Genomic DNA, 72,089 nt, shown 5'->3' on the forward strand with positions numbered 1-72,089 from the left:
GAAAGATTGCTAGCTAACGTTAGCTGGTTTATTGATAGCTAGCTAATGTTACCTAGCCTAGCTGCCTCACACCAGTTAGCTTGTTAGCGAACGACACAAGCTTAGTTAGCTTGTAAAGAGTCATGAAAGATTCACTGCGAGGGCTCTTTTAGCTAATGCTAGCTAGGCACGTTGGATACCAAGCAAGCTAACATTGACTTTAACACCAGCGCTAGTTAATGGTTAGGTAACGCTAACGCTAGCTGCAAGGTAGCTCATATATTAACACTATCAATAGCCCCAGTCGAGCGCGGCGGCTCGCATTATTCACCAATACGAGAAATATTCAAAGTTTCAATCGTTGTATACTGTGCAATGACAATTAAAAAAGTCTATTCTACATTTAGTATACATTCACAGAGTTCGACTTACGTAATGATTTGCTCCATTTTGGTCTGAAACGCAGACGAATAATCCTCACGAAGCGAATGTTATCCAGGTGAACGTTCTTCATTCAAGCGAGGCATTCAAAAGTCAAAGCTGTTTGGCAGAGCACCAGCCGTCCCCCATTCCTTTGCTCGTTCGAGTCACATAACGTTGAACGCACGTGGACGCATGGCGGGCAATAACGCTGTACATAGTGACCATAGTGTTGGAGGTTGCCCTTGATTTGCCACTGATCAGTTGTGGAATTATTATAATACTGCCCTTTGTTTCCACTGTTGTGTGGATTGATCTTGTGTTGGCCTTATTGTCACTATTGTGTGTTCTCACGTTCACACTACTTACCTGGTAGGCATTGTGTCTGTGTTGGTGTTGCTACCAGGTAAGTGTATATATATATATATATATATATATATATATATATATATATATATATATATATATTGTGGCCTCTGTGCCACTTGCCACCCGTGTGGAATTAGTTAATATTAGGGATGTCCGATATTATCGACCTACCGATATTATCGGCCGATATTGGCATTAAAATGTGATATCTGTATCGGATTTCAATTTTTTTTGTTTCGTTTTTTTTTACATTTTTATAACCTTTATTTAACCAGGCAAGCAAGTAAGAAAAAATTCAGATTTGATTTATTGTCAAAAGTATACATAATGTTGTGTTAATTCCACAACAAGAGATATGTAATGTTAATTACCTGAAATTATTCCGTTTTTGGGGGGGGGGGGGGGGATTGATTGATTGATTGATTGATTGATTGAAAACTTTATTAACAGATTGCAGAATGGGTACAATACAGTACAGCTCAATACACACAATTGTTAAGGGGATGCAGACCAGAGAAAGACTTTCGTCTTGTTTACATCAGGGTCCCCCATTTTCAATTCATCAGGACATATATGACATACATGACATACAGATAGTCAGTACTGCTACATCTATACATTTATGACATACCAGATTTGCAAATACAGTACCGTTTGTGATACAGAAGGAGTCAGGAAAAGGGAGTATATACATTTGACGTAGAAACTGTACATTGGAGGAGGTTGGGTGGGGGGGGGTTGGGTACACTGGGATATTGACAACATACTGGGTAATCTACATTGGAGGTGGTTGGGGGGGGGGTACACTGTATATACAAGCAAAACTGTACATTGAGGGGGGGGGGGGACACTGTACAAACAAACAAAATTGTACATTGGACTATTGACAAAACCATACTAGGTAAATGACTGTACATTGGAGGGGGTTGGGTTAGGATATTTACAGGGGCCAGTGTTGAATTGCAGTCTCCCGTAGGGACCCTGCATATATCGGTATCGGTTGATATCTGTATCGGAAATTAAGAGTTGGACAATATCGGTATATCGGTAAAAAATAACCCAACCTCCAAGTTGATTTGACGCCATATTGGGTTATACCAATGACCCATTTTAAGGGTCAAAATTGTTGATTTGACTGAATCTTGGGTTACATCAAAAGGGTCAAATAGACCCTATTCACAGCAGCCATCTTGACACAGCAGGGTAAACCCACAGCCGTGAGCCAGATTGACAACGATTGACCAACATATGGACACAGCAACATGATTAATTACACATGTGTCAGTCTGGTTCACAGGATGTAGGTTTACCCTGCTGTGTCAAGATGGCTGTTGTGAAAAGGGCCTATTAACACAACTGCTAGTTAGTACAATAAATTAGGTTGGCACAGATGCTTGATTGAAAGGTATAACAGTCTAAATTAAATCTAACCCTAACTAACCGTACTGTCATGCACTTGTCCTAATAAACTAACCTACACTGTAGCACTCAACACTTTGATGAACATTGTTGCTCAGCTGATAGAGTTGTGCCCTTCCTGATGGCTTGTCGTACAGAACTTGTAAGTCGCTTTGGATAAAAGCGTCAGCTAAATGACTAAATGTAAATGTAAATGTGTTCTTTTCATTGATTTCAGCACATTTAGACTGTTATACCTTTCAATCAAGCATCTGTGCCAACCTAATTTAGTGTACTAACTAGCAGTTGTGTTAATAGGCCCTTTTCACAGCAGCCATCTTGACACAGCAGGGTAGTAAACCTACATCCTGTGAACCAGACTGACACAAGTGTAATTAATCATGTTGCTGGGTCCATCTGTTGGTCAATCGTTGTCAATCTGGCTAGAACAGATTCACACCCAGGCGTAGAATACATTTCACTTCAAACATGTATTACGCTTGTCGTTGCATACATGTCACGGCGTGTGGACATCAAAAAGTGCTTGTGCTTATAGCTAGTGCCCATGAAACACATCATGTCAGAGTCTAAGTGAGAAATGCATTCAGGGTAACTGGATGATTTAACTAGAGGTTTTTTTCAATCCATTAGATAATTACTTGCGATAAACTGATTTCCTGTTTTCAAACAACTTTTATCAATCTTCTTCTCCAAAAACAAATTGACTAACAATTGAGAAGAATTGCATTATATAAATGTTCCCCCTAGGTAACTTTTGCCTTTAAACCCCAATGAGGTCGTAAACGATACTAAACGTCACTACTGTACCCACAGTCAGGGGCGTAGCTGTAGATTCCGGGCCGCATGAATGAATGTATTAGTGGGCCCCCAGTTCGAATTTTTTTTGACCATTTATTTATTGATGAAATCGCATAATATGGTTTTTACCTATACATTCGGATCAGCAGTTCAGCACCTGCACTGTTGGTGGGTGAGCCTAGTAAAGGATGTCGCATTGCGTTCATCTTCAATGAATGGACCAATGCAATAGTCTACCAAAGAACCTTGAGTGGCACTAGGCTGGGAACAACCCTGGGTCAAGTGATAGTAAACTGGACTGGACGAACAACATCGAGGCCCTACAGGAAGGGACAGAGCAAACTGTTCTTCCTGAGAAGGCTCAGGTCTTTTAATGTCTGCAGCAAACTGCTGCAGATGTTCTACCAGTCTGTGGTTGCTGGTGCCCTCTTCTTCGCTGTGGTATGCTGGGGGAGCAACACCAGCGTTGTTGACACTGTTATTGTCTTGTCTTTTAAAATGTTTTTGTCCTACGATTGTGTCAAAATAAAGTATTCAATCAATCAATCAACCAACACACACAAAATAAACAAATTGGTCAAAAAAGCAAGCTCTGTGGTGGGAGCGGACCTGGACAGTCTGAATCACTTTTTTTCTCTCTTTTTTTTCTACCTTAAACAGATCTGTGTGGGCTGTACATGGGGGGGGGGGGGGGGTTGGGTAGGGGGGAGGGGGGGCACTGTACACTGTATATTGGAATACTGACAAAGCCATACTTGGTCATTTACTGTACAACTGGGTTAGGACATTTGTAGGGGCCAGTTTCGAATTGCAGTCTCCCGTAGGTGTTCTTTGAGAGTGTTTTTGAAAGTGGGTAGTAATCACCCCCCCCCCCCCTCTCTCTCTCACACACACTCTCCCAGCTCTCTTTCTCTCTTGCCCCTTCCTCATCTCTCTCACCCCCCCTCTCTCTATATATCTCACACACACACACACACACACACACACACACACACACACACACACACACACACACACACACACACACACACACACACACTTCAGAAACAAACACAGTATCAATGAGAGCACCAATCATACACCTGAGTGATGTCTAGTAAAACAAAATAATAATAATTGGGCCCCCCCCCCCCAGTGCTGGGCCCTTGGAATCATCCTAAGATACCCCCCCCCCCCCCCCAGCTAAGCCCCTGCCCACAGTATCGCCGATACTAAACGTCACTACTGTACCCACAGTATCGGTATGGTTTTGTACTGCTTTACTGCCCTGTTAAAACACTCCCCCAGATATTGATTGATCAAAACACATAAGGCTGTCAAAGTTAACACGGTATTAACGCGTTATCGCCCGATTCTATTAACGCCACTATTTTTTTAACTCACGATTAACTTTTAAGAAAAAACATTTATTTTAATTTTTATATTTTTTTTTTACTAGACTTCACTCAGATGTATTATTGATGCTCTCATTGATGTTTGTTTCTGAAGTGTGTGTGTGTGTGTGTGTGTGTGTGTGTGTGTGTGTGTGTGTGTGTGTGTGTGTGTGTGTGTGTGTGTGTGTGTGTGTGTGTGTGTGTGTGTGTGTGTGTGTGTGTGTGTGTGTGTGTGTGTGTGTGTGTGTGTGTGTGTGTGTGTGTGTGTGTGTGTGTGTGTGTGTGTGTGTGTGTGTGTGTGTGTGTGTGTGTGTGTGTGTGTGTGTGTGAGAGAGATATAGAGAGAGAGAGGGGGGTGAGAGAGAAGGGAAGGGGCAAGAGAGAAAGAGATCTGGGAGAGTGTGTGTGTGAGAGAGAGAGGGTGTGTGTGTGATTACTCAGCCCTTGTGTGGGTGAATGTAACAAGTTCCTAGCGTTTTATTTCCCCTATTATTTCATGCACACTTTATTCATTGTTTTAATGCATTTTCTTTCTTTTAAGTTATTTTGTGCATCACTCTGTTTTGAATTTGATGCAAATTTGCAATGCATGAGGGTCATCCTTTTGTGTTAAATGGCTGCATAAAGCAAGCATTTGTTGACTCGAATATCACTGTGGTGTCCTTCATAACAACACTTTCTGATAGTATTGTCCCCACAAAGAAGGCGAGGGTGTTCCCGAACCAGAAACCATGGGTCGACAGTACTATCAGAGCAGCTCTGAACTCTCGAACCACTGCCTACAACCTTGGCAGAGAGTCAGGAAACATGGAAGAGTACAAGACAACAGTCTACACTTTGCGCAAGGCTGTTAAACTTGCGAAAAATATGTATGCTGACAAGATGGAGGCACAAATGGCACAGAATGACACAAGAGGCTTATGGCAGGGACTGAGGACGATAACTGACTACAAAGTCAGCGCCCCCTCAATGGGGAGCGACGACGCCTCCCTCGCGGACCAGCTCAACACCTTCTACGCACGGTTTGGTGCAAACAGCGGCGCCGCTAGCTCAACGGCTAGTGACGTCACTGGCGCGCCGGCTGTTGTGGAGGGGGGGGGGGCATCCGCGGGGGGACGGGGACGCTCTCTCATTGACGGTACAGTGTGAGAAGTGCATTTATGCAGGTGAACACCAGAAAGGCTGCTGGCCCAGACGGAATAACAGGACACATACTTAAGTCCTGTGCTAACCAGCTAGCCCCTGTGTTCACCACCATATTTAATCGATCCCTGAAGGAGTCAGTGGTCCCTGCCTGCTTCAAGATGTCCACCATTATCCTGGTCCCAAAGAAACCCTCCCCAGCAGGTCTAAATGACTACAGACCGGTGGCACTCACCTCTGTGGCCATGAAATGTTTCGAGAGGCTGGTCAAGGATCACATTTGTGCCTCCCTCCCCAGTGATATGGACCCTATGCAATTTGCATACAGGCCAAACAGGTCCTCTGACGATGCGGTCTCCCAAGTACTGCACAGCACCCTCTCTCATCTGGACCGTCAGAAGGGGGGCTATGTGAGACTGTTGTTCATTGACTACAGCTCAGCGTTCAACACCATAGTCCCCACCAGACTGGTGGACAAGCTGATCGAGCTGGGTCTGAGCTCCGCTGTTGTACTCACTATACACACATGACACTGTGGCCAAGTTCAGCTCCAACTCCATAGTGAAGTTCGCGGACGATACACTGGTGGTGGGGCTGATCTCGGACAATGACGAGAAGGCCTACCGGGAGGAGGTTGAGGTACTGGAACGCTGGTGCCAGGACAACAGCCTGCTCCTGAACATTGGTAAAACCAAGGAGCTGATTGTGGATTATAGGAGAGGACAGCAGGCACACACACCACTGGGGATAAACGGGGCTAGCGTGGACAGGGTGAGCACCTGGGGGTCCACATCGCAGAGGACCTGACATGGACAACACACATAGACTCAGTTGTAAAAAAGGCGAAGCAACGCCTCTACCACCTGAGACAGTTAAGGAAGTTCAGAGTATCTGGGAAGATACTCCAGTCCTTCTACTCCGGAGCTGTAGAGAGCATCTTGACTGGAAACATCACTGCCTGGTATGGAAACAGTACGGCACAGGACATGAAGGCCCTACAGAGAGTGGTGCGCTCAGCCGAGCGTACCACGGGTATTGCACTACCACCCCTGCAGGTTCTATACAAGAGGTGCAAATCCAGAGCCTGCAGAATAATGAAAGACCCACACCACCCCAACAACAGCCTGTTCGTGCTGCTGAGGTCAGGCAGACGCCTGTGAGCACCAGCTACTAGGACAGAGAGACTTCGGCTCAGCTTCTTCCCCCAGGCCATCAGAGCCTTGAACACTGAACCCTCCACACACAAGCACACATGAGCACACACACGACACACACACTGTACATGCTCACACACTAGCAGCCACTTTAACATGAGCAAGCACACACTCATGCTGCACACGCCCACACTTATGGCCACTAAGGAAAGGTCACTTTAAAAATAGTAGAGTATAACCGGAGATTGGATAATTTAGCATGTACAGAAAGACACTACCAAAGGACCTAGCATGTCCTCCATGCTCTGTAAATAACGTATGTACATATACTGCAGTGGAGGTTTCTCTATGACAACACGTGAAACACAAATTCACTCATAATTCATAATTATTATTAATTTACATATACCTATATATAAAAAAAAAAAAAAAAAAAAAAAACTATATATATATATATATTTTTTTTAAATTATTATTATTTTTTTTTTATTATAAATGTTTTCCTCTGTAAAAAAAAATGCCAGTGAATTTTTTTTTCTTCAAAAATGGCCAAAATTGACAGCTCTGAGCAGGCCTGCACTGCAGTATTGCCTGCAGTAATTATTCGTGAAGAAAACTTCACAGGTGTGACCCATTGTTAAATAAATAATAAATAACAGCGAATCAAAATAGGCTATTAACTTCATCTAAGAACGGTCTGTGCAGTTAAACTCTTGCCATTGAATGGAGGGTTGATTGATTGACAGCCCTTGACATCCAATACACGGAGGTTGAATATGATTGGCAGCCTTGCAAATCCAATCAGAGATTTCTGCATTGCAAAGTCAAAATGGGTCCAGCTGCATGTGAGGAGGATAGGTTTAGCTCGGGCCAATCTCAAGTTTCTCAAGTTTCTTTATTAGTTGTCATACAGAAGTACAGAATACTTTTATACAAAATGTAACATAAAGAAGCATTTTGTATAAAAGTATTCTGTACTTCTGTATGACAACTAATAAAGAAACTTGAGAAACTTAAGATTGGCCCGAGCTAAACCTATCCTCCTCACATGCAGCTGGACCCATTTTGACTATGTGAAAGTTGAGACTATGAGAAAGTTGTTGTTTAGTAGTTAGTAAGCTGTACAGCTATAACAAGTCAGGCTAAATTAAACTTTGCACCAACATTAGGACCGAAGTATAAACCAGCAACTGAGCAACATGAAGAAGTGGATTTATGCATCTGGATCAGAAAAAACGTTGTGGATGAAAAAGTAAGTAGGCTACAGTGCTTGTATGCTAACAGTAGCTAGGCAGCTTAGCCTACATCACAATGATAATCACCAAGCTAACTTACTGTACACACTGTAGGGCTGGGCAATTAATCGAAACAGAATCGCGATATCGATTCATAGACCTATGCAATCTAATTTCTAAGTTATGACTATTTTCTTTTATTAAAAAAAACGTTTTTTTTTTTTTATATTATTATTTTATCTGGGTTGAACATGATTTGTGGAACTCCCTCTGGTGTTGTGGTCGTGGTATTCACTGACCTTTGGGAAGTATTTCGACATGCACATGGGTATCTTAGTGGTGTAGTGTATCTTGTAGACCAGGCCCATTGCAAGTTGCTGTACTCTGTCGTCTACTCTAAGCCATCCTAGGTTGTCAAAGTGGACAGGGGTGAGGTGGGTTTTAGGAGTAAGGTCAAGCAGTAGTCTGACCAGTTTGTTTTGTGATGTTTGTAATCTTGTTTTTAGTGCCTTTGAGGTGCTTTGGTACCATGAGGTGCAAGCATAGTCGTAGTACCCTTGAATGAGTGCTCCTGTTAGAGTCTTCAAGGTATTCTTGTTTACCAGAGAGGAGATCCGGTACAGGAATCTAGTTCGTTGGTTGACTTAGTTTTATTACATTGGATCCCATTTTGTCACAGGAAAGATTTGCCTCTATAGGATGGAACCCAGGTAGGTAATTTCATCTTTCCTTTTAAGATAAGATAAGATATTCCTTTATTGATCCCCTTGGGGAAATTCAGGCATCATAGCAGCATGGGGGAAGGGGGGGGTACAGGTAGTGAAAACAACACAAGCAGTGTAAACAAATAGGTCAATATAATTTACTATCTAACTAACTGAAATATACATTATTCATTATTCACAGTATCACAGTATCCACATAAGGTGCAGTATGCATAAGGTAGTGTTATTGTCCTACTTGGGTTCCTATTAGTTCTAGGTCGATGTCTGGCAGCAGTCGCTGCCCACTGTTGTGGAGCCTGATGGCCACTGGTATGAAGGACTGTCCGAGGCGGTTAGTTGAGTGTCGGGGGGGTATGAGTCTGTGGCTTCCTTGTCACCTTCACCTAATATGTTTTGATCTGGTCAGGTGCGCTGTCACCTAAAATGTTTTGATCTGATCAGGTGCGCTGTCACCTAATATGATTTCATCTGGTCAGGTGCGCTGTCACCTAATATGTTTTCATCTGGTCAGGTCCGCTGTCACCTAATGTTAATATGTTTTCATCTGTGTCCACTGACCACTGACACACAGTGGGGGATGTTTTAAAAATATTATTTAATATATAATATAATATAATAATTTGTGCTTCACCTAAAAATTTGGTCAGCAGCCTCCACTGATATACTGATATGCCCTAATATGTTACTTGTTTATTGCACAATGTTACTTGTTTATGCACAATGTTGTTCTATTGGATTCTATTATATGTTATTGCACATCGTTGCGGGCAAGACCACCCGCATTTCATTGTATACTTGTATGCCGTGACAAATAAAACTCTTGACTTGACTTGAGTGTGGTTTTGTCAATATTCCAATGTACAGTTTTGCTTGTACAGTTGTACAGTGTCCCCCCCCCCCCCCCACCCCACCCACCCAACCACCTCCAATGTACAGCCCCCCCCCCCACCTACCCTCCAATGTACAGTTTCTACGTCAAATGTATATACTCTCTTTTCTGGACTCTTTTCGTATCACAAACAGTACTGTATTTGCAAATCTGGTATGTCATAAATGTATAAATGTAGCAGTACTGTCTATCTGTATGTCATGTATGTCATATATGTTATGATGAATTGAAAATGGGGGACCCTGATGTAAACAAGACGAAAGTCTTTCTCTGGTCTGCATCCCCTTAACAATTATTGAGCTGTACTGTACTGTACTGTACCCATTCTGCAATCTGTTAATAAACTTTTCAATCAATCAATCAAGAAGAGAAAAGAAACACATCATGTTTAGATGGGGGGATGGCGCCATCCTCAGGAAGAAAAAAAACATGCACACACTTTGGAGACAAGAATATAATGTTAGAATAGTAAGCTTACTTTTACGTGAATGTCAATTTAAATTATAATTAGGGAAGGGAGGGGGTTGAAATGTGTTTTTGTCCTGTGTTACTGTTACAATAGATATTACCATTTGATGGAGAGTACATGATCCATTCCCTCATGACTGTCTGTCCATTTGGTAAACAGAAAGCATGTAAATCATTGTTAAAGTAGCGATTCTTGCCTCCAATGGTCCTATCCCTGGCAGAGGCTGGGTAGTTGGATCTGCGGTTTTGGAAAACTGCTGCACCTGAATGAATGAATGAAAACTTTATTTAACAGATTGCAGAATGGGTACAAATAATACAGTAGGGGAGAGTGGGGTGAGAAGTGCCACTTTTTACTTAAAGTGCCTTTAAAGCAAGGGGATTACAGTAATGCCCCCAACTAAAATATGTACATATAGTTTAGGATGTTGTGCATACCTGGGGACAATCACTTTGGATCTTAAATAAACTGTTTCAGAAATATAGCTTTCGAAAAAAGAAGTGGTTTTGTGGCACAACTTGCCCCCGGTGCGGGGTAAGTTGTGACATTAGAGAGAATACACTGGGGTAAATTGTGCCATTGATAATTTTACGTAAAACTGATCATTTTAATCTCAAAAGCGGTAAAAGCATCCTGCAGATCTTCATCTCCTTTCCAACCTGACGTATAGTCTTCCCCTGTTGCACCTCTTTCACTGCTCTTTCCAACTTCTCAAGAGGAGTTGAAACCCTGTCTGTCTTCCGTTTGTATATCTGCGTGGCATGATGGATTTTCGACTAAAATTAAGAATATCACATAGTTTTAGTGATCAAATTTAAGAATACAATGTACAATAACAATAAAATACAATAAAGTAATATATATAGTTAATAATTATAAGTTGGCACAAATTAACCCAGGCCCTTTGGCACAACTCACCCCAAGCCTACCATTTTGAAAAAAATGCATCCCCCAGCTGTTTTGAGCTAGCATCATGCTAACTGTATAGACTCATGGTGTAGCTTACTAAAGCACTAAAACATGTGTGAACTGTTTTCAAAGTTGTCTATAATTGTTCGAACACAGCAATAAAAAAAACCTTGATCATACAAATTTTACTTTGGAGGGCAAAAAAATGTTTTTGAACTTAAATGTGGTTACCTCTCAAGCCAGGTGTCTCCCTTCTCTGCAGGTTGAGTGAAATGGATGCCTCTTCAAAAATATGTTGTCACATGACCAACTTCTTCTATGATTTTCTAGATAACAGGGGTGGCACTACTTGCCCCTTGGCACTACTTACCCCACTCTCCCCTACGGCTCAATACACACAATTGTTAAGGGGATGCAGACCAGAGAAAGACGTTTGTCTTGTTTACATCAGGGTCCCCCATTTTCAATTCATAGTAACATGTATGACATGCACAACATATATGACATCATGACATTTATGGCATAGGGACATACATGACATACAGGTATATAGTACATTTGTGACATATATGATATGCAAATATACAGTACTGTTACCCATAGATCCTGACAGAGAGTATATACGGTGGGGAGGAGACTGTACATTAGGAGGGGGTGGGTGGGTGGGAGAGAAATATACATACGGTGGGGAGAGAATATACATTACATACGGTGGGGAGGGGACTGTCTATTAGGTGGGGGTGGGGCTGTATGTATGTATGTATGTATGTATGTATGTATGTATGTATGTATGTATGTATGTATGTATGTATGTATGTATGTATGTATGTATGTATGTATGTATGTATGTATGTATGTATGTATGTATGTATGTATGTATGTATGTATGTATGTATGTATGTATGTATGTATGTATGTATGTATGTATGTATGTATGTATGTATAAAAGAAAAAAAATACAATACAAATATTGATTAAAAAAAAAGAATAGTAAGCTTACTTTATGCGATGAACCGATGGTCAGATGGTCTTCTTCCTGGCCTTTCTCCTTGCGAACTCGTCCACCACATCCTTGAAGTCAATTTCTCTGACAAGTTCAGACTCTATTGCCAGTAATGATAGAGATTTCAGGCGTTGTTGACTCATCGTCGTCCTCAGTTCATTTTTTATTCTCGCCAACTGGGAAAACGATCGCTCCCTTTCACAGTTTGTCACCGGCAAAGTGAGAAACATCCTCAATGCTACATACACGTTCGGGAAGGCGGGTTGCAGGCCAAGCTCCAACATGGTGTTAAGCATCTTTGTGGGTGACGGTGACTTATTATCTTTCTCAGCCGACATGAATGATCTGAACTATAGCAGCTCGTTGGCAAAGCCGCTGTTTAAGTCGGATGTATAAGCACCGACTAATGCATTGGCATGCTTTATGATCTCACTGTTGCTTGTTGTTTCTGGCTGGAATAATACCCCAAATATATCGGTCAAGTCCTTGTAGGCAGAGAGGCGATGATCAAAACAGCTCACCAGTTTGTCTATGATTACATAAAACGTCTCAACTTTGAATTGATTCCGTCCATCACGTAGGCTGCTTACATCATCTGCACCCCCTTCATCTGCAATGGTTTTACGTTTTCTACTTCGTTGTAGGTCACGCTTGTAGGTTTGGAGAACACCTGCATTCAGAGCTGCTTTTTCATAAATGTCAAATTGGTCACGTTGTGAGGAAACAAAAGCACGCAAGGACTGGAGAAGATTCACCGCTGTCAAAATGATAATGTCGCTTTTTTGTAACATTGCGCTTGTGGCTTGAAATCTGTCAAGGATTGCATTCCAGAAATGGGCCATAAATCCTGTTTCCAAATACTCCAGTTTAGCACAGAGTGCTCCTGCCTCATTTCTAGTGTCCCTTTTTTCCTCATCTGAGCCTGCTATTTTTGTAAGTGCCTCCTTTATGTTAGAGTAGTTTACCGATAGAGCTTTGGTGGATTATGCTCGACTGCTCCATCTTGTAGCTGAGAGGGATTTCAATGTCAAACTTATTCCGCTCGTTTTGCTAAATACTTTGCCCCATCGGCTTGTAGAGGAGGCACAGAAATTATACAAAGACTGTAACGTGTCAAAGTATTTTCCAACCTCGGGGCTGCTGGCCTCTATGGCGTTGACTCCAACTAAATTCAGGGAGTGAGCTGCACATGGAACATAGTGTATTAAAGGATTTATCTTCTTTAGATGCGCTTGAAGTCCATTGTACTTCCCAGACATGTTACTTGCATTGTTATATGACTGGCCTCTGCAATTTGACAACTCCAAGCCTAAACTGTCAACCATAGCAACAACACATTCAGCCAAACTTTCACCCGTATGGCTTTCAATTGGCTCAAAGGCCAGAAAACATTCAACAATTTTCCCTTCTTTGTTGACATATCTGAAAATAAAAGTAGGTTGGTCGACATGTGAGAGGTCTGGGGTTGAGTCGACAACTACAGAGAAGTATTTTGCTTCCTGAATTTCCTCTGCAATAGTCTGTCTGGTTTTCTCTGCCATGACATCAATAAATTGCTCACAAATTGTTGATACTTCTCTATATGCCCAGCTAAAAACGGGTTGAACTGAGCTAGCAACTCAATAATCCTGAGGAAATTTCCATTTTGAGGTGATCCCAGCAATTAATTTTCACCTCTAAAGGCAAGCCCTCTCTCCCCAAGAAATTTGATAACAGCCACCACTCTTTTGAGAACTTCTCTCCAGTATTGCCTTGCTCCTTTCATTTGGTTGATTAAGGATGAATCCATAGTCGCTGTGCCCTTGCATCTCTGGTGTAAAGACAACATGCAGCTCCTATGCTCATCACTCCTCTCGTGCTCTCCGATGCGTTCTGAATGTTTCCAGTCGCTAAAGCCTTCTACAAACTGATGACACTTGTTTGAGAAAAGCTTACTGTAGATGCGAAACAATAGATATTACCATTTGATGGAGAGTACATGATCCATTCCCTCGTGACTGTCTGTCCATTTGGTAAACAGAAAGCACGTAAATCATTGTTAAAGTAGCGATTCTTCCCTCCAATGGTCCTATCCCTGGCAGAGGCTGGGTAGTTGGATCTGCGGTTTTGGAAAACTGCTGCACCTGAATGAATGAATGAATGAAAACTTTATTTAACAGATTGCAGAATGGGTACAATACAGTACGGCTCAAATCAATACACACAATTGTTAAGGGGATGCAGACCAGAGAAAGACGTTTGTCTTGTTTACATCAGGGTCCCCCATTTTCAATTCATAGTTGATTGATTGAATAATTGATTGAATACTTTATTTTGACACGATCGTAGGACAAACATTTGAAAGACAAACAATAACAGTGTCAACACGCTGGTCAAAAATGGATAAAACACAATAAAGCCATGGCTTGTTTCCATTGTGGTCCATACATGGAACATAAAAGGCACAAAAACACAAATGGACATGTACACAAGACAGGACACATCCTAAAAAATAGTACAATAACACCTAACCTGACAACTCATTAGGGATGGGTACCGAATTCAGTTCTTTTGAGGTACCGAACCGAAACACGTCGGTACTACCGAGTATCGATTCAAGTGAGATACAGATTTTTTTTTTTTTTTTTTACTATTTTTATTTTTATTTTTTTTCATGTCAACGTTCACACGCACAATATATGCTTACCTAGGATTTGACTTGATTCAACAACAAAGCAGTTAGAGCAATGGCAAGCCGAAAACTGTCGAAATTGTAGTTATTTGAAGTTAGGATTTTTTTTTCGTGACTGATGTAGGTAAATAAAACATTTTTAGACTAAAGTACCGAAAAAAAGGTACCGTTGGGTACCGGTATCGATTCACAGGTACCGGTACCGGTACCGTATCGGTTCAAATGTGAAAGGTACCCATCCCTACAACTCATACAGTCAACTAATGTTAAAAGAAAATCCGCAAACCCTTAAAAGCAACTCATGATACAGAGAAATAAAAGCAAGTTATGATAAAAGAGCTAAAAACCATATTAAGGCCAATTTGAGTTGCTGCTGAGCCATGTTTTTAGGGCGGATTTAAATTTATGACTGACACAAATATGACATCATCATGACATTTATGGCATAGGGACATACATGACATACAGACCAGTACTGTTACATTTGTGACATATACGATATGCAAATATATGATATTATTATAACAAGATATGCTGCACGCACCTCTCTCAATAAGCACAGATTTGATCCAATCGCTGCTCGTGTCTTCCCATAAAGCTGGATCCGTAACATTGTCCAACCAATCATCCTGGTTTTCATGTTCAAGCACCGGCGGCGGCGGGCCGTCATCATCGCGGTCTGCCTCAGAGTCAGAGTAATTCGTGTTGGTGTTGGGGCTGGGCTGTGGAGATGCGGCGGGCGTATACGAACAGGTGGCACTGGCAGCCACTGGTGGTGGTGGGCCGGCTGAAGTTGAACTAGAGGCTGCCGCTGCCTCTTCTCTGTCGCTAGCATCAATAATAGTAACAACGTTAGCATTCTCGTCCTCTCTGCCCGCGGCGCCTGGCTCAGCCTCTTTAACGGCGTTGCTGCTACTACTAGTGCTAGCCAGGAGGAGGGGGCTATCCTCCTCCAGGCCCTCCTTAGTCTTACCTGACGGGGTGAAAAAAGTAGAGATAGTTGGTATGCTTTGCCGAAGTAACACGCTCTTTCCTGTTTAGATTTTAACTTAGCAGCTCCGCTTTCCCACCGTTTAACTTTTTTATCCATGTTTTTTGAGTGTGAGTCATATGATCATACAGTACTACTCGAGACAAGTCTTAGCCTACTTGATCAACTTGCAAGTGCAATTCTCGCAATCAGTGGTCACCTGACCTGACCTGACAGTGACCCCTGGACCTGGACGTCAGTGTCACGTAGACTCAACGTCTCTCACCCCTCATTATCAAACAATCAATCATATTATAATTTGCAATTCAATTTTTTTTATAAAAATAGATAGAGAAGAGATGAGATGATACTAGTAGTCACTATAGATGCTATGAAAGTAAACGCTGGATGAGGATCTGATTATATATTTTTTTTTTCGTCACGCGATTGGACAAACATGTCAGTGGCCAATCAGAGAGCGTCAGTCAGTGCCAATCAGAGAGCGTCTGCCAGAAATGCGGCTAGGTTTAGAAATAACACCCCCTAGTCACTAGGGGGAGCTCGATAGTATCCGCTATCAGCACCGGCGGGTCTCTGCTGTCTGTCATGAAAAATGATCCCAATCTGCCTTATTCGTGTCGGGGCTGTGTCTATTCTTTTACCAACGGATTTCCAGTTCCACGTTCGCGTTCTGCGATCTGATTGGCCACTGACGTTTCTTAGGTGACTCTTTCGAAGTTGGTTAAGGTTAGAGTATGGAATCAGGGCTGGTGTTCTATCGCCCTGCTCTAAGACAAACTCTAACCTTAACCAACTTCGAAAGAGTGCCTAAGCTTAACCGGTGAAAGAAAGAGGCGTCACACGATTGGCGCTACCAGAAACGTCAGTGGCCAATCAGAGCGCAGAACGCGAATGCGGAACTGGAAATCCATTGGTAAAAGTATTCAGGCGTCGGGGCTGGGATGTGGAGATGCAAGTTTTTACTTTTTATTGCTGTTTTTACCTCAAACGGAAAACCTGAAAAAAAATACTCAAGATTAGCCACTTGCAGACGGCAGGGTGTGACGTACTCTATATTTTAGTTGATGAAATATTTTTGTTGATGAAATATGTTTTCATTTCAGTGTCACAGTATGACATCGATCTCCAAACCTAATAGAAAAACATGCACAACAGATCACTAACGCTGTGGCGTCCTTGACGAAGACGGACAGGAGCACTTGGATTGGTCCCCGGGGCGCGGCTCACGTTGACGCCCTATCTGCTCCCGGCTGCCCATGGGGGAAAGGACAACGGGATGGGAAAAGTGCAGAGAAACATTTCATCGGCGACTCAGTGCATGTGTGTGTGTGTTCCTGTGGGTCGTCCATCTCGCGTGTGTGTGTTAAAACTGCATGACAAATAAAGACTTCTAGTCTAACTTCTAAAATAAGAAAAAAAAATTAAATAAAATGTGGGGCCTCTAGTGACGAGGGGCCTCCAAAAATGTTTAAAATAAATGTTAAAAAAAAATAAACAAATATTTGGGGCCTCTAGTGACGTGGGGCCTCCAAAAGAAAAGAAAAAGAAAAGTAAAAAAAAAAATTATAATAATTTGGGGCCTCTAGTGACGAGGGGCCTCCAAAAGGCCTCGAGTGACGAGCGGCCTCCAACAAAATAAAAGATGAAAGTTAAAACATTTTTTAAAAAAAACGTGTGGGCCTCTATTGACAAGGGGCCTCCAAAAGGCCTCGAGTGACGAGCGGCCTCCAAAAAAAGAAAAAAGAAAAGTTTAAAAATTATTATTATTATTTTTTTTGGAGGCCCCTCGTCACTAGAGGCCCACGGGCCGCGGCCCGGACGGCCCGGTCGTTAATCCGACCCTGTGTACAGTATTTCAATAGGCAACCCTGAAAGGATTATTTTTCTAGAAGAGCAACACTAGCCAAAACATAGGCATTGTATGCATAAAAGGGGCAAAAGCTAAAGTTAAGTGACTGTTACTTTTGTAGCAGTAGTTCAATGTCACTGCCTTTTTTATTAGGCCTAGTTGTTGGCCTACAACTTTGCCACAGTAGGCATTAATCACTTAATAGTTCAAATGTCTGTGTCCCATTCCCATTTGCACACGCAGATACACACACACAGTGGGCCAGTGACTTTGGTGGTATGTGCTATTGCACAGATGTGTGTCCCATTTGCACACACACGCACAGTACAAATATACATTTATTTAAAAAAAAATCTAATAAACTCTGTTACTTGAAATATTTTCACTGTGCTCCTAAATATTTTTGTGTGCTCCTAAATTTCTTTGTGTGCTCCTAAATGAAAAAATGTAGGAGCACACAAAGAAAAAGGTTAGGAGCACACAAAGAAAAAGGTTAGCGTAGAGCCCTGCTCCGTAATGACCTCTTCTATGTCCTTGGAGCAGTGGCGGACTGGGACACAAATTCAGCCCGGGACATTCAGACGCACCAGCCCACACACCGGCCCACGCACCGGCCCCGAAACCGGCCCACACAACGGCCGTTATGAAACACTTGTCCAGTATTAAACAACCCAAGGCTGTGGCTAAGGAGTCAACATCAGGGAGACCAAATCTACACACCGCCCCTAGATGTGCACTCATGCACAGTGCACACACACACACACACACACACACACACACACACACACACACACACACACACACACACACACACACACACACAGAGACACACACATACATATACCATTACTTCCTGTCATTGGCATATGTTTTTTTTTTTTACTAACATCTTAGTGCCTCATTAGCCTAGGGATTAAGGATACATGAAGTATTAACTACACCATAATAATATTGAGGTTTTGATCCATAGAAAAGGTCTGTGCTACATAATTTCAGTTAGATTGGATTTATTGTCCTTTAATTTGGCACTCATGACATTAGTTGCTTGCCGTTTAATCAACATCGAAAGACCCCCCACTTCCTCCCAGACACCCATTCCAAGAGCTTGTTTTTTCTCTCTCTCTCTCTCTCTCTCTCTCTCTCTCTCTCTCTCTCTCTCTCTCTCTCTCTCTCTCTCTCTCTCTCTCTCTCTCTCTCTCTCTCTCTCTCTCTCTCTCTCTCTCTCTCTCTCTCTCTCTCTCTCTCTCTCTCTCTCTCTCTCTCTCTCTCTCTCTCTCTGTGTGTGTGTGTCTCTCTCTCTGTGTCTCTCCCTCTCTCTGTGTGTCTCTCTCTGTGTCTCTCTCTCTGTGTCTCTCTATCTTTCTCTCTCTGTGTGTCTGTCTGTCTGTCTGGACTGGGCTCTCTCTCTCCCCTCAGGGTCAGCTGTGCTGGACTGGGCGCTCTCTCTCCCCTCAGGGTCAGCTGTGCTGGACTGGGCGCTCTCTCTTTCCTCAGAGTCAACTGCATAAGAAGAACATCAGCAAACAATAATAATGGCTTGAATTCATACAGCGTTTTTCAGCCTTTTGAAAACACCCAAAGTAGTAGTAGTAGTAGTAGTAGTAGTAGTAGTAGTAGTAGTAGTAGTAGTAGTAGTAGTAGTAGTAGTAGTAGTAGTTTATTCAGTCATCATCTCACACAATACAATATACACCATCATTTAACAATATTTGATTTTACAGTGACTGAGAAGGTACAGACTGAAGCAATGCTTATATAGCCTATGCCTGTCCTATATTCTTAACAAAAATGTAAAAAAATTAAGACTCCAAAACAGTATTATAAAAGAAAATAGCAAACAAAAACAGTATTATTCACCCTTGTAGTTTTCAAAAATAGCTTTACAAACCATTTTCTTAAAAACCAAAAGCGAATTACTCATTCTTAACTGTATATCAGCATTGTTCCACAAAGCGCTTCACAGAAACCATCAAGCATTCACACTCACACAGTCATACGCTACTGGTGGTCGTGAGCAGCATCAGCAAACACATCTTCCCTGTGGCAGACTGACGGAATCATGTCTGCTATTCAGCGCCAACCACCATCAACAACCTTCATAAATACATTCAACATTAATGGAATAGGCTAACTACCAACTTAGCTGTAGCAGTTAGCTGTTATATGCAATCACATTTGTTTAACTACGGGGTAGTAGTTGACCTAGTTGTTAGCTTAAGCTAGTTAGCTGTGGTTATCTACAAACATGTAGATGAGACTAATCGAGAACATGGCTAACTGTTGGGAATTCTAAGGTACATCTTATTTAAGCATGTAAAATGGCAACTAATCAATTCAATCAATTAGATTACCAATATTATATCAACATGAACATTTGAAAGGGAACATAATAGTATTTTATTTGAGTATTTACTATTATAATATTAGTAGCCAATTAATTTGCAGCCCGTCCTAGGTTCTGATTGGCTCTCTAGGTTAGCACTTTAGCTTCTGATGCTGTGGTGGGCACTAGTCCTAACATTGCTAACTAAACTTTTAGTCAGAGAAAAAACATCACGAGTCACGACTATTTACGTCCACGTGCTGTAAGGAATCAGGAATACGGAAAGCACATTGTCTTGTAATAGAATGACTGAAATCACTGCAAGAACTAGTATAGGCTAGCTAGCCCTCATGAACCGGCACACACCAACAGTAGAATATGCACTAGGCTACTGCACGCACCTGTCATGTTACTGTTGGTTCCTTCCACTTGAACTTCATCATCATTAGCAGCAGCAGCTACTCTAACGCCAGCCCTTCCTCTACTAAACATGTCTGTAATTTTAGAACATTGTTCTGCGTCTTTTATTAGCTATTCTAGCTTTTTCAGCTCCACCCTTTCTTTTTTTGCATTCTCCATTTCTGCGCTTCTAGGCCTACTCGCGGTTGGGAGGAAACGTGAATCTCATTCACTGATGTCTCATGTCTCATTCAAGACTGGCTAACAAAAGCATGTCTTTCACTTAACACCAAGAAAACAGTGTGTATGATGTTCACAAAGTCACCAGTAGAGGTCACTCACTCTAATGTGTTTCTGGGAGAGGCGGAGCTGGACATTGTACATTAATTCAAGTATCTTGGGGTCACATTGGACTCTACATTGACCTTCAAAAAGTAATGTGAAGAAAGTGACAAACACAGTCAAGGTTAACATCGAAAACTTCAGGCAGATCAGGCCCTGCCTGCCAGTTAATGCTGCAAGGATGTTTCTGCATTCAATGATTTTATCACACATCGAGTACTTTATTTTTTATCAACTGGTCTCTTTCATATGTCACTACTCTTACACCAATAGAATTACTCTACAAAAAAGCCATAAAAGTATTTGATAGGAAACCAATTTCATTTCATCACTGTAATGTTTTAGAAAAACATAACATGCTAAGTTTCGAGAATTTCCAAGTTTTCAAATATACTTGCTTCATGTACAAGGTTCTGCATGGACTTGCCCCTCCCCCATTGAATGAGTTCATCCAACAGAAAGCAGACACTGGCATTACCACCAGGGCCATCAGTAGAGGGGACTGTAAGGTGCCTTTTCGGTATACTACCATTGCAAAAACTGTGTTCTCTGTTAAAAGTGGTAACTACTGGAATAGCCTACCAGTTGTGATTAGAGAGTGCCCTACATACTCCATGTTCAAGACCCATCTTAAACTGCATCTTAAGGCAAACCAGAACTGTGATCATTTTTAATCTGATTTAGTTTATGCAACTTGTTTATTGTTTTATTGCCGGCCCACACACTGGCCCACACACCGGCCCATATAATGGCCCACACACCGGCACACATACGGCCCACACACTGGCCCACACACTACACCGGCCCACACACTACACCGGCCCACACACTGGCCCACACACTGGCCCACACACCGGCCCACACACCGGCCCACACACCGGCCCACACACCGGCCCACATACTGGCCCACACACTGGCCCACACACCGGCACACACACTGGCCCACACACTGGCCCACACACCGGCACACACACTGGCCCACATTAGTGGCCCACACACCGACTCACACACCGGCCCACACACCGGCCCACATACTGGCCCACACACCGGCCCACACACCGGCCCACATACTGGCCCACACACCGGCACACACACTGGCCCACATTAGTGGCCCACACACCGACTCACACACTGGCCCACACACCGGCCCACAGACTGGCCCACATACTGGCCCACACACCGGCCCACACACCGTCCCACATACTGGCCCACACACCGGCCCACACACTGGCCCACATTAGTGGCCCACACACCGACTCACACACTGGCCCACACACCGGCCCACACACTGGCCCACATTAGTGGCCCACACACCAACTCACACACTGGCCCACACACTGGCCCACACACTGGCCCACACACCGGCCCACATTAGTGGCCCACACACTGGCCCACACACTGGCCCAAAAAAAAAAGTAAAAAAAAAAAAAAAAAAAAAAAAAAAAAAGTATAATTTTTTTTTTTTTTTTTTTTGACCAGCCCACTTTGGTTCCGGCCCATCGGGATTCGTCCCGAACGTCCCGATGGCCAGTCCGCCACTGCCTTGGAGTGATTTGCCCGAATCCACTTGGCTCTGTAGAGGACGGTGTCCTTCATGCAGTGGTGGCTCGTGGATTCTTCTCCACTAGGGGCGCTATACCAAACATTTTGCAAACATGTACAAGGCACGCATTGGCGAATATTATCACCATTGCCATCGATCAATATATGATCACAGTCAGTCAAATGCAACCACGTTTCCAATAGCCCAACACAAACACGCACAGCTCTCACAGAATCAAATAGACCCTCGCGACAGAGCACACATACACACACACGCGTCGCGCTATCGTCTCGGTCTGTCTCTCTCTCTCCCCCTCTCTATCTTTCTCTCTCTCGATTCGGGAGCATGAACTAACGCCCGTCTATAGCTGTAGCGCACGGCACAGTGGACTTCCTCAAACGGGAGAGGGAGAGAGAGAAAGAGAAGGGGACCGCAGCTGTGTTTACACAGTGCTCTCTCTCTCTCTCTCTCTCTCTCTCTCTCTCTCTCTCTCTCTCTCTCTCTCTCTCAGATGATGTCAGATCGATTCAATAATAAACACATATGTATATTTTGTCATTTTAAACAAGTTACCATTCATGGTCTGAGTGGTTATGCCCCACACGCGGCGAAATTAGAGAGAGAGAGAGAGAGAGAGAGAGAGAGAGAGAGAGAGAGAGAGAGAGAGAGAGAGAGAGAGAGAGAGAGAGAGAGCGTTAGTTAAGCATTAGCTGAGTGGCTAACAGCAGCTAAAGTTAGCTGAGTTGGCTAAGAGAGAGAGAGAATTAACTCACTTTGTTTAATTGAAACGTGGTCCAGCCGGAGGGCTTAATAAAGTGTATGTCCACTGACTGTCCCCCAGACTGTTGTCGATGTATATCCATTCCACTCACTGCCCACTGTCCAGACTCCAGACTGAATCACAAGTTCACAACACACAGCCTCGAACATGTTGCAAACTGTGGCTAAGGAAAAAACTGGCATCGCCGCGTCGGCCAATCAGAGAGAGCGTCTCCGCGAAATGCGGCTATGGAAATTCTATACGGAAATTCGAAACGCTTGCCTAGACCGCTTCAAATCGCGCCCGGCTTCCATCATAAACATCATATTTCAACGCACAACGCGTTACGCACTGATTGGCTGCGACGGATACAGCGATGAAACAGTGACGCGCACTCAGAGCGCTATTGCATCTAGCCCGAGAGAAATACGGCAGGAGAAATGCGGCTAAGGTAATGGAACGTTCTTTATCAGACAGAATCGTCACTTCCTGTTCAGGAAAACGATTATAAATATTTTATATTTTAACGTTATATTGTGCATTGGAAACACAAACATACTTAAAATGAGTAAATATTATTCATTTTAAACATGTTTATTTTATTTGTAGGGGTCTAAAATAAAAATAAAAATAAAACATTTTCTTCTTCTCCTGCTCTTTACCAGGGGGGGCGGCGCCCTAGCGTTCATGTACTCCTGAACCTGAGTGAAGGGCTCCACATTGTGTTTCAGCCACTCCCTTTGCTGCTGGGCCCTTTCTTCTGCCAGGGTCGATTCTATAGAAACATACAACACATTGTAAATTAACTATCTAAAAATGATCTCCGATTTCGTAACCCATTTTCACCAGTAGGACTTAGCACATTATTACAATCAGATCCTTTCCCTCCAGTCAGGCGCCCCGGCTGACCAGAGGGAGGTGCTATTGCCCAGCATTGTTGCATGTTTTGATGAGGGGTTCCTGTATAGGAACAAGGTATATTAAACAAGGTAAAGACAGGAATCAGCCATTTTTGCTCCATGGAGCCCCCCTTGAGGATTCATGTGCAGTAAGCTCCCCTTGGTGAAGAATATAGTTACCCCCTGGGGACACAGGAAAACATGGCCCTTTGTGCCGACCCCACCCAGGTATTACCTGGTATGTATGCCCTGGGTGGCTTGTTGGCTTCAGGCATTCGCTGTCTGGACCCAGAACCCTGCCTCTTTCGGACATTCCGAAGCCTTTCTTCAATGAATCCAGTAGCTGGATAGTAGAAAGGTTTGCCATTCTTCATTCCCTTCCGGCCTTTGATGCACCATATGTCCTGGAAACGATAAGACAAGATAGAACTCTGTCACCCTTTGCAATGTTATGCTTAAGTTATGGAAAAAGTCCTGTACCTGAAACAAAGAGCAGGGAGGGGGGGACAATAAAATGCATCAACCATGTACCTGGAGTACAATCAAATGGGATCTGATCTCAAACCTACCGAAGTCGGCCCATGTCACCCCACTTCTTAGGGACCTGCACTGGCTCCCCATTGCTGCACGAATCCGCTTCAAGGCCCTCGACCTAGCATACCGTGCAGCAAAGGGAACCGCTCCCGCCTACCTCCGGTCAATGGTCTCTAACTACACACCCTCAAGACCCCTACGCTCTGCATCTTCTGGCCGCCTCAGACCTACTCCTATCCAAGCTCCGGGAGGGTCATCAAAGAGAAGTCGCCTATTCTCAGTCCTTGCCCCACAATGGTGGAATGAACTACCCACCCCAGTTAGGACAGCCGAATCACGTCCAATCTTTCGCCGTCGACTAAAGACGCACTTCTTCAACCATTATCTAAAAAGAAAAAAAAAAAAAAAAAATCGAACCCTAACTAACCGTACTGTCATGCACTTGTCCTAATAAACTAACCTACACTGTAGCACTCAACACTTTGATGAACATTGTTGCTCAGCTGATAGAGTTGTGCCCTTCCTGATGGCTTGTCGTACAGAACTTGTAAGTCGCTTTGGATAAAAGCGTCAGCTAAATGACTAAATGTATGATTGATTTTCGTGCAAGAATGGATTTAGCTGTTTTCCAGCTGGGATCGCTCTATACAGGGTGAGTAGTGAATTAAATCATCTCTAATGACTTTTGCCAGTAGCATCATTTGATATTCTACCATGGCATTTAGTGCTTCTTGACTCGGATTGGCTGAAACCTGTCAGGGTTGCGGAAGTAGCGCGGGCTGCGCTTTGTTTGAGAACGAATTGGCCCACTTTGTGAAATTATTTTCTTGATATTGTTGGTAGAATCACAATGAGACCCTCGAAGCCGTGCTTGATGGGATATTGGAACTCCAGTGCATCGTACGTAACTCGGCCTTCGGCCTTGTTACTGCTGATCGCACTGTCGTTCCAATATCCGCCATCAAGCACGGCATCTCGGGTCTCATTGATAAAAAGCATGATATCTGTTTATGAACATGCACTGCAGTCATCTGCTCAGTAACAACGGGTTAACATCGGGTGTCCTGTATGTGATGCGGGAGAAAAATTACCCCTTATTTTCTACTAATATTGCTACTCATCAAATGTTCCATTTCTCTATGAACTAGGCTGGATGAAGAAAACTTACATAGCCACGGTCTGATCCATGGTTTAATGATGGGAATGTCCGCACCAAGGATTCTGCCAGGGCCTCTTTTATTTTCATGGTTGGCCTGTAAACATAGATCGAAACATTTCACCAGTCCTGGTATAACATAAAGCACAAATATAATGACTTGCTATAGATCAGATAATAAACCACCAAGTAGGGCTGTCCCTGACTAAGGATTTGGATAGTCGACTATGATTGGCCAAAATTTGCCGTTAGTCGACTATTAGTCGACAAAAAAACAAAAACAAACAAATATATATAATATTTTATTTTAATTTAATTTATCATTCCATTTGGGCTGTGGGAGGTGCTTAATGTCTGAAGGAGTCAACTGAAGGCTTCTTGTCCTCTGCAAAAGCATGCAATTGTTCCACTGATGGATATATCTTGATATTTGTCTAGAGTCTAGTGTGTTCATTAGATGGGTGAAATCCTCTTTCAGTGCCTCTGTGCCTGTTTTTTTAGGCAGTTAGCCTCTGGTATGCGTGCCATTAGCGTTAGCCACACTTCTAGGCCTCTTTGCTTTTAGAAAGAATGATAAAAAAAAATAAAAAAGCTATAGGCCTACAAGCCAAATTACATTATGAAATTCTCATTTGGGGGTAATTTTTTGCGGATGCTTTAGCTCTAAATGAGTCAAGTTATGCCTCCTAATCAACTCTAGACTAGACGTACCTCTCTCCAAACCTTTGGATCAGCAAATCCACCAGTATTTGGACCATGGCAATTATTTTCTTTCCGAAGATGGAATCACCTTTATTCAGGTGCTCCAGAATTTGTCCGCCATTGGGAGCGGCAGAAAGAGCCGCTACGATATCCTGCAGAGACATGACAACAGCTGTTAAGGATGTGCTGTAGTACCATCAACCAATTTAACTCTGGCAGCATACAGATGTCTTCCTTGTGATGTACTAGCGGCATGTCCATACGGTGTAGCCTACACATCCTCAGGTACATGAAGTTGTTGCCTCATGCCAAAAACACAGGGGATAGGCGGGAGCCTAGGCTGAGAACCCGTTCAAGGACTTCAGATTTCGGACGTGTCACAAATCAAGGGACAACATTTGATATTTAAAAACATTCCCCTAGTCAAATATTAGCTAAATAAAATACTGACAAGAGTATAGATGAGTTAGTTTAAGTATTGAAGTTCTGAGATATGTACTGGCTCCAAGTGCTTCCAGATCCATCCATGCCTCTTGAACAACTTACAAATAGTGGAACCGGTCGTAGAATCACAATCTGGTCTGCTGCCCTCGATTCCTCTACAGGGGTTATGGTGGAGACCTCATGGCTTGATCCAGAAGCTGCCGATTCCTCCATGGGGGATATGGTAGCAACAAGGCTCGTTGCAGGTGGCTCAGTAGGTGGCAGAGCATTCGAAGCCTTTTGCAGCAAAGAAAGGTTATCAGCTTAGAGGCATTTTAGGCTAAAGTGAGTTGTTGTGTACAGATACAAAATATATTTGCAGTCAGCAGTGTCGTTTGCCATTTAACCGATTGACACCCAAGATGGCCGATAGCCTACACACATGGAAAAATGAAAATACTGGTGAAGACGGTCAAGGAGACGCCCCAGTCCTCTCCCATTCCCGAGCGACTGTCTTCACTAGTCTGCTTGTTTTTCCATTTGCATGGCAGCCATTTTGAGGATCTTCATTTTGAGCCATCTTAGGCATCAATGGGTTAATAAAAGGTAGAGAAAATAGATAGATTTTTGCATAGAAAAGATGGATACAGACCAAGTAAATAAACCAGAAGCATGTAGTTCCAGAGACATTAAGGTATAGTTCACCCCCAAAATGACGACTCACCCCATAAAGACTTGAATTCATAGATTTATTTTGTCATAGGGTTTAAAGTGGTTAGTGTTTAGTTGTAGAACAATTTTTATTAAACACATTCTTACTTACAACAATTAATGTCATCTCAGTAGTCCAAGGAGTTTCCCCATCCCAGCAGTCCAACAATGTTTCTCAGTCATCGAAGAGTTGTAGCAGAGTAAGGTAGTCCACAGCATGAAACTAAAGACTAACTATTCAAAATATGTTCGGAATATAGAGGCTATAGTCACTGTGTTTCAAGTAAATCAAGGCAGTGTTTCTTTCCTGATTTTTTCCCTCACTATTTACAAGTGGCAGTGGCAATTCAGATGGCCATTTGCAGTCTAAAAGTGTCTATAGCGCAGAGAGATGAATAAAGTGTCAACATTTCTGTATGGCTGGACTACATGTAGTGGGTGATGATCAAGCAGCTCTTTCACATCGATAACCAACAAATCTTTGGTTTGGATCACACTGTAAGCAAAGAAATGCTTCTCAAACCCCATTGTCTCCCACCTCTGAACAACTAGCTTTACAGATGGCTCTAAAACCAAAATGGCTTTATAAGCCCAAACTGAGGCTCTCCATCTTGGTCATAGGACATAAACACTGTCATGCCTGGTCTGTATGTTGTACCCTTAACAGTGACCCTGGTCGGTACATACAATTCAGCGAAAAGGGGGATTCCATTCAGACCACTTTGAATCTCTTTATAGCCTTCAAAATGAGCCAGAAAGGTAGTATACCCTGGACCAATTTCTGTGTTGTGGCTTAACACAGACCCACACATGAAACCGTAGCATTGCATTATCTATATGCCATGGTGTTGCTAATGTTGCGGAAGTTGCAAGTGACATGCCTGACTTGTTTGAAGAATCCATGTCTTGCCTCAAAGCGCATTACCCACAAATGTATCAATGGTCCAAGTGTTCGAATTGCTTTTGGATAATGAAGCATCAAATGGTGTTTTGGGGGCGCAAATGCAAAGCAAATAGATCCAGGAAAAGAGAGTGATGCTCTTCAATGATTTTACTCAGGTACCGTGTTCCCAGGTGGCCAGCATACTCTGCCCGATTCCGGCTACTGGTCGGCACACTCTGCACATTTCCGGCACGGCACGCCAACGATGAGCCGGATCTGGCCCGGTAATGGTTGCCATGCCAGAGCCGACTCTGGCTCGCCAAAGATAAACCGGCTCTGGCCCGGCAGTGGTTGCCGTGCCAGAGCCGACTCCGGCTCGCCAAAGATTAGCCGGCTCTGGCACGTTAATGGTTGCTGGGCCTGAGCCGACTCCGGCTCAGCAACGATTAGCCGGCTCTGGCCCGTTAATGGTTGCCGGACCAGAGCCGACTCCGGCTCGCCAAAGATTAGCCGGCTCTGGCTCGCCAAAGATTAGCCGGCTCTGGCCCGTTAATGGTTGCCGGGCCAGAGCCGACTCCGGCTCGCCAAAGATTAGCCGGCTCTGGCCCGGTAATGGTTGCCAGGCCAGAGCTGACTCCGGCTCGCCAAAGATTAGCCGGCTCTGGCTCGGTAATGGGTTGCCGGGCCAGAGCCGAAGTTTCAGTCAAGCGACGCCGCCCCCACACACAACAGCGGTGTGATTGGCAGAATCGACTGTCAATCAAAATTGTTCCGTTGAGACCACCGCAACACTTCCGGGATTCTGAAATCGGGGAGGAGAGAGCGGGGGGGGAGGGTCAAATGAGTGAATACAGCTGTACTGTACCCACTCTGCAATCAATGAGACAAATGCATAGAAAAGCCCTTATTATAACCAAATTGTTACAAATGTTAAAAATTATATTATTGTTTATGAAAATGTTTCAGCCCTATGCTTTCCTATTATTTTAGCCATGGCAACAAATAAAATAATAATAATAAAATGAATAAATAAAATGTTAGAGGAGTGGAGGGGGGGGCAGAGCGAGGTGGGTGTTAGAGGAGTGGAGGGGGGGGGGGCAGAGCCTCATAAAGCTAACATTAGCTGCACTCATAGGAGCCTGTTGTATTTTGTTATTGCTTTCCTTCTCTCTCTCTTCTCTCTCTCCATCTCTCTCTCTCTCTCTTCTCTCTCTCCATCTATCGCTCTCTATCTCATCCTCTTCTCTTCTGTCTTCGTTCTGTCGTTGAATTTGTGGTTCGTTCGTTTTATTTGCCTTTTTCACTTTTCATGTAGGGCAGTAGTTCGGTGAGTGGAAGTCCCGTCCCCTCCACGTCAGGGACCAGCACGCCTCGCCGGGGCTGGCGACAGCTCCCCCAGACCCCCGCCACGCCACGCCCCCACGTCACCTATTCCCCCGTGGTCCGTAAGGCTATGCCCACGCCTCCCGGGGTGCCCCAGGGGCGCCTCCCGGCCCGGCCCCCTGGCTCTTTTCTCCGGAGCCCCCCCAGGGCCAGGGGCCTCCCCCTGCCGGCCCCCCGCCACCCCACCATGGCTCACCCCGTCAGGGTCGCCACCCACCATGGAGGGCGACGGTTGCTTCTACAACCAGGACTACCAGGACTACGAGCCACGCCACGAGCCGCCCGCCTATGAGCAGAGCCCCGGATAACATTGGGGTCTTGTGCTTGGCACTCCGAGCATGGCACTAACACTGTCACGGTTAGGGCTTTGATTCCTGCTCGGGCCACCCGTTGTGAAAGATGTATGCAGTCATTCCAAAGCACTTTATGTCCTAGTAATAGAGCTGTGCTATAGAGATGCTGTCATTCATTCATAACCAAACCAAAAGACATTTATAAACAACGTCTTACTAAATACAGGCTTTCATTTACAACTGAACGGCCATATCACTCGGTTTTTGTATTAATTCTCCTAAAAAAATTTGCTAAGCTAGACTAACATGAAAGTTTAAGTGAAAGTACACACTTGAGTAAAAGTCAAAGTTTCTACTTTTAAATGTACTTAAGTAGTAAACAGTGAACTTTTTTTCTGACTGTCTATATTCTTCTGATAGCAGGTGTTTAATCAAAGATCCCCTGTGGGAGAAGCTGTTGCAGGGGAACAATGGGTTCATTTCATTGGAGGCTTTGTCGTTGAGTTCAGAGAGGAGGATGTGATATTTTTTGTTAATAAATGTTTAAATATCTATTCAAGTTGTCATTTTTAACTGGAAAAAGTAGCATGTATGGGGGTAATTGTTACTTTACTTGATATTTGAGCTTCACTGCAGAATGATGTATATTGTGTACAATGTGCACATACACTGAGAATATATTTCAGTGAGGTAGGAGACAGCATGTAAACTTCTGAATTTTTCAATGAGGGACATGCCAATACTCCATTGATAAAGGGAAGGGTCCTTAAATATGTAGCATTGTATTACTAATCAACCATTTCCTACTGTATTTCCGGTAATGTACGGCCATAGGCAGATAGTGGAGTAGCTCTGGCAGAATACTGGGTACACAGTAAATTCCGCAAAGTAAATGTGACTCAAACTGAGTACATTTCACTCAAACTGAGTAAAATTTCTTTACTCAGTTTGAGTCAAATGTACTCAGTTTGAGTCAAATGTACTCTGCGGAATTTACTGTGTAGTACCAGTATTGCATTGGCAGTGTCGGCTAGGCTTCGGGCAACCTGACCTGGCCCAGTGTGTTTGGGCCGCATCTGGGCTGCTTCCGGCAACCGGACCTGGCCCTGTGTGTTTGGGCAGCATCTGGGCTGCTTCCGGCAACCCCGGACCTGGCCCAGTGTACTCTGGCCGGTTCCGGGCAGTCAGTCATTGCCGCCTACTGGGCCGATTCCGCCAATTCCGGACCTGGCCCGCTTCTGGCCTGCCGGACCTGGCCCAGTGTACTCATGCCGGTTCTGGGCAGTCAGTCATTGCCGCCTACTTGGCATATTCCGGCAACCGGACTAGGGCCTATTAATTTCTTCCGGCCTGCCGGATACAGGCCATTAATGGGCCGGAGCTTTTTGGCCACCTGGGTTGCTGCAGGAGTAACAGATGGAGAGAAGATGATCTCCATGCACATTAATCGGAGTAGGATATGTTCCCATTCCTTATTGTCTGTAGGGATAAGGTCACCGATCATTACTGGAAGTAACCTCAGTAGATGATGATGACCCAGCCGTCTTCAACCATTACAGACCTATATCTATCCTTCCTACCTTGTCAAAAATACTTGAAAAGCTGGTCTATAAAAGATTAATTGAACATCTTAATAAGCACAATATTATTTACACTCACCAGTACGGGTTCAGAAAGAAACATGCAACATATATGGCAATAACACATCTAATTAATGAAATATACAAAGCTAAAGACAGAAAGGAAAACACTATAGGTATTTTTTTAGACTTATCAAAGGCATTTGATACAGTCAATCACAATATCCTCCTGCAGAAGCTCTCACATCTTGGAATAAAAAACAATGCACTGCTATGGTTCACCAGTTACCTTAAAGATAGACGTCAGTCTGTATCCTATAATGGGATAAATTCTCCTTTTCTTCCTTTACTTTGCGGTCTGCCCCAAGGTTCAATTATTGGGCCTTTGTTATTTTTGTTATATATCAATGACCTCCCTAACGTCTCAGACAGGCTGTCGAAAATTGTATTTGCAGATGACACGTGTGTATTCTATTCACATAAAGATCCTGATACCATCATTAGGGTCATAAATGAAGAACTTAACAAACTATCAATTTGGTTTAAATGCAACAAATTATCACTAAACATTAAAAAAACGAATTTCATTTTTTTTTCTTCTCAAATCTGTGATTTTTAACTCTTCATCTAAAGTAGTGATCAATGACATCCCCATAGTTAGGGTGTGTTTTACACGATTCCTTGGTGTTCTGCTTGATGAATCCCTATCATGGAAACCTCATATCACAGCCATAACTACAAAAATGGCCAAGAGTATTGGTATTCTTGGAAAAACACGTCACTTGCTGAGCACCGAGGTTGCCACAATGTTATATTACTCTATGGTTTACCCATATATCAATTACTGTAATTTAGTTTGGGGTAGTACGCATCAGACCAAACTTGAGCCCATATACCGTCTGCAGAAACGAGCTCTAAAAATAATCAGCTGTGTACATCGAAGTCATACTTCTCAGCCTCTATTCCATAAGTTAGGTATCCTCAGTGTTTATCAAGTGAATCATCTTCAGACTGGTTTATTTGTGCATAGTTCTTTAAACAGAGCCCTTCCCCCTTTTTTTCATGACATGTTTGCCCACAATCACCAAATTCATAATTACCCCACACGTAGTTCCTGTTTGCTTAGACCACCCTTTTCCCGCACTTCCCAATCTCAGTTTTGTTTGCTCTACCGAGGGTCAAAGTTGTGGAACTCTTTGCCTCCACATATTTTGGAATTTTCTTTTCTGAAATTCAAAAGAGCACTGAAATCTCATCTCCTAGATCACCAATATTTCCCATATGGACTTCCTTTACAAACTGTAGTCTGATGGCTTGATGTATTTTGTTATTGTATTTTCGTTTTATTATATATTCTTACTGTCAGTGATTGTTTTCTCTATACCAGAAATCGTATGGCATGGGGTGCCTACTTCGGTGTCTATGTAGGCCTGCTTGTGTGTGTTTGTTTGTTCGGGGGGGGGGGGGGGGGTTTATTTAATATTTTATATTTATCTTGATATAATGTAATTTTGCTTCCTGGTGAATGCCACATGCAAGCCCCTTGAGGGTTTTTAGGCAATTCTCCTACACATCCCTTGTGGACTATATTGTATTATATATGTAACTGTTTTTATATGTGTAAATAAACAAACAAACAAACAAACAAACAAAGGTTCTTTAAATCATTCTTACTTATTACAGAGGGCTTGTTTCCCACATCACAGGTTCACAGTTTCACAATCGTCATTGTATAACATCAATGGGATTGACACCTCTTTCAAAAAGAGTGGAAGATTTTTACAGAAATCTCCATCAAATATATCCTGAAGAGCATCACTCTCTCTGTTGCCATTCCATCATGGCCTGTAAAACACCAGGAAGCTCCAGTATCTTTACCAGAAGACGCTTTAGTGGAATATGCTGAAAGGTATCAGTCAGAGCAACTTGTCGAACGTTGCCAGTGGCAGAGTCTCTCCGCTGTACAAAGGTTTGGTTATCGGAAAAACACTCCTCAATTGGCTGGATGAAGTTCCCAGAGTTAGTAAAATACCTCATATGTTTATAGTCTGTCTCCAGACCCTCGAAAGGGTTAGCTGCATCTAAAAAGTCCTGCCTGAGCTCCTCTACCTGTGGGTTTTGATCATGCCCAAACTGACTGAAAAGCGACATGGTCTTTGTTTGTAGCCTGCTCACTAAATCTCCAATTAAACTTGAGGTTTGCTGAACCACAAAATGTATATTTGTAAAGGTCTGGGAAGATTTGGATCTAAGATGAGCTATAAAATGGGCGATTCCCTCTTGCTCTAGTTCGTCCTATTCATCATCATTATCATCATCATCTTCATCTTCCTCTATTTGTTCACCCTCAACTTGCCGTACTAGCTCTTCAGCATTGAAAATATTAGCAGCCTGATTTGGTACATTAGGTGGCTGGGCCAGGGCCTGGTTGTCGTTATGTTCTCCTTGCAAGTGCTTTCTGTAAGACCGAATGAAAGAAAATGTTCTGCTACAAACTCCCTCACAACATTGGAAATAAGTGGATGAAGCGTTTATATTGTGTGCTATTCGTAAATGTGAAAAGAGAGACTTGGCATCACCAGGAATTAGCCTTTTGCATTTAAAGCATGTACTGTATATGCCAGCTGCCTTGATATGTTAGAACTCTTAACTTAGTGATCACTAAGTTGAGCCTGGGGCCTATTTTGGGGATGAGGTTCCGGATTGTTTCGGCATCTAAAAGTTGAAACGCCTCCTCATCGATATCTTGATCTGAAAGACAAAGACAGAAAACAAAGAAAGACTTTTACAGTAATTTCAGTGCCATCCAGTGGCAGCAAACTCCAACACAGGACCAGGCTGGCAGGACCAGAGACCAGGACAAGAACAGGATGAGAACCAAGATGAAGAACAGAATAATGTGTGTGTGTATGCATGTGTGTTGAAACCCTACTGAACAATACTGCTTAGTCATGGAAACATTTTCATGGTCAAGAAAGTAAAAATTATCACCTTTAAAACTGTCTGCGAGCTCTGGCAGCTGCGACTCAATTCGTTTTTCTGTGAAAAAGCTGTCCATCAAGACTGGCCTGAAACAAAACAGAAAGCAATGTGGAAATGAACACATCTGCAATTAATTAATGCCTCATGCCCATGTACTCAGCCACGTGTGAACGATAGGCCAAGTACTAGCTGACATAGCAGCCTAGAATATTTAGCACTGAATTCAGGTGTAAAAAGCCTCCCCACATGTCTGGCTTCCGCAGTCTACTGCTTAATTTAGTATAGGATGTTGTAAATTGATGCCGAAATTGCGGGACATTAGAGAGAAGATGGAAAATGTCGACCTCAAACTGGCGCTAAATCACAGTATGTAGCTAGCTAGCTAGCCAACCAGCTATGTTGCCGCATTGAGAGGACAGCAGATTTATTACACACATATGGTTAATAAAGATATCAATCATATAACGTTACTGTTATGGGAACAGAGGAACAGGACCCAAATAAGAGAGTGAAACAGTCCAACAGTTTAAACGCTAAAACAAGCGTGTATTTATTTTTACAAACAGAGACAACTTCAACTATACGAAAAAAATTACAAGGCATACAAACAATGAACGGTGGAAATGTAGTGTCAGCAGGTCGGGACCTGGGTTATGAGGTGTGTGTTAAAACCCGAAGTATGTGTGATGTAGCAGACTATGTGTGTGTACTTAATATGTAAATAAAGTCTTACCGTGTTGAAAAGATGTAGTGGAATATGTGGCCTCGGCCACGCTGGGGCGGAACAATAACTGATTCCCGAGAGGGAAAATAACACGAGGGACTTTGCGAGGCAGGGGGGGGAGAAAATAACAAGGGAATTAACGGGCGGATGAACGGGACAAGTATCCGAGACAGCGTCTTCCAAACTAGATGGAAGAGAGAAAAAGAGACACGATATTAGTTGACCAGTAAACATCTACCCACGCTGGAGGGGGAGAAGAAAAACAACGAGGTTAGGTAGCAGACAAATAAATGAAAACAATCAACGAGAACTAAGTTAGACAGAAATGTCAAAAGGAAATAATTAAGGCGCAACAAACCTACTGTTCCTACAGAACGAACTCGCTGGGGCTAGTCAGGTGTTTATAGTCTGGGAAGAGGCAGCATTCTCTAATTGTTCATTAGCACCAGCCGTGAGACGTGAACGTCTCGAGAAACGTACGCCTCGGGTCGTGTCAACGCGCCACACGTCCTCAGGGGGGAGCCAACAGGCTGAGGTAACTGCTCAAAAGCAGACCTCACAACAGTTACACAGCTATAGATAGTCTCCAGTTAATCTGGTATCATTACAACCCAAAACACGGTAAAATTTGCAATAACAGTAACATTAGTACTAGTACTGGCTAACTAGGCCTAGCTACTAGCCAGAACCTTTGTTGTAGCTAGCATGTAGCTAGTGCCTAACTAACGTTAGTCTAGCTTGCTAGCTAACATAGCCATGGAGTCATAGACGTGGTCACTTTCGGTAGCATGCTTGAATGGTAATGATTTATACAAGGTTCGAGATTAACCGATTATAGAAATGAGTAGCTAAATTGCAACTTGCGGTGGCTAGCTAGCTAGCTAGGTAACGAGTCCCAGCTAGCCACTAGCTGATGACTACCTGTACGTAGCTACAGACTAGCTGTGAAGAGCTAGCTAATTTAGTTCCACAACGTTCACAGTACATGGTTAACACGACGCTATAGACACAATGGATGGGTTGAGATATAAATACTGTGCTAACGAAACAAGATCTTACCTTGAGTCAGTTAGCTATCTATTCCATGAAGCGGGTTTGTTGACCGTGACCATCTGACTGACTGGAGTAGACAAAAGGCGCGTACGATAGTTCCCAGTGGGGGAGGGGTGTAGCTTTGCAGATCCCGGCGGAAAAAACAGGTATTTCTGCTGTGGCGATGGAACAACATTACTATGGAGAGTTCAAAACAAGTGCTTGTTTGCATAGCCATTTAGTCTAATGTGTAATGGGAGAGATCGATAATGCTAGCATTCATCTGTTGTGGCGATGGAATGACATTACTATGGAGAGTTGAAAACAAGTTGTCTTAAATCGTAAAAAGTTTATCCTTCTACAGTAGCATACTTTTGTATGAAACTGTACCTCTGTGCTTTTTTGCCAACTGTAATTATAAAGTATTCACTCAATCACACCCAGCTCTCTGACCCAACACGCAGGTTATGTCTCAGAAAATTTACCCATAATTATTATAACTCACAAATTGGGTCAAATTGGGTAAAAATAAAATCTCAATAACCCAAATAATGGTTATGCTCAGAGAATTAACCCAGAAATTGTACCCAACACGAGTAACCCTGAAAAAAATCATTGTTTTATATTTCTAATGGAGTACTCAAAAGCATCATTTTTCAGCCTTAAAATGTCAGCCTGTTATTGGCTGGGCTCCGCCCATAAGCACTTTCAGTGACAGTCATCCACACAGTCTGCGAGTGGCAGAGAGAGAGAGAGAGAGAGAGAGAGAGAGAGAGAGAGAGAGAGAGAGAGAGAGAGAGAGAGAGAGAGAGAGAGAGCACTGTGTAAACACAGCTGCGGTCCCCTTCTCTTTCTCTCTTTCCCTCTCCTGTTTGAGGAAGTCCACTGTGCCGTGCGCTACAGCTATAGACGTGGGTGTTAGTTCATGCTCCCGAATCGAGAGAGAGAAAGATAGAGAAGGGGAGAGAGAGAGACAGACCGAGACGACAGCGCGACGCGTGTGTGTGTATGTGTGCTCTGTCGCGAGGGTCTATCTGATTCTCCCTCTCTCTCTCTCGCTCGCTCTCTGTCAAACCCCGTTTGGTGCGCTACAACCACAGAGCCAATCGGATCACTATCCGCTCCTTCCTCACCACGTGACGTCACCATGCGAGTCGAATCAGAATGACCTGATTTTTTCAACCAGGAATGACCTGGATGACGGCAATCCGCCAATATGGTATTTAGAGACACAAACACATTGATACTAACTCCTATTACTATAATACAATGCTAGACACTGAAAAAATACATTTATAATGCATGTCACCTTTAATATATATATATGTATGTATTGGGCCTTCTGCCTTTTTTTCACCCCTGTGTGGAGCTATAGTGTACCTATTGCCACTTTGTGTGGATTCCCCATTGTGGGATTGTTATATATATATTGTTGGCCTCTGTGCCGATTACCTCTATTAAGAGGTCATATATATATTGTTGGCCTTTAGGCCATTTTTGCCACTGTTCCCCCGTGTGGAACTTTATATTGTGTTGGCCTTGTGTTTATCATATTTCCTGTTTGTTCTCCCCTTACCCTTTTCCCTGGTTGTGTTATTATATATCCCTGTTTTGTTTTCCTTCCTTGTGGCATATTGCTGTGGGTTTCAATCCCCACTATATAATAAATATCATTTACCTTTTGGAAAACGCATTTGTTGTTTACTTGCCTACCGGGACCTGTGCTTAAAGCACCTTACTGGACGGGCTGGTTTCATGTACAGCCCCCTAGGTATATTTTATATGGTCATCAGACCTTTATACATGACATGGGGGCTCGTTTATTTGAGCGTGTCAGGTAGGTTGCTTTTTTTTTTTTATTGGTAAGTGATATTGTTATATTTCCGTGCTGCACATTTTGATTGTTGTAAACCGTTCTTGTATATATGCTCTTAACCAATCAGTTTTTTGCCACATAGGTAAAGGGTGGATCACCTGCTTGGTTAGGGGGGCGTCGCGTCGTGTATCCCAGTGGAGTGCGCAATGAAATCGGTAAGCGACTGAACTTATGTGTAGCCCTCATCCTGCTAGGGGAGTAGTTTAGTCGGGGTAATTAGAGTTACCCAGGTGATCCTAGTTAGGTGGTTAGGACCAACATTTATTGTTTTCGTGAATGTTAGATGTGGTCATTAAAACGGATTGGTTAGGTTGTATAATACACAGACATTACATTATTGAGTAGGTGAGTGACTAGTTTCTGGGGCTTATTGTCTAGTGCCCGTTGTTTGTTTGGTAGTAACGTGTGTTGCTACGGGAGTGTAGGGTACTTTCTTTCATAGCTGTATTCTGTGGTAGAGAATAGAGCTATGAAGGTTTGTGATCAGGATGTTGGTGTGTCGGATCCTGAGAGTGTTGACTCTGCACTAGGTTCGGAACATACTAGTGTTACTTCTGCTGGTGAGTTGAACGCTGAGCTGTGTTTAGCCTGTCTAAAGGAGCTTTGCGCAGGGAGGTGAGAGACAAGGAGGACAGAGAGGAGAGAAAGGAGGTGAGAGACAAGGAGGAGAGGGACAGAGAGGAGAAGGTGGCTGATAGGGAATTTCAATTGGCCATGAGGAAACTAGAGTTGGAGTGTAGTGACGCTAGACGTAGGGCCACTTCCTCTCCAGTACTTTCCGACTCCCAGGCACCCTTTGATATTGGCCAGCATATGTCATTGGTTCCCCTCTTCCATGAGTCTAAAGTGGAGGTGTTCTTTGCTGCATTTGAACACATCGCGCATGCTCTGCGTTGGCCAGTGGGCATGTGGGAAATTCTGTTGCAGGCTCACAGGGAAAGCGCAGGAGGCATATGCCGCGTTGTCCATAGATGACGACTTAAACTATGAGCATGTGAAAAGGAATTTGCATCATTGAGCGAATTGGTGCTCATTGAGCAGTTCAAAGCCTGCATGCCAGACCGAACTGTGAATTATTTAAATGAGCAGAGGGTGTCAACACTCCAACAAGCTGCAATTTTGGCAGATGAGTTTGCATTGACACACAAACATGTTTCTGTACGTCCTGATGTGTGTGTTGGAGGCGGCTCATTCACTCCTCGTGAGTCGGTGTATCGGGGTAATGACGAGCGAGCGTTCCAGCCACGCTCACTGCCATCTAAGAGGCCTGTGGTGGAGTGTAATTATTGTAAGAAGACAGGCCATATGGTGAGGGACTGTCATACACTGAGGAAGCGACAGGAGAAAAAAGGGTCAGCCCAGGAACTGAAAGGGGTGGGGTTGATTGGTACAGTGTCATGTCCTGGCCAGAATAGATCTCTGGGGAAGCCGGATAGCTGTTTTAAACCCTTTGTATTTGATCGTTATGTGTCCTGCACAGGTGGCTGCCGAGATGAGGAATTACAATCTTGCCATACTCGGAATCAGTGAATCAAGGTCGATCGGATCCGGCCAGAAGAGGCTCGCCACAGGTGAGATGACACTGTACTCAGGCCATGAAGAGGACGATGCACACCATACCCAGGGAGTGGCCTTGATACTGTCCAAGGCTGCCCAGAGAGCACTTATTGGATGGGAGGCACATGGTCCTAGGATCATTGCAGCTTCCTTTAGAACTATGAAGGCAAAAATAAACATGAACATTATCCAGTGCTATGCCCCTACAAATGTCAGCAATGAAAGGAGAAAAGAAGAATACTACAGCAGACTACAGGACATCATTCAGAAATACCCAGAAAGAGACATCAACATCATAATGGGAGACTTCAATGCCAAGGTAGGAAGTGACAACAGAGGCTACGAGGAGACAATGGGAGAGCAAGGTATAGGAGAGATTAATGACAACGGGGAGAGATTCGCAAACCTATGCGTCACTAACAACCTGGTCATCGGCAGAAGCATTTGCCCCCACAAAAGGATACACAAAGCTACTTGGATCTCACCGGACCTCAACACCGAAAACCAGATAGACCATGTGTGCATCACAAAGAAGTTCAGGAGGTCCCTTCAAGATGTATGTGTTAGGAGAGGAGCTGATGTTGCCTCAGACCACCACCTCCTGGTTGCCCGGCTGAAGCTGAAATTAAAGAAAAACTGGACAGGGGAGAAGAATCTGAGACAAACATTCAACACAGCTGAGAGACAAAACCAAGTTAGAAGAATACAAACTCACACTTAGGAACAAGTTTCAAGCCCTGCAAGAGTTGATGGAAGAAGAGGAGGAAAACATCGACTTGAAGTGGAAGTCTGTGAAGGAAGCAGTAAGTACAACGTGCAAAGAAGTACTGGGCCCGAAGAAACACAACCATAAGGAGTGGATATCAGCAGAGTCATTGAGGAAGATAGAGAGGAAAGTGAAGAAGGCACTAATCAACAACAGTCGCACAAGAGCCGAAAAGGTCAAAGCACAAAACCAGTACACAGAAGCCACAAAAAGGGTTAAGAAAAGCATCAAGGCAGACAAGAAGGACTATATAGAGAGTCTTGCGGCAGAGGCTGAAGAAGCAGCTAGACATGGTCATTTGAAAGACTTATATAACACCACCAAGAAGCTGTCAGGAAAGTTTAGTAAACCAGAAAGACCAGTTAAGGACAAAGATGGACAGCCAATCATCGGAGAGGAAAGACAAAAGGAAAGATGGGTAGAACATTTTGATGAACTACTAAACCGACCAACACCACAGGACCCACCAGACATCCAGCAAGCTGACAGGGATCTGCTGATAGACTGCAGCGTGCCAAGAAAGGAAGAGATCCGCAAAGCCATCAAGAAGCTGAGGAACGGCAAGACCCGACGGTATTCCGGCAGAAGCCGATATAGAGACGATGGAAGAGATGCTCCATCCTCTCTTCAAGAAGATATGGGAAGAAGAACACATCCCATCAGAATGGAAGGAGGGCTACCTTGTCAAAATACCAAAGAAAGGAGATATGAGCCAATGTGCAAACTACAGAGGGATCACACTACTCTCCATCCCAGGAAAAGTATTCAACAGGATTATACTGGACAGGATGAAGGACGCCGTCGACCCACAGCTACGAGACCACCAGGCGGGCTTCCGCAAAAACAGATCCTGCACAGACCAGATTGCAACACTGCGGATAATACTGGAGCAGTCATTAGAGTGGAATTCACCCCAATTCATTAATTTCATTGACTACGAAAAGGCTTTCGACAGCGTGAATAGAGAGACCCTCTGGAAGCTACTCAGACACTATGGAGTGCCAGAGAAGTACAGAAATATCATCAGGAACTCCTATGAGGGGATGACCTGCAGGGTGATTCATGGCGGTCAACCCACCGACGCCTTCCAGGTAAAAACTGGAGTGAGACAGGGTTGTTTGTTGTCACCATTTATGTTCCTGCTGGCAATAGACTGGGTCATGAAGCAATCCACGGCAGAGAAACAAAATGGCATACAATGGACATTATGGACGCAGTTAGAAGACCTCGACTTTGCAAATGACCTGGCCCTTCTCTCTCACACCCAGGAGCAGATGCAGGAAAAGACAAGTACCATCTCTGACAACTCTACTCGGCTTGGGCTTTAAAATCCACAGAGGGAAGAGCAAGGTCATGAGAATCAATACTGACAACACATCACCCATCATTCTGGAAGGAGAAGCGTTGGAAGAGGTAGACAACTTCACCTACCTGGGAAGCATGGTTAACAAGCAAGGTGGAACAGATGCTGATGTGAGAGCCAGGATTGGCAAGGCCAGAGGAGCCTTTCTCTAACTAAAAAACATCTGGAGCTCAAGAGACATTTCCATCACAACCAAGATCAGGATCTTTAACACCAGCATGAAGTCAGTCCTACTCTATGGCGCTGAGACCTGGAGGACCACTGCCATCACAACCAATAAACTACAAGTTTTCCTAAACACCTGTCTGCGCCGAATCCTCCAGATTCGCTGGCCTAACACCATCAGCAACAAAGACCTGTGGCAACGAACACAACAACAGCCAGCAGAGAAAGAGATTCTCCCAACAGCGTTGGCCATACACTCCGTAAACCATCCCTGAGCATCACAAGACAATCTCTCAGGTGGAACCCCCAAGGGAAAAGAAAGAGAGGCTGACCACGAAACACCTGGTGCAGAGACTTGGAAGATGATGCCAAGAAGATGGGACACACCTGGGGCCAGCTGGAGAGGTTGGCTCAGGATCGGGATGCTTGGAGACCCCTTGTTAACGGCCTATGCCCCAAACGGGGTATAAGGCGTAAGTAAGTAAGAAGTGATTGATAGTCACCCCGATGTTTTTTCTATTTGTGCTGTCACCAGGGCACAGGAGAGGAGGTGAGACCAAGGTCTAGCATTGGGTGACTCTGTCTGTGGCGAGGCTCTCGCTAAGGACGAGTGGCCATCTATAGGCGAGATGGGGAAGGTTGCTGTGAGTAGCGTTCAGGGGAAGCTGGTAATTCCCAAATTCACTGACGTGTCGCTACCACTGACACGTCAAGCATTGACCTCTGCTCAGCGGGTTGATTCCTCCCTGTCAAACTGTTTTGCGACAGTCGCCAGTCCTGCTACTAAGGTTAGTAGGAGACAGACATTTGCGATGGAGGAGGTGGTGAGAGAGCAGTTTGACAGAATCGCGGTGGAGCAACAATTTGAGGCTGGAGATGAGGTGTTTGTTGTGCTGCCCACGCCGCGTGAATGCCTTCTACAACGCTGTTCCAGTTCCACGTTGCCGTTTTGCGCTCTGTTTGGCCGAGCGCGCGCATGCGCATGAGCCACGACACGGCCCTCAGCCAGGCAGCAATACTACGCTCCAGTTAACCTAATTTATACAAATGGAGTATTGATTTCGCCGTAACGAATCATTAAAAAAATATACCGTTAACTGGAATATGTTGTTCCTTTACACATATGTTGGATTATGTAATTGGTTTGTCATGACAAACCAATAAAAAATCGCGCGACTTGGGCTGGTCCACGACCCTCCGTGCTCCGATCGCCAGCGGGGAGAATATGCTGCCGCGAGCGGCATCGCTGAGCTCTGGTGTCCGCTGGACGAAGCCAGAGACGGGCGTATTATGGGGCTTATGTCGAGAAGCAGTAACACAACATGCATCTGTCAGTCGTACTTAACTATGTGTTCACTGTTGTACGACTGACAGATGCATGTTGTGTTACTGCTTCTCGCGATCGGAGCACGGAGGATCGTGGACCAGCCCAAGTCGCGCGATTTTTTATTGGTTTGTCATGACAAACCAATTACATAATCCAACATATGTGTAAAGGAACAACATATTCCAGTTAACGGTATATTTTCTTAATGATTCGTTACGGCGAAATCAATACTCCATTTGTATAAATTAGGTTAACTGGAGCGTAGTATTGCTGCCTGGCTGAGGGCCGCGTCGCAGCTCATGCGCGCGCTCGGCCAATCAGAGCGCAAAATGGCAACGCGGAACTGGAACAGCGTTGTAGAAGGCATTCACGCACCCACGCCTGGTACTGTGCTCACTGCCCGGTGCTCAGGACCTTATGTGGTGAAGAGAAAGGTGTCTGACACTAAGTATATGTTGTGTACACACGAGCGGCGGATAAGGACACGCTGGTGTCATGTGAATAGGCTACTGAAAAGCCCTGACCGCATCTCATCAGAGTTGAGTTGTGACAATACTGTTATTTCACATCCTGTGTTGTCGTCTGATGTGCCTTCCAGGAAGCACGGTGTTGATGTTGGGAGTGCGAACACCATTAAGCAACACGCATATCGGTGTCCGGTGGAAATGAGGGAGGTCATGAGGAGAGAGGCTCTGTACCCCCTGGGAAAGGGGCTAGCTAAACCTAGCCATAGTCCATGGAGTCCTCCTTGCCTTCTGGTTCCAAATGCTGATGTGTCTCCCCGTTTTCTGTACTGATTACAGGAAGGTGAACGCAATAACGGTGCCTGAATCGTTCCCGTTGTCCAGGATGGGCCCGTCATGGCCTTCGGGATGAGGAGTGCGTCGGCCACGTTCCGACGGCTGATGCATCTGGTGTTGGGAGATGTGCCTAAGGGCGATGTGTGTTATGGGTGATGTGGTGGTCGACTGTGTGGGCCCAGAGCAGGGGCGTGCACCTGTATGGCCTGTGTGGAGGGTGATTTTGTTGTGGAGGTGATGGATTGAGGGAGAATTTTCTGTTCTCCCAGATATGTGGTACTAATCTGTTGGTTAATAAGGAATAATGTTTTGCTAACCCTACAGGTTCGCTTTTATGGGGGGAGGTGTGACGTACATGGGTACGTGGGTTGGTCATTATCAATATTACTGTATTTGTGACACCATGTGAACATCAGGTTAGTATAGGTCATGTTATGTTTTGTATGTGTGTGTGTGTGTGTCATGGTAACTAATAGGGGTGGGGGGGGGAAATCGATACGTAGTAGTATCGCGATACGTTGCATGGCGATACTGTATCGATACAGGGACGCCAAGTATCGATATTTAATTATTTATTTTAAAAAAAGTTAAAAAAATTTGTATATATCTTTTTTTTATAAGGAAGTTGCATTGTTCATTTCAATACCTACAATAGTACAGTAGTCCACACACACGCACACATGTGCATTCAGTTAAGTTGGAATATGACTGTAATACAAACAGTTCAGTTTGTCAGGTACATGCAACACAGATTACAGTGTTTACATCTGTCTGCTTGAGAAAATACCATGTTCTGCAATAAAAATTATTGAAGTGAGATGAACAGACTGAACTTTTTTTTATTAGATAAAACATGTTGACAAAGTTTTACTTTGCAGTTGAAAAAAGGTAATACATCGCAATATATCGCAATACTCAGCATATCGCAATATATTTAGTATCGCAATACTATCGTATCGTGACTCAAGTATCGTGATAGTATCGTATTGTGAGGCCTCTGGTGATTCCCACCCCTAGTAACTAATGCCTGTCCCTTTCTTTCTTTGTCAGGTGCCGCTCGTCCCTACACTGAAGAGTGCTGATTGCCTGATGAGTGGCAGCTGACGGCAACAGCCTTGAGGGGCAGGTGTATAAAACCTGACAGCACACACACATCCTTGCGCCTCATGGAGTTATTTGGCAGTGACCATAGTGTTGGAGGTTGCCCTTGAATTGCCACTGTTGTGGAATTATTATAATACCCTTTGTTTCCACTGTTGTGTGGATTGATCTTGTGTTGGCCTTATTGTCACTATTGTGTGTTCTCATGTTCACACTACTTACCTGGTAGGCATTGTGTTTGTGTTGCTACCAGGTGAGTATATATCTATTGTGGCTTCTGTGCCACTTGCCACCCATGTGGAATTAGTTAATATATATATATATTAGTGCTGTCAAACGATTAAAATATTTAACTCGATTAATCGCATGATTGTCCAGAGTTAACTCGCGATTAATCGCAAATTAATCGCATTTTATTTTTTTTTATTTTTTTTACCTTAAACAGATCTTTTTCAAGTTCCAAGTTTTAATACTCTTATCAACATGCGAGTCAACAAATGCTTGCTTTATGCAGCCATTTAACACAAAAGGATGACCCTCATGCATTGCAAATTTGCATCAAATTCAAAACAGAGTGATGCACAAAATAACTTAAAAGAAAATAATAATTTAAAACAATGAATAAAGTGTGCATGAAATAATAGGGGAAAGAAAACGTTAGGAACTTGTTACATTCACACACACAAGGGCTGATTAATCACACACCCCCTCTCTCCCTCACACACACACTCTCCCAGCTCTCTTTCTCTCTTGCCCCTTCCTCATCTCTCTCACCCCCCTCTCTCTCTATATCTCACACACACACACACACACACACACACACACACACACACACACACACACACACACACACACACACACACACACACACACACACACACACACACTTCAGAAACAAATGTAGTAACAATGAGAGCATCAATAATACATCTGAGTGAAGTCTAGTAAATTATTTTTTTTTAAAAGTAATTTATTTATTTTTAATTTTTTTTTGTTAATCTTGAGTTAAAAAAAATTGTGGCATTAATAGAATCGGGAGTTAACGCGTTAATATCGCGTTAACTTTGACAGCCTTAATATATATATATGTGTGTATTGGGCCTTCTGCCTTTTTGCCACCCCAGTGTGGAATAATATATCATGTTGGCCTCTGTGCCTATTCTTCCCTATTAAGGGATTACTATACATATATATTGTTGGCCTCTGTGCCGGCTACCCCTATTAACACATTGGGTGCCAACGACGAGAAAACTCGTTGTTGGCCACCATGCGTTGAGTGCCAATGATGAGAAATCTCGTTATATAATCGTTATTTCTTTTATTAGCGATATCCATACATTTTTCATCCATCCAGCCTCACGTTATCATTGGGACGGGCTCTGAGCTCAAAAAGGGCAAATACCGCCCCCTATCGTTTCCCGGATGGTATTGCACCCATTGGAATGGAGTTAATGGAAATGCATGAGAAAAAAAACTCCGGGCACATTTTTCAGCCCGCTTCTCTAGCGTGCATAAGTACACATATACTATCTAGCGTTTATTTGAAAACGATTCATAAATAGGCAGAAAAATTACGTGTTTTGTGTATTCCACTAAAGAGCTATTTTCGCAGATTTTTCTGGAATCACTAGAAATCTTCAAAACTATACTCGTATTCAAAACGGTATAAAACGGAAATGTACTGATGAAAAAACAATCCGTTTTGTACATGTTGACTGCAAGCAAGTCATTGATAAGCGATGGGTGTATTAGACACATAACCATAATTTAAGATATAGTTTATGCATTCGCAAATGTCCCTGTCCTCTCATTGACTAAAGTGCTGGCACTCAAGCGATAAATGGGGGCTGTGTGGCTCCAGAATGATGACACAATCATGCTTTTATACTATGTGGGTTCCAAATTTAGTGAGCCACTGGTTAATAAATAGATGATCAGACAGGCTTGGTCGTATATGGTCATATGTGGGGTTATATGTGAGCTGTTGCTGAAGCTGATAATATGTCCATCTTTGCTTCCCCTCAGTGGCCTGTGGCCAGAGGGCCGATATAGCCAAGCATTAGGTCACACAGGTCATCAGGTCAGAGTATTTCTGGGTTGGTCACTCGACCCATTGGCACAGTGGGGGAGATTATGCTCTTCACCTTCAGTGAAATATTAATGAATATACATTACAAGGATAGGATGGCTATAGAACGTGTACACAGAATGGGAAGAGGGTGTTGTTGTTTTTCTTAAACAGAAGGAGGTGATGGACATTCTATTTGGACACAAGGGGGAGATGAGGCTGTCTGTGCGCTCTTGGATGAGAGGGAAGGTTGCCAACCGTCCTATTATAATAAACAAAAGGTTGTGGCGGCTAGATGGCGCAGTGGGCAAGGCGCTCGCCACCAACGCAGGAGATGCTGGGTTCGAGCCCAGCTCTCGCCGTTGCTACCAGCTTGCCTGGTCGTTCATACTAATACAATTGGCAGTATTAGGAGGTGGGAAGCTAGTGGGTGGGGATCGGACGTTGTGGACAGCGACTCCTACAGGCCGGTTGGTGCGCCTGCGCAGTAGAATCAGGAAGCAACAAGGGCGGCATGTCCTTCCCACGCAGACCCTCGCTGAGAGAGATTGCGCTGTTCAGGTGAAAAGATGCGACGGCTGCCTCCTCGAGTACCGGAGGGGACACGTGATTCAAGGCTTCGTCCACATTGCAGCCGGCTTGTGGGAGGCATGGCCAACAGCGTTAGAGACAGGGGACGGTAGAATTGGACAATATGAAATTGGGGAAGGGAGAAAAATAGAAAATGGGGAGAAAAAGTAGATACAAAAAAATAACTGAGGCGGGGCGGCTACGTGGCGTAGTGGGCAAGGCACTCGCCACGAATGACGGAGACGCTGGGCTTGCCTGTTCGAGCCCAGCGCTCCACATTGCTTTCAGTTTAGCTGGTCGTTCATACTAATACACATTGGCCGTATTAGGGGGTGGGAAACTGATGGGTGGGGATCGGGCGTTGTGGACAGCGACTCCTACAGGTCGGTTGGTGCGCCTGCGCAGTAGAATCAGGAAGTGTCGGGGGCAGCGTGAGCCTCCCACGCGTTACTCCTCGCCACTGAGAGATCGAGCTGCGCAGGTGAAAAGATGCGACTGCTGTTACCTCAAGTACCGGAGGGGACTTGTGCTATGTATGACTTAGTCCACATTGCAGCCGGCTTGTGGGAGGCAAGAAACAGCGTTCGTGACAGGGGTGGGTTGAATTGGATGATACGAAATTGGGATGGGAGAAAATATAGAAAATGGGAGAAAAAGTGTATATAAAAAAAAAAAGAACTGAGTCAACACTGAGCGCCATTTGTTCTGTATTACTTGAGCGAGAATAACAGCATTTGGCTGCGTACAGACGAGGGGTCTTGGTATGATGGAATAAATGGGGAATATATCCCTGTCTCTGCAACTCTGTTGCTGCCTTATGCAGGACTCACAACTGGTTTTAATCATAACTTGTTACTAGAGGGCAAAGGGTTGGAAAGAGAATATGAGGCATCTCTCTCTCTCTCCAAAATGGGTCACATGGTTTGTTATGACTCTCACTGAGGAGTGTGTCACATGAAAAGACACAACACCATTCTGGAGAAAGTCATGCTAGCACTCGTCCTCGATATCAGGCATCACCTGGATCTGACACGTCATGCGGCTTGTCTGTCAAATGTTTTTTTTATTCAGTTTGGAAGGTGTGTGTGTGTATGTGTGTGTGTGTGTCAGTTGTGCTCTTTGTCTGTGCTCTCATTCCTTTTTGCTTCTGAAATAAGGGGGAATACTTTGTGCAGCTTTTTCAATATTTTGTGTTGTACATTGCATGACTTCTTGAATGTCAAATAAACATCTTGATCTCTGAATTTGTATTGAATTTTAAAGCCACACTTGTATTTGTAGAATATTCTTGCAAAGGGCTAACACACAGGGGACAGGTGTAACCATCAGTATCCTAAGTATCCCATCATCTATTTATATTGTTTCATAATATGTGTGCACATGCTTGTCTCCCCAGATAATAAGAATATTTTAATATTGAAATATGGACCACTTCTATGTTTGCATTATAATAATTAGCCAGGCTATGGTGGTGATTTTAACTCTGTCCAGCCTGGGAAAAGGGCAAAGTAGATAGATAGATAGATAGATGGATGCCAGAAATAGCCTTAACATTTGTAAATTTGCTAAATTGTAACAATAGGTAATAGCCAATTTATTTTGTTTATGTTTTTTTTGTGTCAATGTTAATGTTAGCCGACTAAAGTTTCTGTAAAATATTGGTGAAACTGACCAACAACAGTTATGTGTAGGCCTATTTATGTTTTAGCCTATTAGTAGAATATGAATGAGTAATGTTTCCGTTTCGTATTTCACACGCGTGAAACAATAAAAGGGCATCAACAACCCAAAACAAATTATTCACACGCACATCCACAGCATGTACGGTAGCGGCCACCCAGGACAAACCCCGGCCACCTGAGTTTAAATATCCTAGAACCGCCACAGTGTTTCACCATGGCACTCTAGATTCCTATTCCAAGAGCGATACACACATTTCCCCCACTGCGTTTTGTTGTATTTCTTGTATTTCAAAGATATTCTGGCATGTCAGCCTCCTCTAAATGCAGGAAGGAACAGGAGACTCGATGGTGGTGGTGATGGTGGGGGAGTTGTTAGGTGTTGGTGGTTGTTGGGTGGTGGGGGGCAGAGTTCTCATCGGTGAGCTGCCATGAACACCTGCCATAGCTGTCAGTGCCTGTGAGAGATCTCCTGCTCAGGTATGGCAAATTCCTCCTCATTCCGCCCCTAATAGGACTGTCAGCTCCCGGGAGCAGGTGGGGGGGGCAGAGGAGTGTTACCGAGGCATGAGCCGGTGAGCTCTCTTGAAGAGACTGCCAGGCAGGCAGAGGCTATACTCCCTCCGTGGCACATCCAAAGACAAAGACCTCTCAGCGAGACAGACATCGTACCACAGCACACGGAAACCTTGTGACAGGCCCTCTCTCCCCCGTTAATGCCACCTCCACTGGGTCTGAGACACCGCTAGTTGGAAACATCATGCTCTTCAGAGGCCCCCCTGTGAGGCTGCTCCACACACAGCGCATCCCGGAAACGGAGATCTAGCTATCGCCATTACATTATCTACAACTAATACCTTCATTTGTCCACCGTTGCCACATTGTCGCTCCTCCTCCTCATCGCCTTCCCGCCCCCCTTGTCAGATTTCCATTTTCTATTCTAAGCCGCTTCCACTCACTCCTTCTTCGATAACGAGAGAAAGCGGGTTGTACCGGTGCCGCACTTTCACAAAGGTCCGTTGTGGAAATCACATCTATTCTGCGATAATGAAAGCAGTTATTATGAAATAGCACTTAAATCTATAAAAGGGAGGTAAGTTATTAGATTGTATCTGTGGCATGAGACCGACGGTCGACGACCAGATGCAAAACATTAGTCCTCCCCCACTACAGGAAGTGGATGATTCGATTTCCTGGTGGTTACTATGTAATCATCATCAAAGGCGCTTCGCGCATACAAAGAGTTGGATTATGCGCGAAGCAACAGAAAGGAGGCTCGTTTCAATTTCAGTTTCAATGTGCTATTTCAGCCACTTGTAATGTGAACCTTGTATCCGGCTAACATTATGCAAAGTCATTCCACGGTTCGGGTTGACTGACTTTCAATTTGGGGTGTGCATTATTGATCCGAGGGGGGGAACAGGCAGTCAAGTCCAACTCTTTACCAATTATCACATTTATCAGCCCGTTTCAACCTTCTGACGGCTAACAGCTAATGTCCTTATCAGCAAACACAATAGATGATGTGATGGGTCGAGAAGAGTTAAGAAAACAAAAGCATAAGGGTAAAGTAACTTTTCGATTGCTTAGCCCACAGGAGAGTGAAATTGAGGATTAAATTAGTCAAACAAACAAAAAATCTTCAAAAGCTGTACCATAACCCTTGTGACCCAACCTTCTGGAAAATTATTTGACACAAAACATTAACGAAAGGCAACGGGACAGTACTGTGGGCCTGGCTTCTGAAACTTTTCCTGTTAGGATACTGTGGAAACAGATAACTGTAGCCTGTTCTTATAGTCACATATAGAAACTAAAGATCAGACAGCGGCTCAGGAGGTTGAGCGGTCGTTCGATAATATGAAGGTTCCCGGTTCAATTCCAGCTCATCTCGGGCAGTGTGTCGAGGTGAGAAAGACATTTAATCCCTTAACTGCTCCTGATGAGGGGTCTCCCAGCAGGTTGCATGGTTGCCTCCACCGTCGGTGTGTGCATAGGGGTCATTATACGAAAGCTTGCCATTTTGTGTCCCTCGACCAAAACTCAATTTTAATAAAAAAATAATGAACAATAAAACATTTCATAATTTAGATTTCTGATGTGTCATGTAACATAAAAACAAATACAATTTATTTAGCTTTTTGTTTTTAAAATAATTTTAAACACTTTTGTGCGAAGCATCTTGCAAAAAAATGAAAAATTACCTGTCCCTCAGTAAGATTGTTCTGCTTCCACTAGCTAGTAAGGCCAAAGAATCCAAACTAGAACATAACAACTTAAACCTATATCAAGGCACAAGTGTTGTTTCACTATGCATGAATGATTTTTTTTTAAATATGTTGCAAATGTGTAAAAAAAAATTACTTTTTAGTTGTGTCCCCATGTTGTTGTCAACCCTGTTGTTTAGAAATTTACATATAGCCCAGGAACTGACATCATCTTCCTTTTCTAAAGATGGTGGAGAAAAGACAAGTAAGTGTGCTCCTCTTTTCATGCATTTTCTTCGAGTTATGAGATGTCCAACAGAGGGGGACGAGCTTGTTGCGTCAGAACTGTTACCATAAATGCGCATGTTAAAAAGTTATTTGTTTGAAATTGTGAATATACATATTTAACATCATTATTTCCTCTCATGACCATTAGCATATGGCTAGTAATGGCTGCTAGTTGCCTTTTTCGTCAGCCGTGTTACCATCTGCCCTGTTACCTTTCAATGGGTAACAGGGTTGAGTGAATGGTAACAGGGCTGACAAAAGTATATGCTTTTGTGTGTACATGAAAATATACTTCCCTTACCAATAGTAAGAGGTTACAGCCAATGTTAAAGTGACTTTTGTATTTGTATTTTATATGATTTTCTTAGGATGACTATCTGCAGTGGAAAAACAGCGCCTATACAGGCAACGTACTGTAGAGATGCTTATCCCGAAAAGCGACAAAGATATTTAGAGAAAGAGAGGGTGAAATGGAGAAAGGATAAGGAGACAGGGAAAAAGCTGTCTATCAGTCAACTAAGTGACAGAGAAAGGAGAGCCAAGCGGCGCAAATTCACTTTCTTTCACTCGTAAAGCAAAGCTCCGCATCCCAACACAGTTCAAATCAAATGTCAAAGCTTTCTATGACCGTGATGATGTCAGTCGAGTCACGACTGGAAGAAAGCAGACCATAACACGGCAGAAAGTTAAAAAACAAAAGAGATTTCTTGTTGATTCACTGCAAAATCTTCACAGGAAGTTCCTATCTGAAAATCCACACAGCTTTGTCCTACAGTCTCTTTTGCAGACTTCGACCCTTCTGGGTGGTACATCCCACCATTCAGGACAGAGATACGTGCATGGCCTCAACTTCCACTCCTATGCCGACGACACTCAACTCTACCTCTCCACCAAACCATCCACCCATCTCCCCCCACACTCCCTTATCAACTGCCTGCACGAAATAAAAACCTGGATGTCATCAAATTTCCTCAAGCTCAACAACAATAAAACCGAGCTCATGGTTGTGGCACCCAAGGCCCTGCTCCGGAAGGTTGGGGATCTCACCCTCAACATTGACGGCTGCTCCATCTCCCCATCCCCTAAGGTCCGCAACCTGGGCGTTATCCTGGACTCCACCCTTTCCTATCAATCCCATGTAAATTCCCTCACCAAATCCGCCTTCTTTCACCTCCGAAACATTTCCAGACTCCGACCATCACTTTCCGACACCACAGCTGAGACCCTCATCCACGCCTTCGTCACCTCCCGCCTGGACTACTGCAACGGGGTCCTGTCCGGGGTCCCAAGCAAAACCCTGGACAGGCTCCAGTATGTTCAAAATTCAGCTGCCAGAGTTCTAACCCGCACCAAACCCTGGCAGCACATCCCCATCCTCATCCAGCTCCACTGGCTCCACATCAAATCCCGCATCACCTACAAAACCCTCCTGCTCACCTACAAATCCCTTCACGCCCTGGCACCTCAGTACCTCACTGACCTCCTCCACCCCTACACTCAGTCACGGTCCCTGCGATCCATGGACACTGGTCAGCTCTCCATCCCCCGAAACAGACTGCGGACGTTCGGGGACAGAGCTTTCAGTGTGGCAGCTCCCACCCTCTGGAACTCCCTCCCCGCAGAACTCCGCACCACCCCAACTCTGGACTCATTTAAAAAACTGCTCAAAACCCACCTCTTCAACCTGGCCTTCAACCCCTAACTTTCTCACTTTATATGTATGTGTTGTGTCCAGTGGTGCGTTCCTGAAATCAACTGGGATTGCACTCGCTATTTGCATATCAATAGCGCCGGTCGTCAGGTGTGTTAAATACGACCGGCGCTATTGATATGCAAATAGCGAGTACTTATCTGGGCTTGCACTTAGTGCACCCCCGTCCCATGAAGAACGCATGCCTGGTTGTGTCTGTCCACTATGTTTGTTGACTTGTTATCCCCCCCCCCCCCCCCCCCCCCTTTATGTAAAGCGACCTTGGGTCCTCTGAAAGGCGCTATATAAAACGAAGTATTATTATTATTATTATTATTATTATTATTATTATTATTATTATTATTATTATTATTATTATTATGTGTAAAATCCATGAGAACCACGGCTTTGTGGCTGACAAGCTGAAGCAACTAAGTTTGCTTACCAATTCCAACCTTGAGCAGCTTATTGAAGAGGTCTCTTGCAGCACAAACAGTAAAGAGTGCATGTATGGAGAGTGTCCCACATGCAAACTGAAAAGCTGCCCACTGGCTACTGTTCCTGACACCAACATGCGTGTTGCATACATACAGTGGGTAATGGAGGAGAAGACCATGCTACAAGAAAAGAAGGCTGTGTCATTCAAAGTGACAGCTAAAAAACAAATTGAAAGCTCTGTAGAGGAGCTCATTGAGCATTGCACTTGTCTGCTGCACAGGTTTAAGAAACATGTGTTCAACATCAAGCAGCAGTTCTCATTCTCCAGAGAGCTAAAGAGAAGTCTGTCCTCACACGAATGCATTATACATGTGGATTTCTTAGAAAACTTCTCATGTAAGTACAGTGCTGAGATCCAGGCTGTGCATTTCGGTGCCTCGCACCAACAGGCATCAATGCACACAGGTGTGTTGTATGTTGGTGAAGATGCACCCCCTCTCTGGTTCTGCACTATCTCAGAATCCAAGCAAAAAGGTCCCCCTGCGATCTAACACCTTGAGCCAGTACTGGACTACGTACAAGCCAATCATCCACCTGTGTCTGTGGTCCACTTCTTCAGTGACGGTCCTTGTACTCAATGCAGGCAGAAGGGTAATTGCTTCCTGTTCAGTACTGAATGAGTAAGAGGGGCTCTGCGAGTGGCACATGGAATTTGTTTGAAGCAAGCCACGGAAAGGGAGCGCCTGATGGTGTTGGGGGAGTATTAAAAAGACTGGCAGATCAACTTGTGAGTACAGGGCGTGACATTCCTGATGCCACCACACTTTACCGAGCACTACTTACAACTGGCACGACAGTGAAGCTCTTTTATGTGGAAACTGAGAACATTGTGGATGCTTATCGTAACATGCCAGCAAATATCCCATTAGTCCCAGGGACAATGCGAATACACCAAGTGGTCACCAACAGGAAAGGCCACTTGATCACCAGGGATGTCAGCTGTCTGTGTGCCACATTGAAGAACCTGTCCTGTACATGTTTCAACACTAACCACTTCATCTTTGCTCCACTGATAATGGGCCCTCAAATGATCAAGGCAACCCAAACCTCAAGCACCCCAGCCATACTTCAGCCAACCACAAGCACCTCAGCCATACCTCAGCCAACCACAAACACCCCAGCCATACCTCAGCCAACCACAAGCACCCCAGCCATACCTCAGCCAACCACACAAGCACAAAAGTCAGCAGAACAGCTGACTGAAGAACTTCAAGGACCCCAGGAGATCGATTGGAGTAGTGATGGGATAATTGGTCAATGGTGTGTCCTTACATATGACCAGGAGCTGGAATCATTGTGGCAACAGGTGAAGGATATGCCCAAGTGAAGTGCATGCGCCATATTGGCTAGAATAGATATTTCTGGCCATCCCGCGAGGACTGTATCTGGTACATGTTTGACGACATTTTAAGGTTGATTCCTTCTCCTGTCAATGTGACAGCACGACATGTAGAGATCCGGAAAGACATCTGGTCAAAACTTGTTGGGTAGGCAAACGAATGGTGCATTAGGTGATTGTTTGTTCTGCAATTCTAGGGAGGGGGGTTTAGATGTTTGAAAAGATGTTAGATGTTTGAAACATTGTTCTACTGCTGTTTGTTGCCAAGGTTGAATTTCAGCTGTCAACAGAGGTTGATAGGGTACCCGAGATGGCGTTCCCCCCCCCCCCCCCTCCTATTCCTGATTGTTTTTTGTTTTGTTTTTGAATAAAACAATTTATTGAATTTGACTACATCTGCAGTATCATAATTATTTGCATCATCTTCTACACTAAAACCTCATATCTGTCAACAAAGTATTCTGATATGTCATGTTGAATTAAAGGCTTATGACTGTGTCATAACTATCTCCATAACATCTTCTTAAATAACTCCATTACACCCACAATTGTAACTTAAACAAGAAGTATAACCATTTCGGTAACTGTGTCATTCCTGTTACTGAGGTGTCAGCCCTGTTAATTGTACAATATTCTGATGTAATTTAAGAAAAGAAAAGAAAAATGTAAAACAAACTAATTTTATATGTTACGTAATAGAAACCAGTGGCTCCCTTAAAGAAATTGGGATATTATTATTTTGCTTTCATAACTTTTTCTTAAATCAAAGATGCTGTGAAAGGGTCCATTGTGAATGGGCATATTTATTCATGGGGGAAAAAGTTAACTCGTCAATATTCTAACTCTACAAACACACTATTGTAACAAGGGGCTTTTATCTTTCATATGATATCATAATTATTCTAAATATGTATTTATAACCTTTTCAAACAGTAATTGATATGTAGTAACAGGGCTGACGAAAAACAAATATGCATGTTGTTTAAATGTGAAAACAATAAAAAATATAATAGCCTGAGATGGCACGGTACATTTGTCTGAAAGATAAGAATCCACTTAATAAAAAAAATTTATCCACAACTTTTAAAACAATACTTTTCAAATCAAACATTAAAAAGTGAAAATGGCAAGCTTTCGTAGAATGTGAATGTGAGGCATAAGTTGTAAAGCGATTTTGATAAAAGTGTTATATAAATGCAGTCCATTTTCCACCAGGAACAGTTTCATATATCAATCCTAGTCCTATAAGTAATGTATTTCCTTTTGGTCTACATCTGGGCTGAATTTATGAAATTCCAAATTCCAACCCATGATTTTCTTGTTTTTGCAGCACATATCTTATTTATATTGAAACTGTGATTTATTTTTTATTATAAATTAGCTTCTGTATATTGATAGATTTTTTGTTCATTTAATGGTAATATCTTATATCTGAAGGCACCCTGTGTGTCTGTGTCTCTCACCACATCTGGAAGTCATTGTCCCCAGTCCCTCTTCCACACACACTCTTCCACTGTGGCTTGAGTGACCTGCTGACCCTGTTGCAGGCCGTGGCTCTATGCCCCCCCACACACACGTACACACACACACAAGCTATACACACACACACACACACAAACACACACACATAGACAGTCCCTCTCACACACACACATACACACACACAAGCACACACACACACACTCACGTTCACACACTAGCCACGGAGCGTCTTTAGAGAGGAGATTGAATCCGGGACACAATGGGACACTGGCTCTGTTCATGGTCACAAATGGATTCCAGCTTCATTTATTTACTACAGATGACAAACGTGTTGTTTCTGTTTATCTTTTTTACATACTTGCGCCACACGGAACAACTGATCACTACAGCCCAGCATCATATTACTGTAGCCAGTCTCTTGAAACACCACTATCTCCAAACGTTATTTTGCTATGTGCTCGCGCTGCCACGGTGGGTTTTATTTTTAGCGGTCGGCTTACTCCTGCATAGTTTCACATATTTGTAACCCATTTGACTTTCTTTTAGCTAACCGTCGGACATAACGTTAGCTCCTAGGGCTACAGTGTTAGCCGGCACAACTCAGGACAGAAAGAGTAGAGAGGATGTGACGTCGGTAAACAAGCCACACACACACCGCAGAGTGGGTCTACTCTTCTCCAAAGCGGGGGTGGAGCAAAAATAACTGCTAGAATACTCAATCAGCAGCAGAGTAGTTCATTGCTGCTAGATTGTTTGTTTAATCAGTTGTAAAATACTTTACATTAGTAAGATGTAAATAATAATAAAGTAATAATAATACATTATTTATTTATTAAATATTAAGTTTGGATTTATTTTTTTACAACTGAGGTAGGTAGATAAAATTTTTAGAGACTAAAGTACCGAAAAAATGTACCGTTGGGTACTGGTATCGATTCACAGGTACCGGTATCGGTACCGGTATCGGTTCAAATGTGAAAGGTACCCATCCCTACCTACGACAGCCATCAATCAATGATCCAGACAGAGAGAGTCTGTGGTCCAGAGAGAGAGAGATGAGTCTGTGGTACAGAGAGAGAGAGAGAGAGAGAGAGAGAGAGAGAGAGAGAGAGAGAGAGAGAGAGAGAGAGAGAGAGAGAGAGAGAGAGAGAGAGAGAGAGATGGGTCTGTTTGGCTCAATATAACGTTAGCTACATTAGCTAGCCCGCCCGCTTTGGCTCAATATAACATTAGCTACGACAGCTAGCCGGCCCGTTTGGCTCAATATAACGTTAGCTACGATAGCTAGCCGGCCCGCTTGGCTCAGCATAACGTCTACGACAGCTAGCCGGCCTGCTAGCTCAACATAACGTTGGCTACGATAGTTAGCCGGCCCGCTAGCTCAACATAACATTAGCTACGATAGCTAGCCGGCCCGCTAGCTCAACATAAGGTTAGCTACGATAGCTAGCCGGCCCGCTGGTCCAACAGAACGTCAGCTACGATAGCTAGCCGGCCCGCTGGCTCCACATAACGTTAGCCAACATAACGTTAGCCACGATAGCTAGCCGGCCCGAGAGAGAGAGAGAGAGAGATATCTCCACGGCGGGAATAGAATAGAGTGCATTAAAAACTCACCAAACGTCCAAGAGGATGGAGACAACCGCGTGGAGTTGACGAAGTTCATCTGCCGAACGACCGTCCTCTTCATCTTGGCATAACAATGCTGCACGTGCTCTCTCTAGGTTAGCTAACGCTAGTTAGCCTTTAGCTAAGCTACTAGCCGACATGGCTATCCCGACTGAACCACACGTTAGCACTCGATATTATAACGTAGCTAAAGCTAACTAGCTGTCCCTGCCTTTAGCTAAGCCGACATGGCTAGCCTGACTGAACTTTCTAACATGCAACAACTTTCATCTTCAGTCCATCTGCCGAACGACCGTCCTCTTCGTCTTGGCTGGCATAACCTCCAATGCTGCATGCGCGAAAAAAAAAAAACACAATAAAATAAAAAATAATAAAAAAAATTTAAAATGTGCGAGGCCCCCCTTCCCGCGAGGCCCTGTGCGACCGCACTGCTCGCACACCCCCTGAGGCGGCCCTGGGTATGGGCATGGTAATAGTAGAAGACATAATAGCAATACATGTATAGTACAGATTATAAATAAGCAGTGTAAACTGTATAAATAACTGAATATAGAATATGAGAAATTAAACTTTGCAGATGAGGGTCTGTATGCTGAGGGTCTGTATGCCGTAAATATGGGCAATAAACCATGTATCTGAATAAGTGAAATTAAGTAAACAGTATACACAGGTGCAGTATACATAAGGCACGCTAACTGACGTGATATATGTCAACTGGGTTAGGTGGTAAGAGTCAGACACAGTGATCGAAGGTTATCCTATAACCCTAGTTATATGAATACTGACAGAGAGGCGGCTGGGTGGCGCAGCGGACATTGTGCTCATCACCAACGCAAGATACACCGGGTTCGACTCCGGCTGTCGGCGTTGCCTCCGGCTTGGACCAGCCGTCAGACTAACTCAATTGGCAGAGTTAGCGGGTGGAAGTCGATGGGTGGTAATCTGGACGTTGTGGACAGCGACTCCTACAGGTCGGTTGGGCGACGCCTGCACAGCAGAGACAGGAAAATGGCAGGGGTTAGTGTGAGCCTCCCACACGTTACACCTCGCCAAATGAGAGTCCGCGCTGGCAGGTGAAAAGATGTGACAGGCTGCCTCCACATGTATCGGAGGGGACATGTGATGCAAGCCTTCTATCCTCCCTACAACCGACCAGTGGGGGGCATATGTGAGCAACGTTCAAGACAGGGGAGGGAAGAATTGGCATGGCTAAATCGGGATGGGAGAAAAATTAAAAAAGAGAAAAAGTGGATACAAAAAAAATGTATACTGACAGAGCGTCCCACTCTGCCATATTGAGATATTATCTCCATGCACATATTGTGCATGTGAAAAAGTTGACACATGCACGTCACTTGCACGTGACCACGCCTACTCCCATGTTTTCCTACAAAACACAGGAAGTGGTCACGCTTACACCCTTCCAAGTCTGAATTCCATGCATGAAAAACATCCAAGGGTCCTCAGGGCGCTGAAGAGCGGGATGCTCTGTTAGTATTCATATAACTAGGGTTATAGGATAACCTTCGCTATATTACATCTGACATCGCATCCTGCTCTGCCATATTGAGATCAAAAGGGGCAGAGCGGACGCGTGGCCACGTCAAATGCACCCCTGAGGGCCCATACGCCCCTGACCAGGGGGGGAGGCAGTAAACTACAACCAACGTGCGAAAAAGGGACCAGTCACCCTAGAACGCACAGTGCAAGCGGGACCGCGTGCGACAGAGCACTCCGCGGTCCACACCCACACACACCTGCTAGCCCACCTGATGGCGGGGTGCAGGAGAGGTCCCGGCCCTCAGGACTGCCTGGGAGACAGAGCCCCCAGTCATGTCCATGAGGTAAAACCTAACAAAGGGACCCGGGGAGGACCAGGAGGCCACAGCGCAGATGTCCTCGACCGAGGCCCCCCCAAACAGGGCAGAGGAGGCCGCCACTCCATGAGTGGAGTGTGCCCTGATGCCTGCAGGGGGAACCTGTCCGGCCAAAGTGTGCCCTCGCACAACCAATGTGACAGGCGTTGCTTGGACAGCGCCTTACCCACGTGAGAGCCACCGTAACAATTCACTAATGTGAGGAGGAGGGTGAAACGCCTCAAGCACAATATCCCTGGAGCGATAAGAGCTCCGGATATTCTTTGGGACAAAGGCCGGATTAGGCCTCAGAGTCACACTGCTATCGGCCTGAATCTACAGGCACTCGGACCGCACCGAGAGAGCACACAGCTCACCCACGCGTTTAGCGGAGGTGATGGCCAGAAGGAACGCGGTCTTGAAAGACGGTCGATCCAATGGCACCTGCTCAAGAGGCTCAAACGGGGCCCCCAACAGCTTTTCCAGGACCAGTTGGAGGTCCCAGCTCGGAGACAGAGCACGTTCCACAGGCTTGAAACGCCGCGCGCCAAGCAGGAAACGTCTCACGAGAGGGTGGCTGAACAGCGTTCTGCCCTCAAAGCCCACATGACAAGACGATATAGCTGCAGCTTATACCGTCACTGTCGAGGCCGACAGCCTATCCAGGATAGACTGGAGGAAGGACTGAACCGAGTCCAGGAGGCACGACACCGGGTCCAGGCCCCCAACCTCACACCACTCTTTTTTTTATATCCACTTTTTCTCCCCATTTTTCTCCCATCGCAATTTCATATTATCCAATTCTTCCCTCCCCTGTCTTGAAAGTTGCTAGACTATGCCTCCCACTGGTCGGCTGTAGTGAGGATAGAAGCCTTGCATCACGTGTCCCCTCCGGTACACGAGGAGGCAGCCTGTCGCATCTTTTCACCGCAGCAGCTCGAACTCTCAGTGGCGAGGAGTAACGCGTGGGAGGCTCACGCTGCCCCCGCTACTTCCTGTTTCCACGGCACCGGCGTCACCCAACCGACCTGTAGGAGTCGCTGTCCACAACGTCCAATCCCCACCCACCGGCTTTCCCACCCTCTAACACTGCCAATTGTGTTAGTATGACGACCGGCCAAGCCGGCAGCAACGCAGAGAGCTGGGCTCGATACCAGTGCCTCCTTTATCACAAAATTATCACTAAAGTGCTATCTGTTGCAGCTGCACTGTTTTCCATGAAAATACCATATTTGGATAAGTTTGACCATTTCTCAAAATCATTATGAAACTTTGTGTTAATAAAACACAAAAGGATCACCACTAAAAACCTGATAAAAAAACCTTTACAGACAGCATTGAGACAAAACTCTTGGAAGAACTCATTGAAATCTCATCTGATACCACCTGGAGAGCTAGTTTCAGAGTGTGGTGCTGAGTACCAAGTATCTCATGATGCAGCAGTTAAGGTGTTGATACCATTCAGCACCACATATCTGTGTGAAGCTGGCTTTTCATCCATGACAGCTCTGAAAACAAAATATAGGGCTAAGTTGAGCCTTGAGGATGACATGTGTGTTGCCTTGTCAAAGATCTCCCCGCGTATTGACCGTATTATTAGCCAGCAGCAGCAGACCTCGAATTGAGCTAGAAATGTCCACTGAGTGAATGAGTGCTTATTTTCAGTATTTATTTATATTTTTTGAGAAATGGTAACTTGGTGATCCTTTTCTGTATTTAAAAAAAATACATGATTTTCTGTTTTTGAGAAATGGTCAAACTTATCCAAATATCGCTGCTGTCGGGACAAAACCTCATAACTCCAAAAACCCAACTTTTCAGCAAATGAAAAAAACTAACACAGATTTGAGGGTGAATAGAGTTAGGAGGTTTAGACAGATGATCGGTTTAATGCTTTTCCATTGTTTAAACTTTGTAAAACCCACACACACATATGGAGGATGATCTACGGAGTTGATTTATATAATAAAAAAAATATTCAAAAAATTAGTTATGAGGTTTTGTCCCGACAGCAGCGATATGCAATTTTTATGGAGAATAGTGCAGCTGCAACAGATAGCACGTTAGTGATCCTTTTCTGTATTAAAAAAAAATACATGATTTTCAGTTTGAGAAATGGTCACACTTATCCAAATATGCTATTTTTATGGAAAAGTGTGCAGCTGCAACAGATAGCACTTTAGTGATAATTTTCTGTAATTTTATTTAAAGAAATATGCTATTTGATTTACTACTACAAGCAGTGTAATGTCAACAGTACTAAGCCATTTAGACCTGTTAACACTTTGATTGCCTAAGGCTAAATTCATTATATACCATAGGTTGCCGGCTCTATTTGTCTATGGAGAAATTCCCCTTCTTTGCAGGGCTATAACTTTTTAAATTCTATTGCTACATTGCCATTATTAGGGCCCATTCAAAGTCCTATATGTATTGTTCATTGTGTAGCAACGTTAAACTTTTTCATTCACATATCCATAGTAAAGTATGGTCTAATGTATAAGTATGTTTTCATCTCTTTCTGCAGCTTTCTCCAGAACGTGATCTATAGCCCCAAATGCATTATATTGATGATGAAATACAGTTTGATGGCAATCGGGGCGATATAAAAAATTTCAATTGGACGTACTTCTAGAATGATCTACGTATGATCTGATGATGACCGGATGGCCGGGGGATCGTTTATAATTCCGTGGGCAGCGTTATATCATTCATCTAGTGTGGGTCATATGTTCATCTTAACAGTTTATATGGAACAGGTTCAAAAATAACGCTGAATCTTACCGTGTCTTCCTCGCGCCGTTGGACGATCAGCGTGGTGTAGACCGTTTTCGATTATGGGATGTTTATCCTGATGAACCATTTCCAGCTTGTATAATACTATATACGTCCAAATAACGTTGTTTATTGAGTTAGGGCGAGCGATTGATCATCCAGTGTGTTGAGATGGAGTCCGGCTACCGGACGCGAGTGCCCGGAGCTCATATGGATGAGCACTTCCTGTTTGGGGCGCCCCTCCCTCTTGGCCGATCTGCCGATCGGCCACCAGATGGCGCTCTTGAACCGTTAGACAGTTGGTGGGAGCCCACCAGCACATCTCAGGGCTCCGGAAAGAAAATATGATTTCGATCACAGATTTTTGAAATATTGATATCAAAGACGAGTTACGGCGTCCTCGGCACCTTTAGCATGGCTCTGAATGACGTGAAAAGCGTTTTCCGGCAATCAAAGTGTTAATAATGCATTATATAGCCTGCATATACACACAAATGTATTTCCCGGTTTCTTAAATAAACATTATTTTGAAAGCAAGCACTTTTGTCATCATTGTAGCAAAAAAGACAGGACCGGAAAAGTCTTTATCGTATGTAGGGGTGCCCTGGAATATTTTATTGAACACAGGGGTGCCTAGGCAGCAGAAAGGTTGAGAACCCCTGCCCTACTGTATCTGATAAGGGGTTCCATCCATCCATCCATCCATCCACTCCTGCATCTTGTATATCCCTCGAGTAGTCTCAGATTGCACTCGCGAGGACAACATCTTTCACAGTTTTCCGGTCACATTAGTAAGTCCATCATCATAACAACAACAAGCAATTCGTTCATTCCTAATAATCAACAAATTCATAAAGGCATGTTAGCCCATGGGACTCGAGCGCAACTGACACTGAGAGCGCTGACAGTTGGCGGGAAGGAGGGAAAGGGGGTGGTGGGGTGGATCTGCCGCACTCCCGCAGCTGCCTCATTTGTATTGGGCAGAGAGCATGCAGTGCACGAGGCTGAGACAAAACCCCCAAGAGTACAGCCAGCTGCACCGGGCATATGTTTCCTGCCTCCCGTACGGCACAGGATTTGAATAACGACGCAGAACCACACATTAAAATCATCTACGAGCGAGTATACTAACCTGTCAATCACTTTCAAACCTCTCCTGGGTTTTGTCTTTCTTTTTCTTTTTTCTCTTTCTTTCTTCCCACTCCCCAACTTCGTGTTAACACAGCGTTTGTTTAGCGGTGAGACATCGTTGTCACGGGGAGGCGATAATATAGAGGTTTGGCACGCGGGGCTTTGTCGAGAATACTTTCAGAAGATTTTCCGACAGTTTGGAGAGGGGTCTGAGGTGATGCATTATGCATGGGCATGCATCCGCGGGAAAGAAGGCACTTCTTTGCAGGGTATGTACAGCGTTGCAGTATTCTAACATCTGCTCGGCTCGTATTAATTCAGACTACTTTACAAACCCCCAGTATTCAAACAGCACTCATAAATGTTTAATTTCTTTCGTGGGCAACAATATTTCCGTATGAAGCTTTGTAGGAGCGTAATGTCGTCCCTCGCGGAACTTGTTTTCCCTCCGAGTCTATCATCGGAGAAAACGGATCCAGGCTGCAGAACATCTGTGACCCCTAGAGAGAGAAACCTATGTTTGTACGGTGACCCCTAGAGAGAGAAACCTATGGTTGTACGGTGACCCCAAGAGAGAGAAACCTATGGGTGTACGGTGGCCCTTGGACCTTTCCACTAGCACCACCGTCAGGCCAAACATTTTCTCTCCCGACCTGCTCGTCAAAATACGACGTGAACATTCATGACCCCGGGGGAAATAAGCCTTGAGAGGGATCTTTCACTTTAGTAGAACAAGCTCACCTCTATCTATAGTCATATACTGTACAAGTGAGCGAGAAACCACTGCTGTACCTGTCGTCAGCTGTCAACACCACCGTTCCCGTGTGGCTCCTCATTCACTTCCATTCATTTTGGGGACCTGGTCTAAATATCGTACTTCTGGTGTATAAACAAACGACTGCTGTGACTATTTCAATAAAGCAGACACTTCTGAGTCAAAGAACGTGTTTTTATTTATATATATATAAAAAAAAAAAAGCAGATCCAGGCAATTTGTTGAAGGTTTGATCTTTGCCTTGCAGGGAATGTCTGGGGAATGGTTACCATGGTTACCTGCTGCCTTGCTGGAAGAACGATTCTAAACATTCTGTGAGAAGTTGACAGTTGGTCAAATTACACCTCAAGTGAGAAATAGTTCCTATACTCATAATTTGAATACGGCAACATAAGCTCCATAAAACAAGTACCTTTGACTGTGAAACAAGTACCTTTATGATATTGTAAACCTTTTGTAAACCTTGAATTGGTTAATAAAAAACAAACAAACAGTGAGAAACAGCATGGCCTCCAGGGGGGAGCAAACAGGGCTTTCGAAAATCAAGTTGCCTAAAATAGAAACTCAGCCGAACATATTGCCACGAATATGTCTCCTAGGCATAGCCTATTTGACAACACATCGCCATGGGAACCGGTGTGCCGCGGCGAGAGCCTGGTGCACACCGCCGTGGCCCGGAGCCGATCCGGAGCTTTTGTATTCTCCGCGAACGTGTCATTTTGTCTTTACAAACCTTTGGTCGCCTTTGGTCTTGTTTGTAAAAAGCCTTTGTGGAGAAGCATGTTAGCGTATCGTGTGCTTCGCCGGTCTGGGAACAGAAACATCTCCCCGAAGAAATATAATGATCAGGATGACAAAAAAATATATAAAATGTCAGCACGACTTTGGGGTCGTCAGACAGGACGGCCCGGGAGACGTCTCGAGACGAGAGAAGGGGCCTCGCTAACGGCCAACCGGGTCCCGTTCTGACCCCCTGCGTCCCCCGAACAATAAGCTGACTTCCCCCCTCCTTCATGATGACAACTCCTCCGGGTCCCTATCTCCAGCGGGCAGTTATAACACACACACATACACACAAACACACTCAGATCCACAGCGTAGATACTCACACACACACACACACACACACACACACACACGCTGCACTCAATCTGCCGGTCCAGCTGGCTGGATACAAACGGGAGGATGATGATTACCGTACGTGACTCATGTGGATTGTGATGATTGTGATGAGTGCGCTACGCTGTAAATAGACGCAGGTGTGGAATCGGACGTTCCTTTGTGTTGAGCTCGCCGGTGTTCAGATCGTTAGTCACCTCTGCTCGGTTCATTTTAATTACACTGCAGGGGAAGGCGAAAGCACTGGCTCTGGTTTAGGCCTGTCCCCGACTAAGGATTTGTATAGTCGACTTTGATTGGCCAAAATTAGCTGATAGTCGACTGGTAGTCGATTACCCTTATTATAATTACATTTTTTGGGATCATTCCATTTGGGCTGTGGGGAGTGCTTAATGTCTGAAGGAGTCAACTGAAGGCTTCTTGTCCTCTGCAAAAGCATGCAATTAGTCCACTGATGGATACATCTTGATATTTGTCTAGTCGGGGGTCATTTGCTCAAGGACACTTCACCACGCTGCTGGGAGGAGCTGGAATCAAACCTGGAACCTTCTGATTACCAGTCGACCGCTCTGCCTCCTGAGCCACTGTCACCCCTATATGAAAAATTCATTAAACAAAATGTTTTTTGGGGGAAAGCTTTTATTCCGCACCTTTCTAAAAAGCTCTGTGGATGTGTATTAACTCATTCTACGCCAGCCACGAGAAAAGTCAGGTTAACTCGCCAACCGTTCAGCGCCAATCACAAGAAAACTCAGGTTTTAATCGTTATTTCTTTTAATAGCTACATATATCCATACATTTTTCATCCATCCAGCCTGATGTTATCATTGGGAATGGGTCTGAGCTCACAAAAGGGCAAATACCGCCGCCTACACCTTCCAGCCGGTATTGCACTCTATTAGAAATGGTGTAGTTTCTTTTCAGGGCAGATCTGAGCCGTGCGGGCGGGGTTTAAATACTTCGGCAGGACTAGCCTTTACAACGTTACATCTGCTATGCTGCCCCCCCCCCCCCCCTTCATATGCAATGCCGGGCAATGTGGGATGGACCTGCACGAGCAGTATTTGGAATGGCGATCAGATAATTGGATTATTTCTTTTGCATTACATCAGAGACCAGGTAAGGACTCTATATATAAAATCTTGCGTTGATGATATTTCTTTCTACCTCGATCGACGCTGTCTGTGTGTGTGTGTGGCTGTTTACCGTTGAGTGCAGGAGGTGGCGGGGGGAGCCCCGCGCTACGAGGGCCATTTATGCATGAGGAAGGATAATGATGATAATCTAGCGTTAATTTCAGGAAGATTGGATAATCAGGCGAAAAAAACGTGTTTAGTGTATTTCACTAAAGGGCTATTATCGCGTCTTTTCCTGGGATTACTAAGAATCGCCAAAACTATACTCATATTCAAAACGGTATAAAACGGAAATGTACGGATGAAAAAAAAACTGTTTTGTGCATGTTGACTGGAAGCAACTCACTGACAATCGACGGGTATATTAGACCCATAGCTATAATATAAAATATATTTTAAGTGCTCGCAAATCTCGCAGTCTCCCCATTGATTAAAGTGATGGCGTTCTAGCGCCCTCTGGCGCATTAAGCAATGGCGCAGAATGAGTTAAGATACATTTCACAGGAGAGCATACTGAGACCGGTAAAGAATATGTGGTAAATTAGAAAATGAAACATGTCTTTTCCCAAAGAATCTACACTCTACGGGGCGATTTGGGTGTAGATTGTAAGGAAAAGGTGTTGATCTCTAATTTAAGATCTCCCAGAAAACATAGGTATAGATAAACCAATAGGCCAAATTCTGCTGTTATTCAATAGATTTTCTTAGGAAAATACCAATTGGACTCCTAAATAACAACAACTAAACGTAATATTTGATTTAGATTATACCTTGGAAAAACATAGTCAGTTGGTTATGGGTAAACTGAAAACTAGCTGTCTCCCTGAAAATGAGGGAAAGGTCACAAAGATCAAGCGCTATCTTTAAAAAGACACCTGGGCCCTCATTCATCAACGTGTTCTACGCACAGATCTGTGCTTACCCTGTGCGTACGATCATTTCTAAGCAAAGAGTGGGATTCATCAATTTCGATTTGAACTTGACTCCGTGCTTACATCTACGCACAGGTCAGACCAGGCGTACCTGGCGCCCAGTGGTAGAATATCGTTACTACGCATAAGCACTCCTCAGTCCTGCATTAGTTTCAAGGCGGAAATAAGCTTCCGTGCATTAGTGTTCAACTTCTGTATGACCCGTAATTCATTATAGTTCATTGTAAAATAGCGACAGTAGTGTAATTATAACGGGCTCACACGCGAACAAGAGGTTGGCCTGCTTGTTTGGCACAGGGGGGCAGACGCAAAACACCAACCTCCAAACGCGATTCGATATTGTTTCAAATAAAAAGCAAATTATTTTGTGTGTCATGTTTCCAAATAAGATTGGTCACGAAATGCTTTCTACTTCAATTTGTTGGTTAGAATAGATGACCTCCGTTGAAACTTCACTGAGACTAACAGTCTATTTGTGAGCTCCCGCACAGATGTGATGATAATAATAATAATAATAACAATAATAATAATAATAGCTTCATTTTATATAGCGCCTTTCAAGAGACCCAAGGTCGCTTTACATAGATAGGGGGGGGGGGAATAACAAAGTAACAAACATAGTGGACAGACACACAACATGATGGAATTCATTCAAGATCCTCTCCACCCTCGGGTCTTTGCCACCGCGGCACGGTCCATTGTGATATTGGAGATGGATCGAGCAATAGACTGTTACTGTAGCTGTCAAAGCTCCATCACAAATGCAGTTATGTGAATAGAAAGGGATTCCACTCAGTCAATGTTGCGATGCGCATTTGCCTGATACATGTTATTGCTGGATGCCGGGAGGAAGGCGATGCTGAATGTTTTCAATTCATTAAATAAAACGGATACTTTTTGCAAGGGTTTACTGACTGTCATACAAATAATCAACCAACTACATACTGTAACTCTTCAGTGCACGTTCTTATTTACATTGTGACAACAGCCTTGTGAGTTCCCGCAGTGACCCGCACACAGACATGATGGAATTCAAGTTCATGTTTGTATTGATCACATATAGGCAGGCTACACATGGCGTATCTGCTACATCATACATGGCAGTAAGATTCATTGTTCTTGTATATGCTCTCGTATTATTGTTTATGTAGGCTACCCAATACTGACATCAAAATAGATTGTAGTATGCCTCTAGAAATCATATGCAGCAGGTAGAAAATTGACGGGAGATCCATCGCGATTTGGAATCAAATTGAGGAGAACTTTAATCCCTGGGTATTAATCAAACAACACGGGAAAAGGCAGTCATATTCCAGCGCGGTCTTTATTAGCCGACAACAAAATAGATGCCTCTAAAAATCATATAGCCAATCGAACACAACTAATAAAGGCATTCATATTACAGCACGGTTATAATGACACACAACCAACGCCAAACAGTGGTCAACGAACGGTCTTTATTAGTATTTTGAGCTGTCCAGGCAGAATTGCAGCAATGGTCTTAGGGAGCCGTTGATATCTGACATCACCGTTTACAAATCTGCCTTTTATTTATCCCCTAATACACGATAGTGTCTTCTTGGTTCGACAGCAGTGAATTCTCCGTGGAGTTTCTCAGAGTTCCGCTCGGGTCAGTCCATTATTTCACATCCCATGGGGGGTGTTTCCTCACTTTCATGACCATATATGGATAATCATGCACGAGCATTGACGGTAGAACAAAGTGGTATTCATCAACACGGAGGAGCATAGAGCCTGCGTACGCAGTGTGTGATGAATCCCGACTTCCCTGTGCGTACACTAGTTCTACATTCCGTGCTTACGTGTGGAAATAGGTCATGTTCTACGCACACATTGATGAATGAGGGCCCTGGTGTCCCTCTGACCTGCAAAGTTAGCATTAAGACAATTGACCATTGTATCCCAAAACAGAACGGTTGAATAGGTTGTCAGCAAGCTGTAATTTATGGTGACTGATAAGCCCAACTGGAGTTAAAGCAGTGCTGAAAATGGAGTTAAAGCAGTGCTGAAAACGCACCCCCCCCCCCCCTGCTATAAGGTGAGAGATGAGCATTTGCTATCTACTTCAAACAAAATAGTTTCCTGTGTCCCCCTGAGGGCAAGGAGGCAACTAAAATGACTCCTCCTAGTGTCACACAAGAGATCCCTATGCCAGTAAGTTAAGAACTGGTTTAATACAATCAAATAGTTATAATAAATACAGGAAAATATAATCAATATTTAGATAAAAATATACAAGTAATTTTAAGACAAAAACTGACGATTTTGGCTATTTGGTGACTAAACTAGAAAATAAGTACAGTTTAAATTAAAGGGAAAACTTTGCAAATATGTTTAAAATACCTAGAGGATAATTAATAACTTAAGAAACTAAAATAGGCTAAATAGATTCTCTTTTGTTGATGTTAGAACCACAAATAGACTAACTCATGTATTGGAATAACTAGAGAAATCTGGAAAAAGACTGATATAATAGTTTAATAAATTGGGAAAATAATCACTAGTTTTTAAGTTATTACCATCAAAGACTATATACATTTAAACGCTAAATAAAGTAAACTGTAAGTTGCTATCTCCAAATAGAGGGACAGCCCCTTTGGATTCAAATAAATCCCTATTAGGTATGGACTAAATTCAAGATGGCGGCGGCCTATGTTCAAAATGGCTCACGTCTAGAATAGCCAATTGGGAAGAAGGTGACGCCTCCTGGCGATCGTCACATGACGAAGCGTGCGGGGGCAGGACCTGGGGTTCTTAACACTTTGTATGCCACTCACGGCTTTTCCGGGTTTACGCCCCGACCGTTGAATGCCACGTCACGAGTATTCTCGGATTTTTATTTTAATTTTTTTTATAGCAATCTGAAATCATATTGCATCACGCGAGCCTACCGTTGGAGATCCAGGGACCGCCGCCGCTCAGATCTGAAAAAAGCGCCCCCTATCGTCTCCCAGGTGGTAAATAACCCTTTTGGAATGGACTCAATGAAAGTGAATGGGAGAACGGATTTCTGACTCCACATTTTACTTTTTACTGATGCAGCCGGGGTTACCAGAGTTCATCCTGGAGCCTCTGAGCCGCGCGGATCATGTGTTATACTGTATACACGTTGGATCTATACACTTATCGATTTTTTCGAATGGTGATCAGGAATTGGAATATACCATTTGGATACCATCTGATGTCAGGTAAGGAATCTATGTTATCAGTGTTAGTATAATCAGACTCGTTTTCACAGAGATATAAGCTTTTTTGTGATATGTGCTCTATCTGTTTTCACTGTAAAAGCCATGAGGAAATGAGAGCAGCTATTATCAGCGCGCGGCTCGAATGTGCGTGCGTGCACATATACTATCGATCATCTAGCGTTTATTTGAAAACGATTCATAAATAGGCCGACAAATATCAACGTTCTGGAATATTCCAGTAAAAGGCGATTATCATAGAATGTGTTGTTTTTCACCTGAAAACCTGTGCTTTTCAAAATGCTATCAAACAGAAATGAAGCGATAAAAAACCAATCTGCCTTGACAACATTGACTGGAAAATTATTCTTTGATAAGCGACGGGCAGATTAGACACATAATTTAAAACATAGATTAGGCGATATTAACGTTAACATTGGCGCCGATGGTGGCATTCAAGGGACTAAATGGGAATTAACCTCCAGCGCTCAAAGTGTTAAAGGAGAACTCGCTGGGAGACCGCAGACACACAGAGCCAGACCACAACAGCGATCCAGACGATTGGAACGAGAACAGAGAAGAACCTAGTTACCAATACAACCATCACCACGACAACGAGACGACGCAGATATATTGAGGAGAGCTCCCGGGTTCAAGCCGAACCTATTATAGAAATAATTCAATGATTT

This window comes from Notolepis coatsorum, assembly GCF_963971535.1.
Source record: "Notolepis coatsorum genome assembly, chromosome: 2".
Lineage (NCBI taxonomy): Eukaryota > Metazoa > Chordata > Actinopteri > Aulopiformes > Paralepididae > Notolepis > Notolepis coatsorum.